This window comes from Apium graveolens, chromosome 9 (genome assembly GCF_009905375.1).
Source record: "Apium graveolens cultivar Ventura chromosome 9, ASM990537v1, whole genome shotgun sequence".
Lineage (NCBI taxonomy): Eukaryota > Viridiplantae > Streptophyta > Magnoliopsida > Apiales > Apiaceae > Apium > Apium graveolens.
In genome coordinates this window covers 51,947,118-52,019,206 of record NC_133655.1, presented here as the reverse complement: position 1 = coordinate 52,019,206, position 72,089 = coordinate 51,947,118, and the positions used below count along the sequence as shown (strand labels likewise).

Below are 72,089 nucleotides of genomic sequence, written 5' to 3'. Positions count from 1 at the left end.
TTGATAATGATATGGAAGAAATAAGTAAGGAAAGAGAGGAATAGAAGAAAGGGAACAGAAAGAAGGCCAATGCAAAGAGAAAAATGGTAGATGAGACTGAAGAAACCCAATCAAAATCCAAACCACTACCTTCTATTCCTGAACCCATTGTGCCTGAACCCTTCATAAACATTCATGGTGAAACAATCATTCCTAAGGAGGAACTAATTGATTGGGACACCATCAATTTTCCCACCTCCTTAACCTCTTCTCCACCATCCAAGAAGCAGAAAAGAAGAATCAAATCAACACCTTCTAAAACCTCAATCAAATTCACTCAGAAGCCTAAGCCTAAGCCACGAGCCTCTAAGGATGATTATGTTCACATTTGTGACATAAAAGAATTTTCAGACATTGAACTCTATCTGGATGAGCTGGAGGAAGTAAGGGGAATAGCTGCCTACAGACAGCTACCAGAAAGACTAGTGTTCAAATACAAAGGAAGTGGGGAAAGAACTTGGCCTCTCTACAGGATTCTGAATGAAGACTACTCTACCTTGGTTAGAGTCTACTCAGCCATACAAAGGGATTCTGGCTTTACCAGGACTGCCAAGACTGAAATTCTCAACAAGATTGCCAACATAAGGAAAACTTGGTGGGAGCCCAATGCCTTGCCTAGAACATTACTCATTCAAGAAAGAGGAATTACAGTTCACAAATCACCTCATTGGTTGATGGAGTTCAGAGACAACAAAGGAGTCAGAAGATTTTTTAGACTTGAAGATCAGCTCAAGATTGCCAGTAATGAAACTCTCAAGGATATGCAATCTAAGTTGGACATCAATGAAGAAGATGAAGCTGAGTTCTACAGACAACTTCAACTTCAAATAGAGGAAAATGACAGGAGGCTAGGAAAGAAAACAAGGGATCAAAGGAAAAGAAATTAATCTGCTCAGGTTAAAGGAGCACCCTTGGAAACAATGTAATTCTTCAATTCCATCTCAGCATACACATTTTTGCAGCACTTTTGAATTTCTGCTTTATTACAGTTAATATATCTGTCAAGTGTTTTATTATCATCAAGCTAAACCCAAATTTATGCCTACAATTCTAGTAGACATAAATAGGGGGAGATTGTTAGGAATATGTGTATTAGTTTGATGATAAGTTATACAAAACACTTAAGTAGAAATCTAGTGTTTGTAGCCTCAACGGATAAGACCATCTTGGCTATCCGTTGAAGGAGTAGCTTTACTTAACAATAAGTTTAGTATTATAGCACATTTCATTGTCTGGATTCAAGTTGTAATTCTTAGATGTTGTAGGAAATTATCAGTCATGTTGACTACTAGTGGATATGCAAATAGGAGGGCTAATTGTAAATATTTCATGTCTTGTAATTTTGTATAAGTGAAGAAGTATCAACTGATATTGAAGACCTTCAACGGATAAGAAACAAAGCTTCAACGGATGTCTCTAAAGCTTCAACGGATAATATCCATCAACGGATAAGTGCTTCAACGGATAAAGACTTCAACTGCTAATGCATCAACGGATAAAAGCTTCAACGGATAAAGCCTCAACGGATAAGGCATCAACGGATGAAAGCTTCAACGGATGCTTAGTTCATTAGCAGTTGACAGTGACAATTCATAAGCTGACAGAGGCACATGGGTTGACAGAGACAAACTGGAATGTGGAAGCCTCTAGGAGGAATCAAGAAAATGCAGCATTTCCATTCTGGTACAAACAAGGAAGTATTCAAAGATTAACAGCTAAGCCTAAATTGCATTGGATAGAGAAATGAAGAAGAAACATGTGAAGAGCCTTTTTAATTATATTTTACAGTTTTGTCTTCACTTGTAAACTTGGTGATATATAAACCAAGTAGCAGCTAGTAATTAGATGTGAATTTTCCAGAGCTGTTTAGAAAAATCCAGAGAGAAAATCATCTAGTTTGTACTAGGAAGCAGCTGTGATTTAATTCTTTGAATCACAGATTTTCTGAAATAACACATCTCTGGTGGAACAACAAATCCACCAGAAAAGTTTTTAAGTTCTTTGTGTTCTTTACATTTGTGTTTGAATATATATCTGTCTGTATTAGCTTCAAGCCATTCACACACATTTGCTCACTAAAACACTTAGCCTTAAAAACCACTCAAAACTTGAAAAAGTTTTGAGATTTACATTCAACCCCCCTTCTGTAAATCTCATTGTTAGTCCACTGGGAATAACACAAGTATTTTGTTCTTGAGACTCATCCTGAACAGCTGTCAAAATTTAATCTAAAAGCTGATGAAGAAATTTTTGTTGGATATTCACTTTCCACAAAAGCCTTCAGGGTCTACAATTTAAGAACAATGGTTGTTATAGAATCTATCAATGTCTCTTTTGATGATAAAAAAATTACTGGACTTGAAGATTTCAATGATCATGATCAGCTGAGATTTGAAAATGAAGATTTAAATTCTGATACTGTAAATTCTGATGACCTAACACCCGATCCTGTAAGTTCTAACGGGTTAAATTTTGATGTTATTGAAACTGTGGTAATTACTCCAAAGGAAAATGCACCAGTTCAGGGGAGCAAGCTAATGATTCTACCACATCTCAAGACTCTCAAGAAGCATCAGAACCTTTCACTGGTTCTTCAAGTTTTGATTCATCAAATTCTGATGAGCCAAATTCTGATAATTCTGGAAACTCTGATTCTTCAATTCCTGAAGTATCCAACTCAAATTCTGAAATTTCAGAGAGCATAACTTCAGGGGGAGCATCAGAAAATGCTGATGGAGATAGCATGGATCATGGGGGAGGATCCAGTTCTAGAGGTCAACTTCCATCTGCAAGGAAGTGGATTAAAGCACATACACCTGACTTAATAATTGGAGATCCTGAAGCAGGTGTCAGAACTAGAACAGCAACATCAAATGAATATCTCTATCATTCCTTTCTATCTCAGACTGAACCAAAGAAAGTGGAAGAAGCTCTTCAAGATGCTGATTGGGTGCAAGCAATGCAGGTGGAGTTAAATGAATTTGAAAGAAATAAAGTATGGACCTTAGTGCCAAGACCAAAGAACAGATCCATTGTTGGCACAACATGGGTGTTCAGAAATAAAACTGAAAGTGATGGCATAATTACAAGAAACAAAGCAACATTTGGTTGCTAAAGGTTACTCCCAATAGGAGGGTATTGACTATGATGAAACATTTCCTCCAGTTACTAGATTTGAAGCAATAAGAATCTTTTTGGCTTATGCTGCTCACAAGAAGTTTAAAGTCTTTCAAATGGATGTGAAAAGTGTTTTTCTCAATGAAGAATTAGAGGAAGAGGTATATGTTGAACAACCTTCAGGATTTGTAGATCCAAAATTTCCTAATCATGTCTACAGACTTGATAAAGTACTTTATGGCCTTAAGCAAGCTCCAAGAGCATGGTATGAGACTTTAGCTCAATTCCTTCTGGAAAGTGGATTTACCAGAGGCACAATTGACAAAACTTTGTTCTACCTCAACCATGGAAAGGACTTACTTTTGGTACAGATATATGTTGATGATATCATCTTTAGCTCTACAAATACAAAACTTTGTGAAAGAATTTCCAAATTAATGCAGTCAAGATATCAAATGAGTATGATGGGAGAACTTAGCTATGTTATGGGACTTCAAGTCAAGTAAACTGAAGAAGGTACTTTCATAAATCAATCCAAGTACACCAGAAATTTACTCAAGAAATTTGGAATGCAAGACAGTTCAACTGCATCAACTCCCATGGCCACTGCCACCAAGTTAGATAAAGATACTGGAGCATCAGTAGATATTACTAACTACAGAGGTATGATTGTCTCTTTACTCTATTTAACTGCAAGTAGACCAGATATCATGTATGCTACCTGTCTTTGTGCAAGATTTCAGGCTGATCCAAGAGAACCTCATCTAATAGCTGTGAAAAGAATTTTCAAGTACCTAAAGGGTACAGCTGATCTAGGATTGTGGTATCCTAGAGAATCATATTTTAAGCTAATAGGTTACTCAGATGCAGATTTTGCAGGATGCAAAATAGACAGGAAAAGCATAAGTGGAAGCTGCCAATTTCTTGGAGGCAGATTGATTTCTTGGTTTAGCAAGAAACAGAAAGCAATTTCCACATCAACTGCAGAAGCAGAATATATTGCTGCAGGAAGTTGTTGCGCACAGATTCTTTGGATGAAGAATCAGTTACTGGACTATGGGTTAGAATTTTCTAAAATACCCATTTATTATGATAATCAAAGTGTTATTGTTATGACAGGTAATCCAGTTCAACACTCAATGACAAAGCACATCAGCATTAGGTACCATTTCATAAGGGAACATGTGATGGAAGGTACAGTGGAATTGCATTTTGTTCCAACAGATCAACAACTAGCAGATATCTTCACAAAACCACCATGTGAAGCTACTTTTACAAGACTGGTAAATGAACTTAGAATGGTTTCAGGTTCTTTCTCAAAATCTATTTAGTTTTTGCTCTCATGCATCAGACTTTATGATCAGTGTTTACATATTGTCTTATCTCCATGTAATCTGTGCTTAAATTGTAATATATTAAATACTATTGTCATCTGATATGATTCTATATACTCTGATGGTGTTTTGAATGTTCTATGACTATTCAATCCAATGAGGATTATTTGTTAGGTGCTGACTTAGTAGTATTTAACAAATTGTGCATCCCATGTTTGAATTAGTTGTTTATGTGGAAATCCATAACACAAGCAAACTCTGATTTTGATCTTAGTCAAATTTACTTTGTGTATCTTATTACTAAGTCACAAACTAGATTATTGCTTCTCATCTATCAAATTTTGATGTCAGTAAATCTTAAGGATGAACTACATGCTTGATAAGCCTCACTTATCTGAAGAAAACAAAAGAAAAGAAAAATTGAAGTCAGGTACTCCTTTGAGATCTAGAGTAAATATGTGAAAGGGAAGACCCAAGTGCATTGCTGGTATTAAGTTATATGCATTAGAAAAGCAAATAATTTTTTCTTGGTGACTTTTCACATTATCTGATTACTGGAGAAATACTCTGATAATAGCATATATCCTGATAGCAGTTGTGACTCATTTACACTGAGAAGCCACTATAAAAAGAGTGTCAAAAGATGCATAAAATGAGCATAAACAGTTTAGGTGGACTCTTACATAAATTTGTTCTATAGTAGACTTCAAATTAGAGACAGATTGTAAGCATTTTTCTTAGTTATGCCTTATTTCTAAGATATTTGAAGTCTATCAGACTTTAATCTTTATCTGATCATTTGCAAATGCACACACTCTCACTCCATATGAATGATGAAAATTACTGTGGTAATTAAGTTGTTTTTGACAAACAGTTAAGTAGTATTTGCATAAATTCTGAGGACAAGTTCTGATGAAAGTTCTGATGATTAAACTCTAAAGAAACGAGTCAGTATTTGTGTGAAGAAACACAGAAACAGACATTCACTTTTTGAGTACAGAAGCCATATTCTGATGACAGTTAAATTCTGATAATAGTCAAGTTATGATGCAAATCCTGATGGAAACTTTGATGCTTACGTGGCATTATTTAATTACTTGGCTTATTTTTAGTATTTACTGTAACGGTTATATTTTTTCAGACAATAATTAAGTGAGATAAAAATAGTGATAATCATTTGGTTAATGGGTTGCATGTTGGTTTTTGCATATGCATGTGTGCAATAATTATTGCTTATTTCCCGTGCCCACTAACTACTACTTTGACTATTTACTGGATGACGGGTGTAAAGTGTCTGTTTTACTTCCAAAAAGAGCCATTGAGTGGAAAGAGTATAAATATTAGAGACAAAAGATTACCCAAATCTTTTACTTTCTCTCTTACTTACTATCTTATTTCTTTTACTCTCTCTCTCTCTTTTACTCTCTATTTTCTGACATATTTTTTTACAGGCATTTTAACAAACACCTTATGAACACACATTTTCTCACTTATTTCTTTACAGAAATGGCACCCAAAGATCTAATCTATGATGGAGCCAAGTTTGTTCCTAATAACTACATGGCTATTCTTTTTAAGGATGAGGCTCCTTCAGAACTTCATTTCGTCCAAGACTTTCTTGCTAGAAGTGAAATAGGCTATGCACTGACCCAACCCCAGGTTCTCTCAGGCAAGCAGATTCTGGAGTTTTAGCGGTATGGTGTTTATGATGATGGTGGAAAAGCTGGGTCCCCGAGTATTATCTTTACAACAGGGGAGGATGAGCATGTGGTGACCTTGTCAACTGTTCGACAAGCACTACATTTTCCAGAAGATTACACCTTCAATTTACCAGTTGAGGAGCGAGCTCTTCAACAAATGATGGAAAATCTAGGCTATGAAAAGTCTTTGGCAAAGTTGGGACAATTGAAGAGACCCCACATCAGGAGGGAATGGAGTTTTTCTTTGACTTTATTACAAAAGCTTTTGCCAACAAGTGCTCAAACTTTGATGTTATACCCATAATGAGTCAGCAAATCAGGTATGCCCTTTTGAATCAAACACATTTTGATTATGCAAGTGTTGTTTTAGGGTTTATTGGTGATAGGATGAAAGAAGATAGCAATATAGTCTATTTTGCAAGATTTTGTCAACTTATTTATAATTTATGTTGTCTTGATACACCACAAAACTTTAGTGAGACAATTGAACCCTTTAAACTTCACAAAAGGGCTTTCACTAACTTATTATCTACTGATAATAAGAAGAATGTACTAAGACCCCTCCAAATTCCTCAATCAGTAAAACAGTTCTTAGTAAATTCTGATCCTCTCACATACAGTACCATATATCCTGATGTAGCACCATCTCAACATCCATCAGTACCTACAACCAATACACAACCAGCTCCATCCTCTCAATCTCAACCACAGCCTACCATCAGAACTTATTTCCAACCTGCACAATCCTCTCACCCACAACCATATGCTACAACATCAAGACCCAAACCTTCAAAATCAAAATATGTTCCTAAATCTCCACCAAGGAGAATAAGGATGATTCTAAGGGATGAATCTGATGAAGAAGAGGAGCAAGTCCCGGTTCATGCATCAGAACCTGTGATAATAGAAGCTGAAAAAGAAATTTTTCAGAAGGAGGTAACAGCTGCAAAAGATATTTCTCAGAAGGAAACTGAAGCTAAGGGTTCTAGTATTGCAAAGAGGAAAAGAACTTCAAGTTCTGATGCTGCTCAAGCAACTCCTCCACCATCCAGGAGATCAAAGAAAATGAGAGCAGGAAGGCATATGGCACAACCTCTATCTGAGGATGCTCAAGAAGCTGAGGAAGGGGATCAGGAATCTCTTATCTAAACAGGACCAATAGTGATTAAAGCCTTGCCATCTCCACCTCAAGCTAAAGACACTGTTCCAGACACAGTGATCACACCTCATGTCTCTCCTATCAAAGAAAATGTTTCAGTTGAAGATTCAGGATTAAGTCCTGAAATTGATATTCACAAGCTGCACATTCCATCTGTCCTGTTTCTGGAAGCACCACAAGGACAGGTGACAACTCCACCTGTTTCTCCACTAAATGCTGAAGTTCCTCATACTCCAATTCTGGATGTGGAAACAGATGAAGTTGTACCAGAATCTCCAACAGCCACACACACACTTGTGTTGTCATAAGATGAAGAGTTTCTTACAAGTTCTGGAAAGTCAGCTCCAGTTAACACACCAGCTCAAACTCTTGGAAAGAAGGCACTGATTAAAAAGTTTGTTGAACAAGATGCTCATGTTCCATGGGAAGAAACTCATAGAGGAGTTGAATGGACCAAGAAGTGGAATGAATCCAACTTCATTCCAAGCTCCAACGTTCTATCAGATCATATTGCAAATGCTGATGAGTTGATGACAAATTCTGACTTTAAAGCTCAACTTAAAGTCACAGCTCTCAGTACTAAAAGTCTTCAAGGTCAACACTCCATTACTCATGCCAAGGTTGATAAACTACAGGAACATGCTGATAAGCTGGACCTGATGATCAAGCTGGACAAGAACAGTTTTATTAAATCTATTCATGAGAAAGTAGAGGCTATTGAGAAGGTTCAAGAAAAGCAACAGGCCCAACTGATTGAGGTCCTACAGAATCAAGCCTCTCAACAAGCTCAACTGAATGAAATCCAATCTTCAGTAGAACTTCTTATATCTCTACTCCTACCAGATGATGCCAAAAAGGGGGAGAAGGTAGTGAAGTCCAAAACTAGTCAAGTACTGAAGAAGAAGGATGATAAAGAAGATGACCAGGGAAACCCTAGCAAGGGCCAGGGTCAAGGTCAAGGGCAAAGCAGCAAAGTTTCTTCAAGGAAACTAATTTCTGACTCAAGCAAATCTTCTACATAGAAGAAGATAAGTTCTGAAGCTGTAAATGCTCAAACTCTGAAAGCAAGTTCTGATGATCAAAGTCTGATATCAAGTTCTGATCTTCTCATTCAAGGTGATAGTCAAAACTCTCAGAAGTTTTTACAAACTCTGAAGCTCAAGGGAAAGGAGACTACAGTATATTATAAAGATCCCAAGATTCAGACACTTGATGAAGAAATTGCTAGAAGATTATTTCTCAAGCATAATCCTGGAATGGATTTAGAGACTTTAAAGGAGGAAGAAGCTAGATTTGCAGCTGAGAAGACAAATCTTAAGTCTAAAGCTTCTGATGCAAAGAAACCTCCAAGGCCTAAGGCAAAAGGCATTGTGATCAAGGAAAGCTCTGAGGCTTCAAAGCCCAAGACAAGATCATAAGTTGAAATTGATCCCAAGGATAAAGGGAAAGGAAAAATTGATGAACTAACAAAGACACATGAGATGAAGATTTATCAGATCTTGATGAAACCAGTGTGCAAAATGGTTCAAGTTTTTGATGATACAGCTGCTGAAGATGAAACTGTTGGAACTCTGAAAAGAAGGAAGATAACTGAAGAATCTAAGACAACCTCTGACATAGCTCAAGTTGTTCAGAGTAAAGAACAGCAAGCTACAGAAGAAACAACAAATTCTGATCAAGTCATCAAGATATCAACCTCTGACAGTGCTCAAGTTGATTTGAACAAAATGACAGTTACTAATAAGAGAAAACTCCTATGGAAGAATGTTAATCTATCAGATCCTAAGAAAAGTCAACTGTTATCTGATTTCATGATTATTGGATTGAAAGCCAGAGAAGCAAGAGACAGAGCTGGATTAGGTTCTGAAGAAGCCAAAATCAAGACAGGAGTTGAAGTACTTACAAGAGATCCATTATTATTGACTGATAACCTCTTGAAGAAGTTACACAGAAACACCTTGATAAGGTTATATTTGTTCAAGTGGTGCTGGATGCTCATGATAAAAGTAATGTCAAAGAAAAGCTGATTCTATTTCTTGAAGATGGAAGACCATACAGAATGTCAGAATCAGATGTGCTGAACAAATCTCCGAAAGAACTTCAATTCTTTCATTATCTTTTGGAGTTAAAGTCTGAGATTACTAGGAGATGATCAAATTTCATCATGAAGACCATAAGGGATAAAGCAAGAATTTCTAGATCAAGGGTTACATAATTCATTCCAAATATAGTTGAAGATTATGGAAGTGAAATTCCAATTAAGAAGGATTTTGCTAAACTTGAAGTTATTTTAAAAGAGAAATGTATGTGTTATAATGAAGACTCATCTCACCCAAGGGTAATCAGACTTGGTGATAGTTTAGAAAGAAATCATATCTCATCACTAAGGACTGCAATCTACCAGATTGGAAGTCAAGATGAAGAATTGAAGTAAGTCAAAGCTACATTATCTCAAGTCCTGAGGAATGCAGAAGAGAAGCTGATATCAAACTTTGTCAAGAATCACTTTGGATTCAGGTTGACTCAGTATAATTGGTAAAAGCTACAAGGAGTTTAAGTTGTAGTTAGTTGTCTAAATAAACTCTTATTGCATTTTTACTTAAATGTTTTTGACATCATCAAATCTATTAACTTGTATATTTTTCATAATTTACAAGTTGGGGGAGATTGTTAGATATATTTGAGATGTCATGTCTAATCTGTTGTGTTTAGTTCCAGAACTTAATATCAGGACTTACTGGAAATCAGAACTTACTGAAGTAAGAACTTATATCAGAACTTAAGGCCGTCAGGATTTATATCAAGACTTAAGTGCGGATACTTCAGATAAGGAAAGCAGCTGATTTATAGGAGAGGATCTGGACTAAAATAATAGAAGATATGCATAAAAAGTTAGAAGACTAGAAGACTTGTAGAAGATAATATATGACTGATATATTTTAGGAGACAGAATTATATTCCATATCAATTAGAAGATATCTTGTAACTGTGTACTATATAAACACAGCTTAGGGTTTACACTATAAGTGTTATCATTCACGAGAAAGATTATACATTGTAACCTAGCAGCTTTTAGTGATATTGTTCATCACTAAGAGAGAACAACCGTTCTATTGTAACATAGTTTATTATATTGAATATACTTGATTACTGTTACATACTTGTGTTTGAAATCGATTTGATTGTATAAAAACTATATTCAACCCCCTTCTATAGTGTTGTGTGACCTAACACATATGTACAAGTAACGATAAATACGAACAGAATCGAACGGAATGATAATTGTTCATGATTATAGATTTCTGGGCGGACCCTATAGCACCCTCCACCTCGAAGTACCCAGGAAATTTTACGAACCCAACTCTATATACTGTTATGTTGTGAAAATTGTTTTATTGTCTTTCGTACAAATGTCATATTGCCATGATAGTAAAATACGAGTTTTGCGTATCAATAACGATTGAACTTATGATGAGTATATCGTGGAATATTTTAACGCTACAATAAAGCGTGATGCATAAATTATAAGACCGGGAGTCGGTCATAGTTTATAAGTAAAAACCCGGGAACCATCCCAGTGATATTTTGGACGATCAAAAGTTTGTACTTATTTTATTCCAAGGGATTCGATGTCCTCTTGTGAATTATTAAATATCTCGAATTTATTTAAAACGATTTACAAAGATGGTATTCCCTCAACTATATTTAACTACTCGAACAATGAATGTTATTTTTGATATTCATCTGAAAATGAGAAGTATTCTCCGAAGATTATTTTATTTTAAATTTAATTATTTAGTATTATTAAAGATTAAGTTAATTTCTTAAACATAAATTAGTTGAGGAATATTATTTCAAATATTCTTTTAAAAAACACATGTATTCGAGGTTTAATTATTTAATAATTATGATTGAATTATTAAATATTTATTAAATGATTTAATATGATTTAAAATTCATAAAACCTATTTTAAAATATTTTATGAGTTTCGGAAAATCATTCTAATACTTTCGGATCATCGAAAATAGTATCTCGACTTATTTTAAATATTTTGACCATGGTGTCAAAATAAAGTCCCCCTTATCTATTTATCTGTTGACAATGGTCAACTCACATTATCTTAGTACTTCCTTCAAAAATTCTCAGAAGTACATATATACATATATGAGATGAGTTGTTTCTATCAACAAGCAAAACGCTTGAGGAACTTCGATATAATTTGAGTTCCATTTTTTTCTTCAAAGGACAAGGAGGGGCAGACTCTAGTACTTCGTGTAATGGAGAGACTACTAGTGTGCCACATGTAAACATGTGAAGTATGTGAAAAGTCTGGATTGTGGGCCACACATAGTATATGAAAAGCCTGGATTGTGAGCCACACATAATATGCCCGAATGCGAAAAGGGTGATAACCGGGAGTAGGGAAGTCATCCTTTTACATGTAGAGCATAATAATTATTTACCGTTATACGACTGATCATCGTATTTCGGGCACTCCGGTGATTATCCTATTCTTCCAATTGAAATTAAGATGCAATACTGTAACCCAAGCCTAGGTGCTCGGTTTACCATTAAGGTATTTGTAGACTAATAAGTCAATAAAAGAATTATTTTTAAAGGAGGTGTGTAGCACCTAGAAAAACTATCTTAAACAAACATATATATATCATATACGAAATCATATATGAATTTCTTATACATTCTTTTCATACTGTACTTTATTATATTGGGCCTTATAGCTCACGCTTATTTTCTTAAAATGACACAAGACAACAGTGAATCAAGATGCCTATCATGAAACTCACGGCCAGGAAACGGTTAGGAAATGGACGGCTGTTTTATAGGATGTTCAGTGCAGAACCTCAGGTAGACTGTATAAGCTGGATTGGTTTTCAGTTGTTTATAGTTCGGCTTATTTATAAGTATGACTTATGCAAGGTAATAATGAAGAAACGTATATTTGGCCGCCGATCTAACATTAAATAAAGATTAAACCTGTTGTAAGACTTAATTAATTTTGGTCTGTAATAATTATCACTTTGTGGATATAATAACTCTAATAATGAATTTTTCGTTTCGAAGATAATAACATGTAAGTGTGTGTATGTTGTAATAACCCCAATTTTTGGGAAAATTTTGAAACCCTTATGAATAGTGTTTTTGCTGAATGAGAAAACTTTTCATGCCACACTATGTAGGGGTTCTGATATGGATATTCTGAGATTTTATTAGTACTTTATATGGGATATAAGTGTATGTAAAGATCGTCAGAATCCAATTCCCGAACACTTGGATTTTTCCCGGAAATCCACTAGATACGGAGAGAATTGAGTATAAGGTAACAGGATAAAAAAAAGGATTTAAATTAAAGGATTATGATAGAGGATCATAAAAAGAAATATAATGTATTGAGAAAGGTTAAGGGAACCTAAGTAATAAGATCCCGGGTATGATCCTTCAAACGATAAACGAGAACGAAAGTTAAGCGAACCGTATAACAGATCAGCGGTCATTAGGCAAACGATTAGGAAGTTAATCAAGGGGATTAGTGGGGATGATGTCATCCAACCAACAGAAAGAGGACAAGGAGGGGAGGATGACATAATGAGGATGACATAAGCATGACATGGGAAGGAAGGAGGTGTGGTTGAATGAGAACCACACAAATTCAAGGGCAACAAGGTAATTGACTAAATCAAACACAAAAACAAAGCAACGAAGCCAAGTAAAATCATTTTCGTCAAAAAATCAAAAAGAACCAAGGCTTGTTCTTGAAGAAGCTCTCGGCTTTTTACTATTCAAAAGAGCAAGAAATTCAAAATCAAAGATCCAAGCTTCCTAAATTGGTGAGTTAATTCCCTAATCATCTTCATGCTTAGTTAGGGCTATATAATGAGTTTAAGCCATCAATTCCTTCTCCATCTTCTTCATTTAATCAAAGAAGAAGACTATGAATAGTGTTTTCAAGTTTTTAACTTGAAGTTTTTCTTGTTTTCCTTGAAGATCCAAGCATTCCTAAGACTTCTCAAAGCTTCTTAAGGCTTCCTAGCTCCTCCCACCACTTCAAGGAAGGTATACCATCTCCAAACCCTAGATTCCTATGTATTATAAGATGATTTTGATTAGTAGGATGATATTGTAGCTTGATGTTGTGATTTAGAGTTTGGGATTTGAAATGGTATTGAATTGGAATGGTAAATGTTGTTGTTTTGATTAAAAGAACTTAAGAATGGTTAAAGTTAAGCTTAGGCATAAGTATGAATGTTAAAATTGAATTGGTTGGGGTTGTTATGATGTGATAAGGATGGATGTTGGTTGTATGTTGGATTTGAGGTTGGATTGGGAGGGTTTTGAATGGTTTAAAATATTGGAAATCGCGTAAACATAGCCGTCGTAACGTCCGATTTTCTTTAGACTGTTTTTGTGCATAACATTAGGACCCGAGAACCCCCTGCTAGATTATGACCATTGCCATGTCTAGATAGCTCATGTTACGAGCTTCGTTTTGATATGTAGTTCGTTCGATTCCGATGCACGGTTTAGGAGAAACGACCGTTTCAAGTAACGGCGTTTCGCGAATGAAACTTTTCCCCTCGCCTTACTTTGAAACATAGGTTAAAGACCAAAAATGGTTAATTATTGTATGAAACATTTATGGTAACTGTTCTAGGCAGTTAGTAAGAAACTCGCGAAGGAATCGCCTTAAAACTCGTAAAGGTTAAATTATTAAAAATGGTGGAGCCGAGGGTACCCGGGTGACTTAAGCAAATCAGTAAGCGCAAAACAAGCGTTAGAGTCTAAGTTAGTTAAAGTATAGATTTACAAGTGACTTTGGTTTAATTCCAACTTACTTGTTGTTTATAGGTTACCAGACTCGTCCCGAGCCTTTTATCACCCCAAGTCGCTCAGGCAAGTTTTCTACCCGTTATACTGTTGTTGTGATGTATATATGTATATGCATTATCTTGTGATAGATGCATGTTGGTTGATTAGCAAATTTTGTGATATATTGAAGCATGCTGATATGGTATATATATGCATGCCTGTTTTGTATTCTTGCCATATATATCTGTTGGTTCAGTTAATAATACCTATGCTAGAGAATAGCGGTAATTTGCATATACCCTTAGTATAGGGACCCAAAGGTGAAAACATTTTCTAAAACCGGGAGTCGAGGATCCCGAGTAGATTTTATATATATATATATATGTGGTTATAGTTTTCAGAACTATTAATCGAATAAGGTTTATTCTATAACTTTATTTTATTAATGAATATTACCTTGAATATTCATTCGAGGACTTATGACTCCTTTACATTATTTATTGGATATTACTTGGATATTCATTTGAGGATGTATGACTCCTTTATTTTATTTAATGAATATTATTTATAATATTCATTCGAGGTATTATGACTCAGCTTATTTTATTTATTGAATATTATTTGAATATTCATTTGAGGATCTATGACTCCGATTATTTGTTGAGATATATTCTTTATTTTATTAAAGAATAAGGTGTCGATAATCAAACTTATTTTTGATTATTCAAATAAAGATATTACTTTCGTATAAGTATATCTTTGATTATTTGCTATTCATTTCAAGTATAAGTTTTAATACTTCTACTTCAATTATTTTATAAATATTATTCTTTATGGGAATATTATTTAAATAATAATATTCAGACATTTTCTAAATATTCTGGGGACTGATTTACTTCATTAAATCAGCTTCACTCCAAACATTCTTAAAAATGTTTTGCGAGTCTTCAAAATGATTTTTAAAAGTTAGAGCGGATCCCAAAACTCATTTTTTTAAGATCCTCCTTTCGAAGGGGATTTAAATACTCGCTCAAAACCTGAGGGATCCGGCTCTGTGGTGTGTTTTATATTCGCAACGAGGTTGCTGTTTTGATAAATGAATTGATTACTTACCCAACACCCGGGAAGTAAAATTCTTGGAACAAGTTAATCCATTAACAGGCATCGCCTGGGAAATATCGGTGAGTTCTCCTTTCCAAATAGATACGACTTCTTGGTGGAGCCGTATCAACAAGTTTCTACTTGGGGAAAGTGGGGACGAGCTTTACGTTTCAGAGTCATGGATTTCATCTGAACTAGGAGTGGCGTAAGTGGCCGAGTAGCACCGGCCCAGCCTTATTATATTGGCCCAAATGGCCTGGAAGTTCCGCTAAGGCGGTCCATTCCTTAGGAGTTCAGTGTTCGGTTGACAAGTAAATCCGACAGGTTCTCCTCTACATGTAGAAAATGGTGGGGTTGTACTACTACGACTGATCATCGTAAGTGGTCTTCCTGGCGCGGCAAACTCTCGTAATGAGTTCATCATCCAATTGGATAATTTCTGCAACACTACCCAGAGCACTTCGATAGAAAGGATACGGTTGGGCGATTGTTGAGTGTTGGCAGGGTCAAGTTTTCAAAATGATGTTTACATCAAATGAAGTATCTCGTAACTTTATTTTATTTTGATAATATTTTAAAGATTTAATCTATTCAAATCTTGTCTTATAGTCTCATCTATGTGATGAACTTTTGAAGCTAATTATAACTTGAACGGTGGTAGTTCAAGTAGTAATTGGGAAAGATATAAGTATATTGGGGTATCTTGTAACTTCATCTTTTAAACTTATATCTAATTAATAATTGTCTTATGAATGACAAAGATTTTCAGAAAAACGTTGAGACAAGGTTAGATATATGAGATCACCTTGCAACGATATTTTTTTATACAGTTATACACTGGGACTTTGTGTATATTATGCATGGAAGAGGACTTCTAATATTTTGAAAAGTATATATGTATATATATATATATATACTGAATATTTTGCGACTTCATCGCATTAAGGTATCAACTTGGTTCATTTCTTTTGACCAAGACTTTCATGAGTACTAAGAGAAGGCTCATATACTATTAGTCATTATACATATTATTTTGGTGGGCTTGCTGCTCACCCTTGCTTTCTTCTTTCATCACACAACAACAGATAGAAAGGATGAACAGGACCAAGCTCCCGATTTGCAAGCGATTAGGAGACGTTCCGCCGTTTTCTAGAAGCATTGATGCCGCCGTAGCTGAGGTAGGAGCTACCAATAGGCTAGGCTTTCAACTTCTAATGTACCAGATTATGTATATTTATGAATTGTAATAATGGCAAAGAAATGTAAATTTATTCAGAAAACCTTTTAAGGTGTATTGGCAGATAATTGTGGAATAAAATGACTTGTGGTTATTTTTGAATGTTCATCTTTGAGACTATAACGTGTGGTGTGTGTGTTTATTGTGGGGTCACAGTACAGAGTAGTTGAGTAATTGTTAAGATTGGGTGTTGTTAAGGGAAATGGAACTCGTGACAACCCGGATCCCCGACCCCGGATTTGGGGGTGTTACAGAAATGGTATCAGAGCCAAGCGTTATAAACCTCAGAGATGATGGGACGTTAAGATAATAAGTTCACTAAGATAATAAGAACTCTTGCCAAGTTCATAGTCGGACTACCTAACGTAGTACTGACAGTTAAAACCCTTACGGGAACCCTTATAAGTATCGTGATAGTAACATAGTTCGTTCTCGTATAGGGCAGCGGGGCACCGAACCTTGAGGTTCAGGAGCATCAGCATGAGGATGTTTTATTACAAGTTGGAGATCAAATTGTGAATCCGATGGAGTACCCTAATGAGGGACTGGATGAGGTTCAGATAGAGAATGTTGCGGTTGAGGATGTTATTCCGGAAAGGATTGTGGCTAAAGAGGATCTCATGGAGGATCCTGATGAGAATGAAGAGAGGACCGCTGAGGAACTGATGACCGTAGTCAGGGCGACTACCAGAGCAAGAATGGCCGCGAGGGTGGCACTAGAGGATGAAGAGTTACCAAGGGCACAAAGGTTCATGAGGGCAGAAGGAGTGGGGCCTTTCACGACACCAATTATACCAGTATCAGACCCTCTTCCAGAGGTTCCTGTAGACATCGATGAGGTCCCACCAATTCATGTCCCATCCCCGGTACAAAGCCCAGCACCTACTGAGGAAATGCCACCTTTATCTCCTGCACCATTGTCACCTGATACCGTGTTTGGTTATCCATTTGGATCTCCTGGGTCTGCGCCACCTGCGCCCCATGGACTGCTAGATGCTACCACTCAGGCTTCTCTTATCGCCAATTATTATATGACTTTGGGTGGCCTATCTGAGGCCCGTAATGTTAGGAGTGATCTGTTGGATCGACTTACTGCACCAAGGATTGAGGGTGGGATACGTCCGGCAGGATTAGCATATAGCATGGAAAGGAATGAGGCTACCACCCGTGTTACAGCTAGAGGCCATCTTGAGGGTCAGGTTGATCCAGCTCTACTTGCGACTATCTTAGACCTCATCACCTCTGTGATGGAGCAGGTTAGGGATGTCGTGCGTGCTCGCATCTCTTAATCCATGGTAGTGTGCAGAGCCAGAGCAATCAAGCAAGGGTTTTATGTAGCACCGCTTTTGGAGGATTAGCCTAAGTTATGAATGATTAGTTTTAATGACGAGATGACTATCTATGGTAGTACTTTTGGGATAGGAGCGATAAGTTCATATGATGTAATCCTCTTTAATATGTTCAGTTGTTGTACCCTCGAACAAATGGTTATGTATATATTCGTTAATTTCAGTTCAGATCAGTTTGTTTGTGATAAATCACATTGTTAATTGCTCTATTAACACTTAAGAGAGTGTCATGAAGTTTATCGAACTTAAGAATTCATAATTTGTAATCGTGCAAGGACTAAACGAGGGGAAGACTTAAGCAAAGTAAGTAAGACAAATATCCGAAGATTCTCAAAATTTTCCAAGTAATATGCCCCCACAAGGAATAAGATGAAGGGCAAACCTTGAACGTGATAATCAGGGAGGTCGCAATTAAGATATAAAGAACCCGGAATATAATAAAGTGGAAAATGAAGATTTTAAATTAAAAGATGACTCCAATTATGGGGAGTAGGAAGAAATATTTAGACTAAGAAAGCAAAAGTCGAGCGAGATAAGGAGATCCGAGACGGTACTCCTATACGGAAATTCATGAACCTGTCTAAACAGAACTTATATTTTATTCCCAACCACCACCTTGAGGAAACAATGTGGTGTGAAATTCTTTCATGACCTTTAAATCGCTAAGCTCTCAGAGTTCCAAGGAACAGGCTGACCCAGCCGAGGCAAGAGCCTGGCTAAAGGAAATATAGGAATCATTTGAGATTCAAAATGATTGATGAACCATAAAAGACCGTTTTTGTCACTTACCCTCCTAAGAGAGAGACCACCCGCTGGTGAAAGACCAAGAAAGGCACGGAGCCAGAGGTTAGAATAAACTGATTTAAGTTCAGTCAATTGGTTTCGGGAAAGTAATTCCCAAAGATAAGGAGATAGTGTAAAAGCTTTAGAGCCAGAACAAAGGCAGACGAGTATAATGAATTATGAATCTAAGATGTAAAAGTTGTCAAGATTCGTTCTGAGGACACGAATCCAGAATGACGGGATGGTTGAAATCAATGCTTATGTAGTGTTGGTTCAGGTAATGGTTGTAATGGAAATGAAAATAAAAAGAAACTGAAGTGGAAAGGAATATAAAGGCGATAGGGTTGGAGGAATGATAAGGAAGATGGGTATGAGGAAACCCTAAAGACTCGTAGCAATAGAAATAGAAAAGTATGTAATCGTCAGGATGAGGGTGATTTACCATGAGTTAAAATTGATGGTTGAAGGCATAAGAGATACATATATTTTATCCCTTTTAAGTTGGGAGGATTCAAGGAAACCTTTAGATAGTTCGAAGGATAAATAATAAGACGCGGAGAGACTAAGGAGACAAGAAAGTAGGAAAGTAGGAAAATTGGATGAAGGAAGTGACCTTCAATAATGTGAAATGTAAGACCGGTGGCTCGATACTCAGAAAGGGAGACGCCAGGTATGAGAGATATCCCAACATTGAGGTGACTGTTGAGATAAACAACAAAAGTAAATAAGGAATTATTAAGAAGAAGTTCACGTTGAACATGACCAATATCTTCCAGAACATCCATGTTATCATTACCAAATCAGGAAAGAAAAGCGGATGACCATTGTTATCTTTTGGAAGCCATATGGATTGACCCCAATTTGAATAAGGATGCTATTATGAAGTTAGGCATAGACTATCGAGGTGGGAATGATGAATAAAATAATCTATCAAGGATATATGACTTGGTTTATCCATGGATGGATGCATGTACCTTTTCAAAGGTGGAATTAAGGATAGAACATCGGTAACTTAAAATGAATCCTAGGGGAATGCATAAAGGTTGGCATTTCACCCTTAATAGGGATAGTGTGAGTTTTGACAATATGAATTGGAAAGGATTAAGGTAATAACAACCTTTAAGAATCAGTGGAGAAATTTTTCAGAAATATATAGACAATGATTTCGGTAAAAAAAAATGGTATCTTGATATGCCCTGTATCTAGGGAATACAGGAGGAACGATTCAAGGATAACCTTAGAGATTTTACAAGGAGAAAGGTAATATTCAAAATTCTCAAAAATAGAAATGTTGATAAAGGAAATATGACGTAATTATAATGATGCCAAGTGGGGCACGTATTAAACCACGAGAAAGTATGGATCGAACCAGTAAAGGTCGAAATTGTTCAGGGCAATTAGGACCTAAGATAAAAGATGTTCTAAGTATGATTGAGAGTCAGTCGTGACAGTGATTAACCTCTAAAGATTGAGGCAATAACTTATGGAAAAATGGTGATTTTTTTTTATTTATTCATCAGATATTAAAGAAAAGCATTTTCACATAAGCTGTGATTGAAATAAGGTAGAAAATTTATTTGGAGGTGGTTAAAATGACATTGACTGTAAGGAAATTTTACTATCAGGAAAGGCCAAAGAGGTGGTCGACACTTTAAAGGTAAGAGGATAATTATAGGCGCTTGTGCCAAAAGAATACAGTGATGATGGTTAAAACTATGAAGGTTGTATTATGGTTTGGAAGATTGACATTCCTTCTGATGACTGTGCAATACCCAACCGTAATAGTAGTTGGTAAAGGTTTAATTCGTGTAATCGCCATGAACGGGCTATCTATCTTAGAAGGTCCTATCTTGAGATAAGCCAGGACCATGTTTCAAAAAGGACTAGACGAACCTTTGAGTAAGTCTTCTATTTAAGGCATATGATTTAGAATGGTATTAACCTGCTATCGTTGCTTTGATTGAAACTCTTCTGCAATTTTATCTGCTTCATGTCATGTATGTATGTCAGGATCAGGAGTGTTCTTCATGAATCAGAAATGGTGATTATGTTACCTCCCTAGAAGGATTTGATACGACATGTATGGACTCCTTATGGTTAGCTATTAAGACTTCATGGAAAATGAATGACGACAGTAGGTCAGTAGTGGACCATAGTAATGCAGCAATGATTCTGCGAGTAATGAGCTGGTTACAACCGTGAGAGTTGTATTGGAATGGATGTTGAGATTGAATACCACTAATCGGGTAGTGGTAGTGTATAAGTTATCATTGATAGACTAATTAAGTAGAGTATCTACCTATTGAATATTTATTCTTTCTTATCAATAGAGAGCCGTATTATTATACGAGGAAGGTTGCGATGCAAGCATAGAATTCTAGTAACGATGATGTCTAGAATGAGATCCCAGGTTCGATTTTCGACATCGAGGGAGTTTCAAAGGTAATTGTGTATAAGCTAGAGGAAGTGCATGGGTCCATAGAATGATGGACGGAATAGCAAATATTTAAGCATGTGAAATGTGATGCGATAATACTCGATGTTGATATAAATACATATATGTTTTATTCTCCTATGACAAACCTCTATAGTTCAGAGGTAGATTCCAAGCCAGATATTTTATGGCAATATTTTTACATATATATACAATTCTCTTTAGTTCGCTCTTTTCTCTTCTTTTCATTTCATGTAAGCTGAGAAGAACAACCCTTCCAGAAGGGGAGGTATCGCCGAATGACTATCTATCTTTGTGATAGAAGCCTAGTAGGATACCACATGTTGTTTAATTGCTTGTCAAGTACTAAAGGCTGGCCACCTTCTGTACTAACTATGTGATATAACAAGTGTTCATGATCATAGTGATCTCTCAACAAATTCCTTTACTTCTATTTGATTGATCAAATTTTGGAAAATAGAAACAACTGAAAAAGGAGTAATAAAGTGGTGGTAGTATGCGGAATGGGAACACATTCGTGATACTAAGGTTGACGTGGTTATTAAAAGGTTATAGAATGCTAACGAGCAAAAGTATAACCAGTATAATATTAGGAACGGAAGGTAGTAGCGATTACGAACTGGAAAAGAAGGGTATTAAGAAGCAAAAGCTATAATGCTAGAAGCTATAATGAGAGTCTGTGCAATAGACTTAAAAGGAATTGGAATGATCACATAACGCGGATTGAGTTTTCTTACGACAATAGATCATATGTTAGTATTGAGATATCGCCTTATGAGATCCTTGAGGGAAGACAATGTCGATCTCCCTTATATTAGGATGAAGTTGTAGAGCGCAAGATGCTCGGACCCGCAGTAGTCCAAAGGACCAAGGATATGATAGATCTAATCAGAGGACGGCTGGTAGTAGCCCAAGATGGACATGATAAGTATGTTGATTTGACACGAAAGGATAAAGAGTATGAAATAGGGGACCTAGTAATGTTATAGGTATCCCTTGGAAAGGATTGATGAGGTTCGGAAAGAAAGGAAAGCTAAGTCTACAATTTGTTGGACCCTTGGATATATTAAGACGTTTGGGAAGTTAGCATATGAGCTAGCCCTAACCCCGAACATGTAGCAGGTCGTAACGTGTTCACGTATCAATGTTAAGGAAGTGTAATTCGGATGCCAGACAAATAGGGGCATATGAGCGCATAGACATGCAACCAGACGTAACCTATATGGAGCAACCAAGAAGGGTTATAGAGTGAAAAAGGAACAAGTGCTTAGGAGAAGGATTATCAAACTAGGCGGAGTCTGGTGGTAGGACCACAATGTGGAAAAATTGACTTGAGAGTTAGAAAGTGCAATACTAAGAAGGTATCCCTATTCATTTCTATCTGATTCCGGGACAGAATCCTTTTAAGGAGGGGAGACTGTAATAACCCCAATTTTTGGGAAAATTTTGAAACCCTTATGAATAGTGTTTTTGCTGAATGAGAAAACTTTTCATGCCACACTATGTAGGGGTTCTGATATGGATATTCTGAGATTTTATTAGTACTTTATATGGGATATAAGTGTATGTAAAGATCGTCAGAATCCAATTCCCGAACACTTGGATTTTTCCCGGAAATCCACTAGATACGGAGAGAATTGAGTATAAGGTAACAGGATAAAAAAAAAGGATTTAAATTAAAGGATTATGATAGAGGATCATAAAAAGAAATATAATGTATTGAGAAAGGTTAAGGGAACCTAAGTAATAAGATCCCGGGTATGATCCTTCAAACGATAAACGAGAACGAAAGTTAAGCGAACCGTATAACAGATCAGCGGTCATTAGGCAAATGATTAGGAAGTTAATCAAGGGGATTAGTGGGGATGATGTCATCCAACCAATAGAAAGAGGACAAGGAGGGGAGGATGACATCATGAGGATGACACAAGCATGACATGGGAAGGAAGGAGGTGTGGTTGAATGAGAACCACACAAATTCAAGGGCAACAAGGTAATTGACTAAATCAAACACAAAAACAAAGCAACCAAGCCAAGTAAAATCATTTTCATCAAAAAATCAAAAAGAACCAAGGTTTGTTCTTGAAGAAGCTCTCGGCTTTTTACTATTCAAAAGAGCAAGAAATTCAAAATCAAAGATCCAAGCTTCCTAAATTGGTGAGTTAATTCCCTAATCATCTTCATGCTTAGTTAGGGCTATATAATGAGTTTAAGCCATCAATTCCTTCTCCATCTTCTTCATTTAATCAAATAAGAAGACTATGAATAGTGTTTTCAAGTTTTTAACTTGAAGTTTTTCTTGTTTTCCTTGAAGATCCAAGCATTCCTAAGACTTCTCAAAGCTTCTTAAGGCTTCCTAGCTCCTCCCACCACTTCAAGGAAGGTATACCATCTCCAAACCCTAGATTCCTATGTATTATAAGATGATTTTGATTAGTAGGATGATATTGTAGCTTGATGTTGTGATTTAGAGTTTGGGATTTGAAATGGTATTGAATTGGAATGGTAAATGTTGTTGTTTTGATTAAAAGAACTTAAGAATGGTTAAAGTTAAGCTTAGGCATAAGTATGAATGTTAAAATTGAATTGGTTGGGGTTGTTATGATGTGATAAGGATGGATGTTGGTTGTATGTTGGATTTGAGGTTGAATTGGGAGGGTTTTGAATGGTTTAAAATATTGGAAATCGCGTAAACATAGCCGTCGTAACGTCCGATTTTCTTTAGACTGTTTTTGTGCATAACATTAGGACCCGAGAACCCCCTGCTAGATTATGACCATTGCCATGTCTAGATAGCTCATGTTACGAGCTTCGTTTTGATATGTAGTTCGTTCGATTCCGATGCACGGTTTAGGAGAAACGACCGTTTCAAGTAACGGCGTTTCGCGAACGAAACTTTTCCCCTCGCCTTACTTTGAAAAATAGGTTAAAGACCAAAAAGGGTTAATTATTGTATGAAACATTTATGGTAAGTGTGCTAGGAAGTTAGTAAGAAACTCGCGAAGGATTCGCCTTAAAACTCGTAAAGGTTAAATTATTAAAAATGGTGGAGCCGAGGGTACCCGGGTGACTTAAGCAAATCAGTAAGCGCAAAACAAGCGTTAGAGTCTAAGTTAGTTAAAGTATAGATTTACAAGTGACTTTGGTTTAATTCCAACTTACTTGTTGTTTATAGGTTACCAGACTCGTCCCGAGCCTTTTATCACCCCAAGTCGCTCAGGCAAGTTTTCTACCCGTTATACTGTTGTTGTGATGTATATATGTATATGCATTATCTTGTGATAGATGCATGTTGGTTGATTAGCAAATTTTGCGATATATTGAAGCATGCTGATATGGTATATATATGCATGCCTGTTTTGTATTCTTGCCATATATATCTGTTGGTTCAGTTAATAATACCTATGCTAGAGAATAGCGGTAATTTGCATATACCCTTAGTATAGGGACCCAAAGGTGAAAACATTTTCTAAAACCGGGAGTCGAGGATCCCGAGTAGATTTTATATATATATATATGGTTATAGTTTTCAGAACTATTAATCGAATAAGGTTTATTCTATAACTTTATTTTATTAATGAATATTACCTTGAATATTCATTCGAGGACTTATGACTCCTTTACATTATTTATTGGATATTACTTGGATATTCATTTGAGGATGTATGACTCCTTTATTTTATTTAATGAATATTATTTATAATATTCATTCGAGGTATTATGACTCAGCTTATTTTATTTATTGAATATTATTTGAATATTCATTTGAGGATCTATGACTCCGATTATTTGCTGAGATATATTCTTTATTTTATTAAAGAATAAGGTGTCGATAATCAAACTTATTTTTGATTATTCAAATAAAGATATTACTTTCGTATAAGTATATCTTTGATTATTTGCTATTCATTTCAAGTATAAGTTTTAATACTTCTACTTCAATTATTTTATAAAGATTATTCTTTATGGGAATATTATTTAAATAATAATATTCAGACATTTTCTAAATATTCTGGGGACTGATTTACTTCATTAAATCAGCTTCACTCCAAACATTCTTAAAAATGTTTTGCGAGTCTTCAAAATGATTTTTAAAAGTTAGAGCGGATCCCAAAACTCATTTTTTTAAGATCCTCCTTTCGAAGGGGATTTAAATACTCGCTCAAAACCTAAGGGATCCGGCTCTATGGTGTGTTTTATATTCGCAACGAGGTTGTTGTTTTGATAAATGAATTGATTACTTACCCAACACTCGGGAAGTAAAATTCTTGGAACAAGTTAATCCATTAACAGGCATCGCCTGGGAAATATCGGTGAGTTCTCCTTTCCAAATAGATACGACTTCTAGGTGGAGCCGTATCAACAAGTTTCTACTTGGGGAAAGTGGGGACGAGCTTTACGTTTCAGAGTCATGGATTTCATCTGAACTAGGAGTGGCGTAAGTGGCCGAGTAGCGCCGGCCCAGCCTTATTATATTGGCCCAAATGGCCTGGAAGTTCCGCTAAGGCGGTCCATTCCTTAGGAGTTCAGTGTTCGGTTGACAAGTAAATCCGACAGGTTCTCCTCTACATGTAGAAAATGGTGGGGTTGTACTACTACGACTGATCATCGTAAGTGGTCTTCCTGGCGCGGCAAACTCCCGTAATGAGTTCATCATCCAATTGGATAATTTCTGCAACACTACCCAGAGCACTTCGATAGAAAGGCTACGGTTGGGCGATTGTTGAGTGTTGGCAGGGTCAAGTTTTCAAAATGATGTTTACATCAAATGAAGTATCTCGTAACTTCATTTTATTTTGATAATATTTTAAAGATTTAATCTATTCAAATCTTGTCTTATAGTCTCATCTATGTGATGAACTTTTGAAGCTAATTATAACTTGAACGGTGGTAGTTCAAGTAGTAATTGGGAAAGATATAAGTATATTGGGGTATCTTGTAACTTCATCTTTTAAACTTATATCTAATTAATAATTGTCTTATGAATGACAAAGATTTTCAGAAAAACGTTGAGACAGGGTTAGATATATGAGATCACCTTGCAACGATATTTTTTTATACAGTTATACACTGGGACTTTGTGTATATTATGCATGGAAGAGGACTTCCAATATTTTGAAAAGTATATATGTATATATATATATACTGAATATTTTGCGACTTCATCGCATTAAGGTATCAACTTGGTTCAATTCTTTTGACCAAGACTTTCATGAGTACTAAGAGAAGGCTCATATACTATTAATCATTATACATATTATTTTGGTGGGCTTGCTGCTCACCCTTGCTTTCTTCTTTCATCACACAACAACAGATAGAAAGGATGAACAGGACCAAGCTCCCGATTCGCAAGCGATTAGGAGACGTTCCGCAGTTTTCTAGAAGCATTGATGCCGCCGTAGCTGAGGTAGGAGCTACCAATAGGCTAGGCTTTCAACTTCTAATGTACCAGATTATGTATATTTATGAATTGTAATAATGGCAAAGAAATGTAAATTTATTCAGAAAACCTTTTAAGGTGTATTGGCAGATAATTGTGGAATAAAATGACTTGTGGTTATTTTTGGATGTTCATCTTTGAGACTATAACGTGTGGTGTGTGTGTTTATTGTGGGGTCACAGTACAGAGTAGTTGAGTAATTGTTAAGATTGGGTGTTGTTAAGGAAAATGGAACTCGTGACAACCCGGATGCCCGACCCCGGATTTGGGGGTGTTACATATGTGGATAAGTGTGGGGTCATAAAGGTGTGAGTATTTATATAATGTTGTACGAGATAAGTGTTAAACGGGATTTAAGATGGTGTGGCCCCCTAGATCCCTGACCCCGGATATTGGGGCGCCACAGTATTCACCCCCACTATAGTATACTTAAAGGCCTAACAATTAGTATCAAAGCTTGTTATTGATACACAAACATTTAAGCTCCAGAAATATAATCTATAACGACTCGTATATTTTATATTATTGTAATGATGTAATTATTGAATAATTAATTAATTATATATGTGTGTTGGTTTTGGCAGCGGTGTGTTGTTTTTATTATTTATCTGCGATTTATTGGTGAATAGGTTGGAATTGTGTAATTTATTATTGAGTTATATTGTATTAATTTGCGTTTAAAAGTGATTTTATTGCATTTTGATTTTCATAAATATTTGGATTATCTCTAAAATTGATTTTATAATTTTATAATTTCAATAATTACTTTTAGCATTTTATAAAATTGAGAAAACGGTATTTCACTAATTATTTCTCTTTAAATAATTTTCTAATTGGATATATTTATAAAATCTGTATTTAATTCCAGAATTCTTCAAAAATTATGAAACCCTTATTTTACTAAGTTCATAATATTCTGAGAATTTTAAAATTATTTTGGAAATTTTTGGGATTAATTTCACCCGCGCGTTGATTCGTTTGATTGTTAAAAGCGGGTATAAATTGCGTTTCAAAATTTGTTTTAAAATTTCGAAATTTATGTTTTTATTAACTTCGGGATATTTATAAAATTTTAAGATTATTTTGGTACTATTTTGATTAATGTTTATTCGTGAATTATATATTTTAAACTGTTTAAAGCGGTGTGAATTGGATTGCAGTCAGTCAAAACAAAAATAAAACGACACGTATCCATTAAGTTGGACACGTACCGTGAGATTGTGTATCAGGAGGGTGAGTCGTTGTTGTGTTTGGGGAAAACATCAATCTTTGTCGTCTCAATCTCTCTCTCTCGATCAATCTCGACTCTCTCTCTGTTCTCTCTCTCTCGCTTCTTGTTTTTCTTGTTTTTTTATTTCCTCCTCCTTCCTCGGCTCTTCTCGGTGTCGTCTGGTTGCCGCTATTGTTCCGCCGCTACCTTTTTCCGGTGAGCTTGGTGGTTTGTTGGTTATATGTATATATATTCTCATATATGTGCGTACTTATGAATGTTGTGGTGTGTTGCTCTCCTTGTGTCCCTGAGTTCCTGTGCAGCCTTGTTTTTTTGGCCGTTTTTCTGACCGCACTGTATTTTCCAAATGTGTTTGTGTTGTGCACGTGCTTGTGCGCGTGTGCTGTTGATTTAAAAAAATTACCAATTAAAATTTGAAAAAATAATGGATTTTAAATTTTGATTTTACAGTGGAATAATTTTTAATAAGTGTGATTCTACTATGGAACCAATTTAAACTTTTTCATTAAAATTCAATTATTTTTTAAATAAAATATTGTGTAACTTCGACTTTTAACTTGGTAATTAAAAATTGTAACTATATATGATGAAAAATAAAATAAATTTTATATTTTATATTTTTAAAATAATAATTCTCCACAATTCTCTATATAAGATGGTTCTCCACGGAGTTATATATATATATAGACTAACGAGCAAATAGAAACCAATTTTAAAATAATAACTAGAAACCAAGCCACTATTTAACTTCTTTCATGTATTTATTTTTCCCTTTGTTTTTAATTTAATTTTTCCCGTTAATCGATTAACAATTTTAAAATGTACTTCAACGTATTTTTACCCATGTCCCACTCATCAATTTGCATAATATTTTTGCTATATTATAACGATCAATCAGTATTTAAACTTATCCGAATCACTAAGCTGAAATCAGTACTATCACGGAACCAGTAAATTTTAGTAATTCTGGTTGACAAAAATATTAATTTATCGTCGAAATATATCACATATGGTATTCGGGTTAGGTTCGATGGAGTCCCCTATTTTATTATTGGAGTCCTTGGAGTCCATATATGTTCTTGGAGTCCCTATTTCATTGGAGTTCTTGGATTCCATATATATTCTGCAAGTAAAATATAGTTTAAATTATTGCAAAACGTATTATTTTTCGAATAATATTCTACAAATATCACAATTTTATTGAAAACCTTGCATATTGCATAGATTTTACAAGTAGAACGTTGCAAAATATATTATTTTACAAAACATGCTTAGTTTGCAGAACATAAATGTTCATGTTGTTGAACATATATATTGTACTCGTAAATATATGAGATTTGCATGATTTTATTGGAGTAATGATATTTGCAAAACATGTTTTGCAAGATAACACGTTTTACAAGATATTTTATTTGCAGAACATAGATGGACTTCGAGGACTCCAATTAAAAGGTGGACTCCATAAAATTTTACACTATGGTATTCATACTTATAATTGGAGGATGTATAAAATATGGTCAAGTTAGATTTTAAAAATATTTCACCAATTGGAATGAAAAATTCAATTAAAAATGATGAAGCTGTGTGGGAGAATGTTTTAAAATTGGATGTAATCAACTTTTTAGTTTCTACGGTATTCTAGTTTGGTTTTTATTTGAGTAGTACTCCTTATACCATATGAAGAAACGGTGACCAAAATAACAAAGAAGCCAAAATGTATTAAACCCTTTTTAGAACATCTCTAATGGGAGAAAACCTTTAGCTAAATAAATCCAGGTGCATTTAGGTGTTGTGTATGCGGAGCTTTTGAAAAATATGTAAAAAATTTAACACTCCAACCTTCTATACCCTTCACAAAAAATATAGACAACCATTTTCCATGGGCTATATTTGGCCAATCAAAAAATCCCTTGGATATATTTTACATATTCAAAAATTATAGATAATATTATTGGACTGCATATGAAAACTTTTAGCTAAAATTTTAAAAAATAATAATAGCCCACCATTATAACTAACCATTTCATTTTTCATCATCTGAGATGCTCTTAGTCCCTGTATACCAAGAATGTGTAACAAGACCTGAGATTTGCCAAAGTTTACAAATAAAAATTCTGTAGGTATTTCCTCAAGTGCATAAATGAGAACACAACATAAAAAGGGATCCCCACACTACTTTATCTTGTATATTATATTTGCACAAACTTATAGATCGGAGTTTCTATACAACACAAAATCATACCGGACGACTCTATATGAAGGAATAGTTGACATTAAGAATGAAACAAGCTTTTTTTCCCCTCTGGATTTCATCTCCATCAACCCCCCTCCCTCCCCGCACTTCTTCAATTGTGTACTTTCACCCTCTAGAGTTTCACTTTTTGGGTCATAGGGCGTTAAGGTACACCAACAAATTGACATATTGTTACATACAGGGTATATCTGCACAATTTAGCATCCAGCTGCTCAATTTAGCATCCAGCTGCTTTTAGGAACTTGTCATAAGGGCTTGAAGGTGGTAACCTGAAAGATTGTTGCTGCACATGTTCATGCGGAAAGACAACAAGCTGATTCATTTGCTCCAAATTAGCCACTGTAGTATCCAATTCGGGAACCTTTAGGACCTGAAACAAAGTGCTAAGCGATTCAATACATGATTTTGAACAATTGAATGTAAATGAAGATATTATATTCAAAGCATATAACAAACTGAAGCAAATGTAATATGACATAACCACTTCTTTTGGTTTTATTTAAACAAAGACCTTTTCTGAAACCACTGTTACACTTATACCCCAACAACTTGTGATTTCAAAAGAAGCCCCAATACATGGGTGCCACTATGGCTCAATGGTTTCGAAAAGCTTTCCCTTCAGCTTTGGCTAGAACCTCTAAAAACCTTAAACTTCGGTCGAAAATAAAACATTAAGGTGTTTTTTGATTAGGGGGTGGTCAGGGAAAGGTTGGAAAGGCCTGAACCTCGGTTAGGGTTTTGTCGTTAACGTGGAATAACGTACTTATGGTCGTTGATGTACATTTATTTTGATAGTTGTTTATGTAGTATTAATTGCATATTATGCTCTGAAATAAATCTTATCAACCAATTATTATTCAGTTAGCATAGTAGGTGTGAGTTACAAAGAGGTAAATGACAATTTAATTTATATTAATTAGCATGAAGTAGTTTCTTAATAATTGGTGTTTCAAAAGTAGGGGGGTTAGTTTCGGAACAAGTAGTTTTCTTTGTTTATCTATACAAGTCAATCACGTAAAAGTCATTCATGTATAACATGGCAGTGGGAGGATGAGAATTGAAACATGTAATTATTATCACCAACACATAAATATATATAATATTTTCTATTACACTTGACTAGGACCTAACATCATATCAAGAGAAGATAGGCGGCACTTGCTAGAATCTTTACGTGAATGTTAGAAATTGAAGAAACCATTTCTAGGCTATCAAGAGTAAAACTTTTCAGAAGGCAAAAGCTTTAGCAACAAACAACAGTTAACACAACACGAATTTCATGACAACTGAAAAACATACTCGTCACAAATGGCAAGGTTAGTGCAGATTCAACTGAGTATTTTGATTTCAGGTTGGCCAATATTTAAAACTACTTGGGAAAACCATCTGTAGTCCAATCCGACCAAAAAGACACACAGAAAAACAAATGCCACAAATAATACTACACACACACTCCCTCCATCCCAACAGATTTGTTGACACCTTCCTTATTGGGATGTCCCATCCAATTGTTACTATTTTCCAAAATAGTAAATTATTCTTCACTAATTTCAGTAGCTCCCATTAACTTACCCATTGTTTTTTCTTTTGTCTTTACTTTTCTTAATCTCTGTACCCTACCAAATGTTAACAATTGGGTACAATAGAGGGAGAATATTTAATCATCCACGGAAGATAAAACAAAGGTAGAATTGTTTATATTGATTAAAGAGTAAATAATCCTTAAAGTACTCAGAAATAAATTAACCAGCTATGAGATTAGCTAATTTTTAAAACCAGCAGGAGACCTTTAAAAAGCCCAATCCAACTGCGGAAATATGCAAACTAGGAAAAAGAAAAATAAAAAAAACAAAAGCCATTTTAAGTGAAAAGTATAAACTTGAAAGCAAAAAAAAATAATTAATGTTTAGTAAAAAAATAAAATAAAAAATATACTTAATAATGCATGTGAAGACTTCAAAATGCATCAAAGGTGCCACATGTAGGTTCACTACAAGACCACCAAGGAGCTCAGCAATTCGTGCTCATGGATGGTGTTTCAAATGCAATGACAAATTTGTTACAGGTTATAAGTGTCGATGACCAGAATCACAACTAATGTTGCTCGAAACTTTTAATGAGATGTCTGCCAACAGAATGTGGAGTTTAAACAAAAATATTTTTCGAGAAGGATACGTAAAAAAGGAGGGTAATGATAAACCAATAATTCCTCATTCAGTTTAATACGTGTAGCTACTATGTAGTGGATGACTGTCATTAAAATTAGTGTATAGTGTTTATTTCCTTAATAATTTGTTATAACAGTGGGAATCACAAGTGCTAGTAGTAAGTGTTGAAGATTGCTTTCTATGGTCAGAAGTATAGCGGCAGGAAAAATAAAAGCAATTAATTAAGTAAAAGTGTTTAAGGTATTTAGTATTATCAGAATAATCCTCAGCTGTAGAGAGTTGTGGAAATGTAGCTTAGATCGGGTATGTTAGGAGTTATAGTTAATCTTATTTAAATCCAGGTAGCTCTAAAATGAAGGAAGCACCTATCTTTATCTGTTTTGGTTGAAGCCATCCTTTTGATATGAAGGGGCTTAAGGAAAATAAATCATGGATTCACTTAACAGTTAACAAGTCAGGAGAGTTAGAAGTCTCTTCATCAAAACTTCTGCAACAAAAGAAAGCCAAGAACGTGACCAGGGAGTTATTTCTAGCGAATAAACCTGTGACCAGATCCAATTTTAGGATCCATTATATATATAGTCTATAGCCCGTGCGATGCATGGTTGTTTATATATATATATATAGTCTATAACCCGTCCGATGCATGGTTGTTTTTATCATTATATTTCATAAATGATAATTCTAATATGTTGTTGGTAGGATCTGTACCTTGTACCCCTTCTAATAATAAATCTTAGGATTATATCTAACGATTCCCGTCAATTTGATTTGAAATAACTAACGGCTGTGGATAAGTGACTAAACTATGACTGAACAGACTACCAACGAAATTTTTAATGTTCCGTCTTTAAAAAATATAATAGTATATACATAGATATATATATTATGTGTGTATATATATAGATATATAATTTTCTATTGCTCTTGACCGGGATCTTGTGGTCATGTATAGGGCTGGTTGACACCTCCATGAGTGAAAAAGGAAACTGAGGTATGCTCGCAAATAATTTGTGTTTAAGAAGGGATTTAATATCAAAGTGGTCACTCAAGTGAAGGCCATATATCACTTTAGTTAACAAGATATCATTTGAATCACTGAATTCATAATAAATATCTCAAAATTAGTGCTCGGAATGTAAAAGTAGTGTATTATTGATATCCACACATTTTTATTGAATGCTACCTCAAACCAAATAAAAAATTATGAATTCTGGTACTTAAGATAATTTATCTAGATTTTATAAAGTCTATATAATTTTTTTTATTTAAATCAAATAATAAATAGCTAAATTTTACCTTCACTCCAGTTAACGGGATATTATTTGAATCACTGAAGTCATAATAAATATCAAATAAATATCTCAAAATTTGTGCTCAGAAAGTAAAAGTAGTATATTATTGATATCCACACATTTTTATTGAATGCTACCTCAACCGAATAAAAAATTATAAATTCTAGTATTTAAGATAATATATCTAGATTTTATAAAGTCTATATACTAATTTTTTTTATTTAAATCAAATAATAAATAGCTATATTTGACCTTCACTTTAGTTAACGGGATATCATTTGAATCATTGAAGTCATAATAAATATCAAATAAATATCTTAAAATTTGTGCTCGAAAAGTAAAAGTACTATATTATTGATATCCACACATTTTTATTGAATGCTACCTCAACCAAATAAAAAATTACGAATTCTAGTATTTAAGATAATATATCTAGATTATATAAAGTCTATATACTAATTTTTTTTATTTAAATCAAATAAAATAGCTATATTTGACTTTCACTTAAGTGACCACTTTGATATTTAATCCGTTTAAGAAGTCATATTGGTCCTATTCCCAAGATGTGGTATTTAGGGTTAAAAAGTTTAACCATCCCTTCCCTACCCTCCTTAACCTAAACTTTCGAACCCCCATTGGGCCCAATCCAAACATACCCCAAGGGGCACACAAAATTATTTACCGGGAGGTTTTTTACACCACACAAATAACTGAATTCCAATCTTTGAAGTTTCCAATGGCAGAGGTCTCACCCTATTTACCAAAGAAGGATTCCTCTTTTCAGTATCAGTTGGAGGAAGTATCGCCTTGGCTTCATGTGACGATTTGAAACTTTGAAGAGCTGACATCTTCTGCTGTTTACCTGTTACTAGGGCCTCACACTGATTCTTCACTTGATCATATGGAATGGGCGTCGAGGACATAGGAAAGCTTGCTACATGACGTGCTGTTTCCAGAACCTAGAGTTGATAGTTACACAGATTAAGTCAATCATAAAATACCAAAACAATGACGCAAATAGTTCTCTTCCAGGATTGCAACTATAGGAATTAAATAAAAAGGGAGGATTCTTCAGATTGCTGAATTCCCAATTACAAAATCCAAGACAAATTTACAACGAAAACCAGCAAAAAGAGAGGCCAACTTACCGATTCTAAGAGCTGGTTCACACTTAAAATATCAAGCGAGTTAAAAGGAAGAGATGTTTTTCGTCCTGATGAACTGCCATTAAGATCAGGAAATGCTTCTTCATCCGTTAATGCAGAGGGCATTTCCTGCAAGAAATTAATAGGGTTGCTAGATTAAATAATGTAGGGTGGAATATTAGGAGGTATGGCATTAGAAAGTTGCTTGTGTGACCTCATCAAATGCCTGAAACTCCATTCGAGCAAGTGGAGAACATGGACGTGGTGTCTCCATAAACAAGGGACCGCCCAATGGATAAGCATCATCTGGTGAAAATCCTTCTCGGAGTTGCTTTTTAATGTTTGATAACTCTTCCTGTGACGATATGTGTTTAATATATGATACAGATTTATCTGGTAATCAATTTAGCATTACAAGCAAAATTAATAAACTAAAAAGTAATACATAGACAAGATTTATATTCCTGCTACCCTTCTAATAGAACCACAAATATTAATGTCTTTGATAATGGATGTTTTTCAAGAGGACTTACTCTACCTAGTTGAAACAAGATCCTAACAATCAGACATTCCAGTTTTTAAAATGCAGTAGATTCTTTGATACAACTACCCCTAAATAATCAGACATTCCACTTTTCAAATATTAATGTACTGTTCTACTCTCATTTTAGTAATTCAATTTGTTTTCAGTTGGGCGAAGTCCAGCTTTAACCTTTTTTATAAACAAAATTGACAAAAAAAACCATCTTCATTTTTTTGAACAAATATAGTATAGCTGATACGATATACATTCGTCAAACTAGCTTCATACCATGTTGCAGTACACGGGTTTCTTGTAACATTTTATTATTTTAGCTTATGTGTTTTCTTACTCAATTATTTAATTTAAATTATATTCTTACAACTATATTTTCAATTAAATAAGATATCAGGGGTATAAATTCTCTTATATTGGTAATTATGTTATATCACATATATGACATACACATTTTGCAAAGGAGTATCCAAAAAAATCAATTTATATGGGATAAACATTTTCCAAATCAGTATTTTATTTTAGGATGCACATATAAAGATGGAGTATTTCATACAAATTGGGAAACACATTTTGTAATATGTGCATCCAAAAGCTAAAGTTGGCCATCATGTTAAAAATGGTCCTTTTTGTCGAGTTTCACTAAAATAGAGTAATTTTGGCTTTGTTTTGTTAGTTTTACTAAACAGTACCATAAAGATCAGGCATTTAAAACAAGACTCATTCGGCTAAAGTGGAACTATTATTCTATTAGATAAGAACACTCGCACAAAAGCAAGTAATTATTACCTCAGACAATTCTTTACAAGCAGTAAAGTGGGCAACTACCACTTCTTTCAAAACCTGATCTCCTGGTTCCATAGCAGAAAGGGACTTCAAAGCAGCAGTTTCATCTTCCTGTGAACCATAAGTATTCCTTGCCTCACCGGGTTGACCACATACAGCTCTAAGTTTGATATCTTCAACCAACTCAAGAAATGGATCAACCTGACAAATTTGGTGTTTCGTATGATAAATAATTAAGGCAAAACAAGACAATATAGCAATCAAATAACACAATGTCGCAAACACAGTATGCACTAGATAAAAAAATTGTAATTGATCAACGATCGTACCATCTTGCATATATAGTACAAGGGCCACGGACTTACTGTTTCACTGGTCAAAGTTGATTTCACCAGGGTTATTAGTTTTGGAAGCTTTCCCGCTCGAGCTGAGACTATAAGCATGTTCACTGCCAGATTATAAAGTGACCTTCTTCGTGATGGTTGCATACCTCCTTCAGAATTCAGTGAAAAAAATTGGTTAACTGATAGCTACACTTAAATAACAACAAAAGTTAATTTGGGATTTATTGTCTTTCTCAAGAAGAAAACTTTACAAGACTACTAAAAAGTTCAAAATTTTTAACAGTTTACCCCCCTCCCCTGTAATCACAGAAGACCTGATTGAAGAGATTTTGGAATACGAATGATGCTAGCCTGATTTCCTAAATTTATATTTTTAAACTGCACCACTCTCCAAAATCTGTTCTCCTGTTCTATACAAACTTCTAGTGATGAGCTACACAGTCACAAATTTATAATAGCTTACTTTCACATGATGTAGAATTAATAAAGCCATATCATTCGTTTAATTAACCACATTGTAGGTTGTAACAACCACATGCGGAAACAGTGATACAGCCCTAGTTAGTCATCTCAATATGATACTAGAAAGACGGGTGCTCGACAAAGCTTACCTTCTTGATCCAGAGCAACGCTCCGAAGTGAAAATGCCAACTGAAAACACCGTGCAAGAGCCTTATGACTGGAGTGCTGTGTTGAACAAGAGCAATCATTAAGTGATTAGTACCATTTCATGCTCGAAAGATGCACAAGATCAAAGTAAAAGATGCAGTAATAAGAACCAAAAACATTAAACCAAACCTTAAAGATCAGTGTATGTTAATGAATTACCCCGACAAAATTTTCTTAACATTTAAATCTGTACTATATAATGAATGAACTATTTATAGTAATTTAACGATAAAAGCATAACTTGCACTAATGAATAAAAAGCAATGCCACAATAATTTTAAAACAAAACGAGGGAAAACTCTTTAGCTACTAATTACTCTCCATTAAAGTTATATCAGTGCATATTCTATCAAAGAGTACACGGGAAAAAGCATACAAGGGATATGCAATTATGCATTTAAGAAATTGGCAGATTAAGAACCTTGCTCAGTTAAGGAATGTTAATCTAGGTGAGGAATGATGCTCATTATACAAGATACACATGCGGGAATAAAACAATAACCAAAAATTGAACCCGAATATATACTCACATATGTGCGTGTACACACACTGACACACACATGGCACACCACACCACACCACATGATCATAGACATACTCACAAACACAAAGAGACGCGGGGAGCACAGAGCACGCACCTTCGACAGCGTAAATAACAACGCAAGATGATATGTATGAGCCATTGCCTCAAAATTTTCAGGGGAGTTATCAAAGGTTGTTGCCTGAACCCAGATTGAGGAGAGTAGAAGACTCACTTGGTGACTACTCAAACGAAGGGATGTCAATTCCTAGAAAGGAACTTAAGATTAAGACATGACACTGTCGACATTACAAACTAAAAATATACTTGCAGATAACTAAAACAGTATTTAATATTTTTATCCTCATACATTGTTACCGTCAGTCAAAGCATGCTTAAAGCTATATGTTTGGCCAGGCAATGTGCTTTCCTTTTTTTGATTTAGATGCCTACCGACAGCTTCGCTATCTTCCATTGTGGCTACTACAAGTCTGGAATTTGTTTTACTTGCATCCTGAAAAGAAACACTTTCTATGCTCCCCACTGGTAGAGGCCCAAGGAGGTCTTGTGAAGGGCGTCCACCATGGACTGACCAGGGATAAGCAAGAGATGGTACTAAGACTATAGAGAAAACATGGTGTGCCCCTATGCGTGTTTCATGATCTGGATGAGCCATTGCTAAAAGCAAATGGTGAAAGAGAGCATCGGGAAAGGCCTGAAGCAGGGAAAAAAAAGCAACATTAGCGATTACCATAACTAATCACTTGATATAGCAGAGAAAGGTGTATTTAGCAAAGGTGTTTTAAATACCTTCTTGTAATACGTTACATTAGGAATAGAAGAAATAATCTGTGCAGTTCGATAAACAACATACACTGTTGTCCTAGCTAATACCCCAGTCACTGGAATGTTCTCTAGTACCACCGCCATCATATCAAGAACCGGTCCCACATCCCCAACCTGCCAATTAAATATAAATTATTGTACAATATGTACAATGAACTACTAGTGACAACATAATGCCACAAGGCTCACAACGGTAAGGCAGAAGCACACTGGTACTACTCTAAGCATAAAACTTTGACTATTTAAAAACTCTAGAAATTGAAAGAATGAGCAAGTATTTGAATTTTTGATTATGGATATAAATTCAGTAGCCAAAGAGTGGAGATGTCAACGAGTGCAGTAAACGTATATTTAAATTTCCGGCAGGACTGTGTAAAAAATCTACGTAACTATTATTATAAAATTTAAACACGGCACCTGTTCTGGAATGAACTCTCTGACAACTTGCTTATCCTTGGGTTCATAAGCTGGTTATACAACATTATTTTAAAGTTCCACTATTCTCTGTACACACATGAATTGGGAACTAATTATCAAGCGAGAAAGGAGAAGCAAGATCAAGCTCTTCACCGGCTTAAATCACCACCAACCAATCTATAATATTATATATTAGACGAAACATTAAAAGTTTGGTTGGTATGGTCCTCCCTTCAATTACATAATTGCCCTTCCTTAAAAAATTTCAATATTTTACTCAATTGCCCTTAGTTAATTATTATATAACCATTTACCTTTATAAGTAAAATACTTTGCCTTTTTTATTTATACCAACTAAAACAACTCTTTCTCTACAAATATTTTAGACAATTCTTTTTAATCTATACCCTTTTTTAAGAAAAACATGTTGCCTTTTTTTATTTTCTCCAAATAAAACAAATCTCTCTAAAAATATTATGGACAATTCTTTTTAATATATACTGATTATCTATCTATCAATCTATATCTATAATATATTATAATAGACGAAATATTAAAAATTTGGTAATCGGTCGGTACTCGCTGAAACTACATAATTGCCCAACTTAATTAATTTATTATTTTAACATAATTATCTTCTATAATATTACAAAAAAATGGATGGAAAAAAGAGAGTTTAATTGTGAATTAGATAAAATTCCTGTTCACGACTCTGAAACTAATGTTGATAAACCAAATTAACAACGAAGTTTGAACTAAACATATTTTACCCGGGAATAGTTCTCCAACATTGATAGGAAATTGTTACAGATGGGAATTGAACCTAGATTTTTGAGCGAATTTATTAAATTATCTTTTTCTAAAACCTAATTATTACAAAATATGTATTATAATATAATAAAAGATATATTTAGTTTTACTTATTCAGACATACTTACAGTTTTAACAAATATAATTAATAAAATATTAACATTAAAATAACAATTATTTAAAACAATTGTGCATCGCACGGGTTTAGATTAAACATTAAAGTGTCGGTTGTTATTTGCAGAAATTACTTAATTGCTCTCACTTAATTAATTTATTATTTTGACATAATTATCTTTATATAATATTACCGTTAAAAATTATGAAACCCCTAAAACAAAGTTATAGATAACCGGATACAGTAGTCGAGTATGAGACAGTATATGGGTAGATATAGACGGTATTCGGGTAAAATAAAATAATAGATACTACTGACAGTGTCAAAATAATTATACAATTGAACCGAGATAAAGAAAAATTAAACTAAAAAAATTTGTTGGTCGATATGACAATATCGAGCTAAAAAACAACATATTACTCACTTTTTTAACAACTATAATTAATACAATATTAAAATAAAAATAATAAAATAACAAACATTTAAAACAACCTTGCATCGACCACACCTAGAATTATACTTCATGGACTAATTAGAAAGCCTACAAGAACAACTATATCGACCACACCCAGAATCTAAGTGAATGTGTTCCTTTCACTTAGAGTATAGGTAGCTACTTAATTTTTATCATGTATTTTTGATGTATAATTACTTTTCACCCTTTATAAATCGCACACATTCACTATTCTATTATGCACTAAGCCGGGGGTCTTCACGAAAACAATGTCCCTACTCGGTAGGGGCATTGTTTGCGTACCCTCCCGACCATGCTTTGAAAGAGATATACCGGGTATGGTTGGTTTTGTTGGGTTCCTTTGACACTTTCAGTTCTATATCATATAGTATCAAAGTATCATACAGTAAACCATTACAGCAAAAGAAAGAAGCGTTCTCGCCATCAAATATCAAGATTTTATTATTTATCGCCATCAAATATCAAGATTTTATTATTTAAGTACCGTATTTGGGGTACACACGCAGCCAGCCAAGGGTAGGCTGCATCCAGCTCCAACCCAAACCCACCCCACAAAAAAGAAAAGTTAGTAATTTTTTTAGAAAAAACTTCAATTTCGCAATGTGCATAGCATTATCCTTCCGGTAGATATTTCACCTATTATTTTAGTAAAAACTAACATGTTATATTGTATATTGCAATTATAAAATCACAAAAGCTTTTATTCCTAAAAAATTAAAAACCACTGACAATAATTGATGAAGGACAATGGCTAGGGATAGGGTAAACAAGGGGATATGGGCCTATCTCTGCAGAGAATCAGCAAGAAACACAAAAATTCATAGATTTAATTCATAATATTCAACTCTATTAATAAAAAGAGATTACATGTGTTTATATAGTACTCCTATGACTTGGTGAACAAGTAACTTGGAGACTAAGTAAAATCAACGATAAAAGGAAACATATCCTTATAGTAACATGTTATATTGTATATTGCAATTATAAAATCACAAAAGCTTTTATTCCTAAAAATTAAAAACCACCGACAATAATTGATGAAGGACAAAGACTAGGGATAGGGTAAACAAGGGGATATGGGCCTATCTCTGCAGAGAATCAGCAAGAAACACAAAAATCCGCAAATTTAATTCATAATATTCAACTCTATTAATAAAAAGAGATTACATGTGTTTATATAGTACTCCTAAGACTTGGTGAACAAGTAACTTGGAGACTAAGTAAAATCAACGATAAAAGGAAACATATCCTTATAGTAATAACTCATACGTCTTAATTATCTAATATATATATATATATATTATCTAGAATATTCCTAACTAGATAATATAGGTACTAAATAAAAACATACTTACATCTAAATAATACTATAAAGTAATTAACAACTAATTTAACCATATTATGCTCCGCGTCAATTATCTAAACAAAGAACATAAAAAACGTCCTTCAGCTCAATTTCTGGACAGAGCAGTAGACCTCTGGATGAATTCAAACATCAAAATAGATAACTATCATTCCTACTATAAGTTCTGCACAAATAGAGATCAACTTGGTAATGAAGTGCAGCAAGTATAAAATAAAATTTCTTTCAACAGTAAACTATCGACTATAGAACTACTGTCTTCAACTCCATACACTTTTGGTGAATTTCAGAAAATGAATTTCACACTAATATTTGTACTATATTTACCACGACAAACCTTGTGTGAAAGCTTCAAGATGCAATTTTCCAATGCAAACTGAAGATCCGAATTACATTTATTTGAGCCATCTTCAGGATTTGATGCTTCGACTGAATGTTGAATGCATTTGCGTAAATGCTTCATTAGATCAGCTAGTGCACCAATAATCGCAACTGAGGACTGTGGCTTCACATTCTCTGCAATCTGTGTGGCAATGTTAACAATATCTATCTGCATATTGTGCTGCTTTCCAACATTCTTATGCTCCAGGTGCTTGACCAGGATCGACAAAAACAAATGAGAATTTCCTCCTAACAGTTCCATCCATAAATAAACTTTAATCAATTTAAAAGCCAAAAATATTATCATTTCATTTCAGTACTCAAATAAAAGAGAAAGAAACCCTTTTACTAACCTGATTCCTCCAACTGTGATTGCAAATATGTCAACATAGAACAAGCAATTTTTTTATCTGGGGACCAAAGGTATTCATTGTCAAAACTGTTGAAAAGAGGTTCAAGTACACGACGCACTGTTGTTGCTTCCTTTGCCAATTGAGCTATATTATGCAAGCAAATCCTAGACCAGTAAGAGGGGGTTCCAGGCATATCCCTTTAAGATGAGGAAAATTTAACATAAAAAAATCGGGACAGTAATACGTTTTAGTAAGTAAGAAATATGGGACGTTACGTCGTGGTGGCCACATCGTGTGTGGTATTGACGAGGTTCGCTGAGGATGAATTCTTCATGCCAATATTCGGGAATGATGAACCATTAATGTCCACTTTGAGCACCTCTTGCACCCACTGTTCCTGTGGTTGAGTACTATGCCCATCTTGTTTGGTAGTTTCTGGGTTCATGGAGAGATCCATGTAATTCTCCAAAGTCACTGATATAATCTATTTCAAAAATACATGCATGGATTCAAGTTGACACCAAATTCAGACATTCGTAAAATTTTCATTCCTATGTCATAATCCAGTTAAAGCTAAAACAAACTCTTACAGAATATAGTCTTGTACAGAAGAAACGAAAAGCACATATATGTATACATATGTGTGTGTCTGTGTGTGTGTATGTGCGCGCGCTAATGTGCATGTACGGGCGCATACGTGGGCATGCTCGCATGCGTGAGTATTAATACTTGAACAGAAAAGAAGAAAAAGATTACAGCAAAAAAACCTTACTTTGTCAAAGTCCATTGATATGTGAGAATGTTTCCCCATAAATTTAACCTGCAAAATCATGATAGGGAAATGAACTAGGATTTTAGTACAGATTAAGAAATTTCAAAACAAATTGCAGAATCCATATTGCACCTAAAAAGGAAAGTACTCGATGACAAAAGTTTTCATCAAATATATAAAGTTGTCGTAAAAGTTTCCATAGGTTTAAAATACAACTTTACCGGATAGGATTTAAAGTGGTTTCATTTGAACTAAATCCATAGCTTTAAAATACAGCTCTACCTGACAGGATTTAAAGTGGTATCATTTGAACTAAATATTAATGTTTATTAAAAAAATTACTATACAATTGTACAGTTAACTGAAAATATAGAACAGTATAATGAGTTGGTGTTAACTCCGAATAATGTTAGAGAAAAGGTAGGCCACTAAATTTTATAAGGATAAACAAAGAGGTCTAATTAAACTATTCCACAATGACTAGATGTTTTTTTTTAATTTCACCACTTTCAAGGATGAAAGTTTAAAGATAGGGGAGAGGTTTGTAGACATGAATCTAGTATATGTAAGAAATACTGTTTTCACTACAACATCTAAAACATGATATAGTTTAGTAAAAGCACAAGTTTAAATTAACGATTAAACTCATAATTGACATTAATTATCAAAAGTGAAATTAATCAATCTGCGCATTATAAAACTAATAAAGTACATAAATGTGCATTCACAAACAAATCTGTGTTGAAGTTGGTAAAAAAGGCCTTCATAACATTCCTGCTTTTGTAATTAATCATCAATTTAACGTGTACACAGGATGAATAAGTCGTTACCATAAAAGCTAAAGTCTGCAGTCCTGCTGACCGTAATCGTAATGTTCTGTCATCACCACCAACTTCTTGGGCCAACTGACAAAGTTTTGGGATAAGGCCTTCCAAGTTGAACATATATGTGCTATCCACCTGCATTTCTTTAACAAATAAGTTCGTTGTGTAAATAGAACGTGAATCGTATAATTGCTTCCTCTTCTTTTAAATGTAAAGGTTAAGTGCTGAAATTAAAATACTCGCGCACACATGCCTCCCCGCCAAGGCTTTCTTATTACCAAGAGGGTGAGGTACCCACTATCCTAAGCGTTGCGGATATGAATTGTGTAGTTGTCTACAGCTTATTTGTGGAATATAATTTGTTACTTTGGTCGTATTACTGTTTGGGACAAATAAATAATAAAATAGGAACAAGTCATCAATATCTCCCCTAACGCTTACAAGACATCTATGTCTTGCAAATACAAGGTAAATAGTTTGATAACCATGTTCATATATTTCTTCTTAATGTCTATACACTCCAAGTTGATGAAAGCTAGATGGTTTGATGTAATAATAAACCTTTCGTAGGGATCAATACCACAAGTTCTTTTAACACCTAGTTTGTGTACAGCCCCTGTTTTTTCATACATTTTAATCAAGATCACAAGTCTTATCACAGCATTACCTGATTGTCTACAAACTCAACAAGAATGTTGCAACCTAAAATTTGCATTTCATCTTCCCGTGTCTGTTCTAAGAGAGTTCGAACAGTTCCCAACAAACTACTAGCAAAAAGTGGCCTGCCAATAACAAAAGCCTTTATTTAATAATATTGTGTAATTGAATCTACAAAAGAAGTGATATGATTGAATGCGAAGTTGAATCATAAAGGCAATAATCCTACAGAAAAATCAAACCAGGTATTCATATGTCTAAACTTAACAAGATAAAAGTACTGGATGCATAAGTATATGCGGCTATAAGCAAAGCCAGTATTATTAATGTTATCCTAAGTTTCTATAATAATTCATAATCGAGCATGCAGATTATACCTAAGCTTGTGAATTAGGATAAAAAAAAACTGGTAAATAACATTCAGCTGACCTTATGGCTCTTCTTGGATACAAGAAAGTTATTAACCAAGTCTCAAGCTTATAATTCCTACTAATTACTGCAACTGGTTACTGGTGGCATTTTAGTGTCCTAACATAGGCATATTTTAGAGAAAAGAAAAGATAAGTACCAAGTCACACCATACAAACTTATTATACTCCTACAAAAAGTTAGTACCCGTGCTCTTTCTAGTGTTGCATTATTTTTCTAACTCTTCTAAGAGAATTGCATAAAGACATCCGGTGGGATCTAACACCAAACATCAACGTCGTGCAGTACCAAGTCCCGCCATATGAATGTTTGTGAACCTAGAAGTTGAAAGGCTAGATATGAAACTTAGTAAAGTGGTTCCTTTGAAGATGTTTACAAATAAGAGGCATAAAAAATTTGTAATTACAATCTCAGGACTTAGGTTAAACATATGTTATCAACATTTAAATAGTTGGGTGTCATTTTGGAGTTGCACTAAAACAAAAAGGTTTCTCCCAAACCCAGGGACGAGGCCTGGAGTGAGGTGCGCATCTCATACAGAATTGAGATGGCTAATTTAGTCATATTGGAATTAGTTTCAAAATGGCGTGCTTCGTCTGGGCCTCAGCTTTAAACATGCATGCCGCTTTCAAGTGGCCTCGACTCAAAACCAATGCGAATTTAGAGCACCTCGCTTAAGGGTGCTTTTTAGAACACCACTAACAATAAATCTAATGACTTACAAAATGAACCTATAATCAACCCACAATTATCAGTACATACTAATTCACTTGTAATTCCTATTCATATTATAATTCCTGGTAAACTGACAAAATATTAAAAAAAATCAAAATGTAGTTGCTATGTCAAATATATCTAGGAGAAACCCAAAACAATATACATATCACGATCATTACATCTTAATAATTTATAATAGGCAACTCCAAAACAATGTAATAACAGATATCATCCACACCAACAGAAAACTTTTACACTTGTAGAAGCAGCACCCCTAATAACACAACTCTTAAAGAAAAAGTAAGAACGAAATAACCTTGTTGCAAATGGTATTTACAAACAGATTAATGTTCTCTATTTATATTTTGATAGCACGATGGGTATGGAGCATATATTCTCACAGGGGGGAGGGTATATCTTCAATCAGAAACGGAAATGATCATATTCACTTGACGTATTTGAACTTACATCTGTTCCTTACATGTAGAGAGCAACTTCCTGTAAATATGCAACACAACTTTTACAGAACCAAAGTGCTCATTCCGCAAATCCTTGTAAAATCTTTGCTCCAAATATTCAGTAATCTGTAGAAGAGAAAAATGCAAACTGACAACAGAACCTATATATACGATAAACTCATCTAAAATGCCTTAAATTTGCAAAACTTAGCTGACTTTGAATATTTTAAAAAAAACAAGGTACAACATTTACCATTTCAATGCGGAAACATTATTGAACAATAGATGTGATATTCTCGTAAGACTATGGAGCAAGAGTTTTCGGCAGCTTGACTGAGTTATGAGAGAGAGAGAGAGAGAGAGATTTCTAGTGGACAGGTTTCTTAGAGGGTGTTATGGTGAGAATCACAAGGTTAGCACAAACAAAACCCCAAAAGCTGTAATACAATACAGTGGATGGCTACCAATTCTAGATGCTTAAGAAAGGTCTTATTTGACATGATAGGACTACAGAATTACTATGCAGTCATAATTTACCAAAAGTAGAACGTAAAAAGAGAAGATCAGCCTTGCCTTAGGTATACGTAATGGATTCTTTGAAGCATATTCACAAAGCTTTCCAATCTTTCGGTCATTTGGCTCAGCATCCTGAAAAAAAGAATTTGATAATGTATTAGAGGCCTTGAAAGGGATACTTCTAAAACAGAAGAAGCACAGCTGAAATATTTGGAAAATGATATGGTAAGGACAACTGAAATAGGTAATTGTTGTAAGACAAGGAATTAAGTGTAACTAGGCAGTAATGCAGGCAAGAGTAGTAAAAAGTATAGGATTAAAAAGGCAAACATAGTATTAAAATAGTAATACAAAATGTATGACCTGAGATGGAGGAAAGATGTCAGCCAAAAGCTTTTTGTAGCGTTTAACGGGGTGTCTGGACCTTGCCCGAAGAGAAGGACAGAAAAAGCACATGTTGCTGCACACGGGTACAACCCGCCTGGACATAACCCCCATAGTGAGGGGGGGATGGATGGATGGATGGGAAATTTTAATTCAAGCCCCCTCCTCTGTACAACAAACAAAACAAAAAATACTTTAAAGAGTAGGTAATGGCAGTGATCACCAACAAAGGGCTACAGAAATCAAGTGTAGATTAAACTCTATATAAATAAACCATAAAATCTCAATCTCCAAATTCATCAACATACATACATAATTCAGCAAAAGAGATCTGGATCTAAAAAAACAAGCAAATGTATAAAATACCTTATTGACATTAATAAAATGACCGGGGGGGGGGGGGATGGAGAAGAGGCAGAGGCTTGAAAGTTGAAAGTAATGGGGGAGGGGGGATGACGGAGTAGGAGTAAATTGTCGTCCGGAGGTTGTTGTGTTTGTGTTGTGTTCTGATTTAGATTTACCTTTTCTCATACACCAGTTGTCAGTCACCACACCAGCATCATTAATTCCATCAATACCCACCTTTTTATTATTTTTTTTATATATATAATTTTTAAATTTATATGAATTGAAATTTGTAACGTCACCCGGGGTTTTATTTTTAATATTTTTTAAATCTATTTATGTAAAATAATTTTTTTAAGTTCCAATAATTGTTGTGAAATTAATTAATAAACTCTTCGAATGATAATGAAGTAATAAAATTTAGACATTAGATAATATTTATAATTGCAAAAGTTACCTCTCTTATTTTAGACCAACTACTTTTACAAGATAAATTATTGAACTCATTAAATGATTAAATAAAATTAATTGAAACAAATTTTAGACAATTAAATATTAAAAAATTGAAAAACTTATGCTCAGGTATAAATTTGGGTTTCATGTTCTCAGAAAAGAAGTGGGCTTAATATTTCAGACAAAAAGATTAAAATGCTACAACTTAGGTGAATTATAGAAAACTTTTTTTACACAATAATTTTTGTACTATTTTTCTTTTATGTAGTTATGTCGCCTAAGAGGATATGGAGAACAGGTGGTCCAGTGACACGTGATAGAGCAACATAAAGCTAGCCGTGACATAAAGTAGGACTGAGAAAATACACACCAACCTTTCCAAAGACTGAGCTTGACTTTTATTAATCGTCATTGTAAAACATACTTGCAATGACATCCGTCTCCTCTTATTAGGTAATGAATTACACACAGAGGGGGTGAATGTGTTTTACTGCTTTTAGGCTTTTCTTGAATCTTTTATGGTTGAACAAAATAAATTAAATCTTGTAGTGAAAATGTATTCATGCAGAAATTAAACTTGCAAGAATAAAGAACACGTATCTTCAAAACTCACTTAATTTTATATTAAAATTAAGAATGTTTTGCTACAAAATTTTTAGGCTCTTTATTGATAAAGAGCTTAGCTTCTTCTTGAGATAGTTACAAGATTTTCTATCTAAATTGTTACAACTGACTAAAGGACCAGTGTTAACTTTATAATTCAGTTAACTACTGGTTTACACAGTGTACAATAAGACATGTTATTAACTTTAGTAAACTGTCACTTATCATTTCCATTTTTGGAAAAGTGTATCTTCCATTTCTGGCTTAGCATATCTTGGCATCATGTGTTTACTTTGATCTTCTTTTGTCAGTTAATCTTCACCATTGATCTTGCACATCCTTCAAACTGCTTTTTGTAGACTTGTCAATCCAGCTGGTTGGATTGTTTGTTGATTGTTAATCTTGGATATTGAACTGATCTGCAATTTTGTACTTTGAGATTTTACCTCGAGATCTCCAGTTTAGTCTATAGAGAACTTGACATCTCGATAAGTATATTGGTTTATCAAGATCTCTAGTACTCTACAGTTAATTTGGCTTGTAGAGGTCTCCCAGTTCTTTATAAGAAAATTTATCTTGTCGAGATCTCTAGTCTTCATATCTTCACTTTGACTTATCGATATCTCTGAGTTCTCTAGTGGCTTCTTAACTTGTCGATATCTCAGAGTTCTCTAGTCAAATTTTGACTTGTCGATATCTTAGAGTTCTCTAGTGAATTTTGACTTATCGATATCTCTGAGTTCTCTAGTGGAATTTGACTTATCTATAACTCAGAGTTCTCTAATGAATGTTGACTTGTCGATGACTCTGAGTTCTCTAATGAAGAAATGACTTGTCGATATCTCCAATCATCATGTCTTCAATTTGGCTTGTCGATATCTCTGAGTTCTCTATAAGCTTTCCTAAGTTCCCTATAAGTCATTCTGTAGTTCTCGAATGACTTCTCTATAACACTAAATCTGTGACTTGTAGAAATCTTGACTTAGACTATTTTTCCTAAAACAGATTTATTCAACTCCAAGCTTCTTCATAATTCTTCTGAGGCATGATCTTCTTGATCTTCTTCCAGATAGAATTCTTAGGCTTGACACTGTTTATAGAAAAAGACTCCAGTCCGCTCCTTTGACATTTTTACAGACTTTAAGTGTTACAAGTACAAAATACAGATTAAGATAACAATACAATTTACTTAGGGTTGACAAATTGTCTTAGTCTTGTTAAAGTACAGGCATGTCTTGCACAACAATATGAAAGGCCACTTAGAGTTGCTTTCATTTGATGTTATGGTAACCTTCGGAATAATATGCGTAGATTAGATATTTTATATGCTGAATATGCTAACTTTTATATGTGATATGATTAAACTGCTCTAATATAGAAGGATCTAGTCATTGTTCCATACATCAATTTGATTGATCATTAATTCTAAAGCCATTGATAAATATCTTGGTCATATATACTTTTTTAATTGGAGTTAAGTCATTGAAGTGTTGTGGTTATTTCTGAAATTGGCGTTTCTTGTTATATACACTATTACAGTTTGAGAATCATAAATATATCAAAGATGCCCATGTACCCTTAAACAGGTAGTTTGATAGCGGATAATGTGCAATAATATTCACATAAAGAAATGCATCTTAAATCGAACGAAAATGCAATATATTAATAGCTTAATAGTATCTAAAAATATGGGGGGGAAATTATTGTTGCTTAGAAACCGTACAAAAAACTTTGACAAATATCTAGACTTGATCTTTTATTTAGTTACTAAACGCAAAAAAATCTGAAGCAGGCGCTTTAGATACTTTGATGCAATCTTTCTGCAGTAATCCAAAGATGAAAATGTCAATATAGCTCATTTCTCCTACCAGTTTAGACAAAAAATGTTTATTAGTTTTATTTCAATTGTTGAGTTATATAAATTTAAAGAAGCAGCGTGAACATTTAATTACGCATATTCTTGACCTAAACTGTATTATAGTATGAAAAATTATATATTAGTTAATTTTAAAATTCTAAATATTTGTAAAAGTCATAAATACATGATTTCATTCATTCATCATTGTTTGGACAATCATATCCAATAATATCAAACCTGTAAAAATAAATAATACAGTAAGATTTTGTTGTTAATAAAAACTTATTATAGAAATAATTAATACAGTTTGTTACATTCATACCAATGCCATGAAATTCCAAACCTCAGCCTAACCCTCGTTAATATAAATTCTAGATGCTCGAGTACTAGTGATTGAAACAAAATCTGAAATTAAAAATAATACATTTATCATAAGTTAGGCACGGTCTAAAGTTTTAATTACATTTTTATTTAAATATCATGAATGAAATCTAAGGGTTTACCTCTATCCATCATAACTTTTGCACTTGACAAAATACCTATGACAGACATGTCTAAAACATCTTCGTATCAAGGTGTTATACTTTCAGTTAATTTACCCACTATATTCACTTTAACAGAGTACCTTGTAACAATTAAAATGGAACGTTAAATTTAAAATTTAAGTTATTGTATAATTTGTTAATTTATTCTATTTATAACTTATTGATTAAAATCTGCCATGAAAAAGTTATAATCTTATCAGAGGTTTGAGTCCAAATATCGGGTTCATGTTAATCATTGGTTGTAGATGTTCAACTACTCCAATAACATCTGAAAAATGATATGTTGAAACATAAAAAAAGAATTGATATGATTTCTGTATAAGATAAGTGTCGAGAAACATAATCATACCAATGACGGATTAAAAGCATATTTAACTGGATTTGTGGATAAAGTAGCACCTGCATAAATTTGAAACTGTGTATGGTAAATTGACCACTTCGTGATTTCCATGAATTAAATGGATCATGATTAAATTTGAGAAAATAATTTTTAAGGCAGATGGAACAGGTCTGGAATTTCTAGTCGCATGCGTAGTAAGAAAATTAGATATTTCATACTGTTGTCCCTCAACAATATTAATTCCCAAAACATTCCATAAGTTTGTCCTAAAAAGCATGCATACGATTATGCTAACAAACAGGGAAAGGAAATTGTTAGAAATGTCTATTTTTACTATGAAGGTTTATGAAAATAATATTAAAATATGCATACGACATGATTTACCCGATCTTCCAAAAGAATTATAGTACAACCAATGAAAACTCCTTATTTAGTCTTGGAAGGCCACAAAATGGTACCACGAACTCGTAATCTGAAATTAGTATTCTACAGATCGAGTGAAGAAATCGAATGAAAGGTATTCAGCTCTGTAAAAAAATCAGTTTGTGAACAATATTAACAGTTAAGCTAATAGACGTGACACTAAACATAACTATGCAAGAATTAATATTAACTAAAAGCTTATTACTAACCCATAATTTTTTGAGAATCTCCTAGACAACGTATCTTTAGAAGCTCTGAGTTAGAATATATGAACATGTCTTACAGCATGGCTATTTAAATATAAAAATGATACAAATTAAAATTTTATTTCATATATAAAAATTTAATACTGAGACATGAAAAGACTTTTTCTAATTAGTTATCTTTATATAAATGGGTGGAATGTAGTTGTTGATTAATTGGCGAATTCTTTAATTAGACATAAAGTTGTTATAGTCATAGTATAAAAAAAGATTATTACATTATTAATCACGAAGATACTAATTGCAGTAATTTGGTAAACTTTGTCAAGAAATTTCGTGTAAAATAAATATGAAATTTTTTTGATTTTATTTTATATCAATTTACACAGCAATCGCAAAAATACTAATCATTAAATTTTAAACAATTAGTTTAGGAATGAAGAGTGGAACACACATCTAATCTTCATATTGAATTTTGTATATTTATTAATTAGTTATCTTTATAAATGTAATATATGTGAATTATAATAATAATAATAATAATAATAATAATAATAATAATAATAATAGTAATAATAGTAATAATAATAATAATATTGAGATTAGAATTAGAATAAGTGATTTTGATTATTTACTAATTAGAAAAAAAAAAGTTTTTAGTTGTTTATTAAAATTCTAATTATATAAGGTATATGATATTTAGTGCATTATATATATATTGACATACTTGGTTATTGTGTACATACACGAAGGCTAAAAAAAATCCTAAACAAAAGTACGGCTGCATAGGAGAAGAGAGAGATGAGGCGAAAACAGAGGTGCTCCACTATTCGGTCATGAAGTCTAAATTATCAACAAAGAGGTAATTACATGCTTTTATTTGAGTTATTAAGTCAGGTAGTCACGCTAATAAATAGGGTAACCTGAAGTGTTGATATACATGAATATTATATCGAAGTTTTATCATCAGTGTGGTTATGTACATTCTTGTGGATTGAAAAGTCTAAACCATTTGTATGTTGGCATATTATTAAATTCATTCATATAAAACTATTCCTATAATTGATTATGAATCCAAATACTAGTTATGATGTATATTTGATTGGGTTTAAGCCGTAAACATTACAAATTTATAATACTGAAGTTTTGTTTGATATATTAAACATGTTTGTATACCCGGACAATAATGCATTAGGTAAGTTTTATTTGAATTTATATAATTGTGTTATGGCTTTGTCAATTTAGTTGTATAATTATTAGCCTTATTTTTTTATAAATTTTATATAATAATTTTTGAATATATATATATTTAATTCATATTTATTGAATAGGGTGATAGTTTCTGCTTTTTGAATTTATTTTAATTAATAAAATATTCATGCGAGGTTGCTGGACCTTAAAAAAAATTATATTTAAATACTATGTGTTTGGTGCCACATGTGTTATTTTGTTATTTTAAATTATTGGAAGTTAAACATACATGTAAATTATTTAATGTAAATTGCATTCACTTGTTAGGCTTTGAGACCACACTGTCACCTTTTCTGCATTTTGTAATTTGTACGTGATCAGAATAAGGAGCATTTAGTGTCTAAGCAATACAAACAAATACAACCGAAAACAATAAATTAGATATATTTAATTTAGGTAATTATGTGTAGCAAATAAATATAAGCCAAATATAAGTTGATCATTAATAATAAATTATGATTTTGTATTTAGATTTGGAGAAGCGAATTTAGGGAATCGTTTCGGATTTGGTTAGCATTATAGTTAGCGAGTTTCGAGTTACGGATTTTGTCCCCTTTTTATTCAGCGTTCCTCTTCTTGGAAATTTAATATCTCTGCTTTGTTGAATTTCATATTTTATTCGCTCCATTAAAATTTTTTGGGTATTTTAACTTCTGAAATTTTTTTAAAAAATTGATTTGGAAAATTATAAATATTTGTTTATGCGATTTTCAAAATTATTTATGACACCCTATGTTTTGAAAATCTGAATTATTTGTCTCAAGTGATTTTAAAATTTGCGAGAATATTTTTATTTTGAACCCTTAGTGTGATTTAGGGTATACCGAGTTAACCAGCTGTAGGGGTACTACAACCATGTCATTGCGGCACCAGTGACATGACACTTCCGTGACAGTGTGATTGGTCACGGCGTATCCTTCTGTTAGCTCTTGGGAGGAGCTTTGTGCACATTTGATATTTGTTTCAGGATACGTGGGTGCACCCAGAATTTGATTTGTGATTTGATTTATGGTGACGTTGTATATGCCGTACACGTTAACCATTCTGTTGCACGCATAGGTACCTTATGATGTGTGTATTTGTATCTGTTCTGATCTCGGTATGAAATATCCTAACCCCTCGTTGCTTCAGCCTTACTTATTTTTAAAATTGTTGTTCTATTATAATTTGCAGATTATTTATTTCTGATCTCTTGTTTTATAAATTGTATTCCAAATCCGTACTGGGCGTTTGACTCATGTCGTATTCTTTTTCTGGCAGGTGCTTAGGGGGATCTGGGACTGTGTGATGGAGAGCTTCCGTTTATTTCGTTCTTAGGATATCCGACTCTATTATTATTTCGACTTAATTATTTATTAGAGATTTTGGAATTTATATTATTGGTTTGAAATGTTCAGAGATTTAATTTATTATTTTGAAGATTTTAGACGGGTTAATTTTTGTTTAGAAATATATTAGTTCTCTGTTTGCAGGTTTTAGTATTTTAAGTAATATTTCCCTTCTATTTTAAGAAGGGGGTGTTATAGAGATGACATCAGAGCTTAGGTTCTTTCTTGTAGAAAACCTACTTAGGTTGACCTGTGAGTTTGGGCAGACAATAGGATGGGTGTTCTATTTAATTTCGTTTCATTCTGCTTCATCATTTGAAATCTGTTTGTAACTGGTTCATCATTTTTGTTCTCGTAATCTTCATTTGTTCGCTATCTTATATTGTAGATGCCTCCTAGACGTAATCCTTTTCATATTGACCCCGCTCAGCTTACTGAGATGACAAGGCAAGCAGTGGCTCAGGATAGGGCAAGCAGTGGCTCAGGCTGTACATCAGGCTTTGGCAAACCAAGGAAATCAGAATGGAGAGGGAAATCAGAATGGAGAAGGAAATTAGAATGAAGAGGAAAATCAAAATGGACACGGAAATTAGAATGGCAATGGCCATCAGCTGGAGTCGTTTGTATGGTTGGAGAGGTTTGTGAAGCAGAAACCAGACTCTTTTAGTGCAACATCAACTCTCATTGATGCTGAAAATTGGATTGTTCATCTCGAGAAGATTTTTGATGCACTGGGTTGTGATGAGATTCAGAAGGTCAGGTTAGCTGCGTATAAGTTGGAGGGCGATGCTCAGAGGTGGTGGAGAGGAGTGAAAGCTACTAAAGGGGAGCAGTATGCGGAGGCTTTGGAATGGCAGAGATTTAAGGAAGTATTCTATGAGCAGTACTTCTCTAATGCTGATAGGGAGGCTTATTTGAGGGAGTTTCATTCTATTGTGCAGCACCATGATGAGAGCATTATTGATTATATGGCGAGGTTTATAAGGTTGGCTGGATTTGCTGGGACAGTTGCAGGGACTGCTGCATAACAGGCTGATAAATTTAAATGGGGGTTGAAGTCTTATCTGAGGGGTTTCATAATTTCTTTTAAATTTGATAATGTGGCAGAGGTGGCTGATGCAGCAAAGGATGTTGAGAATGAGCGCATAGATTTCAGGACTTCCAGGTCTAACAGTGGTAGTAAGAGGACTAGGGATGATCAGGGTTTTGCACAGGGTAGACAGTGGTATGGAGGTCAGAGTGGTCAGCAGGGACAGTGGCGCGGGCAGAATCAGAATAGGGGTGGTCAGTCATTCCACGGTCGGAATCAGTATGTTGGTCAGAATCAAAATCAGCAGTTTCAGCGACAGAAGCAGCCTAGGCAGTGGCAGAATCGTCAGCAGGGGCATATCCGTTACTCAGTGTATGGGAGAAACCCCAATATGATTCCCATGGCTCCTTGTGCTACATGTGGTGGACATCATCCAGGTAAAGCTTGTTACAGACAAACTGGGGCTTGTTTCTTGTGTGGTAGCATGTCCCATAGGGCAAAGGATTGTACAGTGTCCCGCAACACTGGTGGAGGAGGAGCTGGCGGTGGTAGTGGCAGTGGCAGTCAGCAGAATCCTACAGCCAGAGTGTTTGCATTGACTGCAAATCAGGCAGCAGCTAATTCAGGTACCGTTTCAGGAATACTTCTTGTTGGTAGACGTGAAGCTTATGTGTTATTTGATACTAGTTCGACCCATTCTGTTGTGTTTTTATCATTTGTTCGTCATCTTGGCGTTGCACCTTCATTATTATATCCTCATATGTCTATTGCTACCCCGATGGGGAATTCTGTTATTATATCTGATATATATCCAGAGTGTCCGATAGTTGTTGGAGATAGAAATTATAAGGTTAACTTGCTTTCGATGGAGATGCATGACTTTGACATTATTTTGGGCATGGATTGGTTGAGTGAACATCGTGCCACAATTGATTGTCAAGGAAAAAGGGTGATCTTTGGGGACGCAGATAAACCGGAATTTGTATACCAAGGGTCTCAGCCGAAAGGGGAGGTTAAATTAATTTCCGCTCTAAAGGCGAGCAAACTTTTATCTAAGGGCTGTGATGGCTACCTTGCTTTCATGAAGGATACATCGAAGGATGAACTTCGCATCGAGGATTATCCAGTTGTGAGGGAGTATGAAGATGTGTTCCCCGATGAGCTACCAGGTTTGCCACCACATAGAGAGGTGGAGTTTACTATTGAACTATTTCCAAGTGCTGAGCCTATTTCTAAGGCGCCTTACCGAATGACACCACTTGATTTGCTAGAATTGAAGGAGTAGTTGCAAGAGTTGTTGGATAGGGGATTTATCAGGCCAAGCGTGTCTCCGTGGGGCGCTCTTGTATTGTTTGTGAAGAAAAAGGATGGTTCCATGAGATTGTTCATTGACTATAGGGAGTTGAATAAGGTGACTGTCAAAAACAGGTATCCTTTGCCACACATTGATGACTTGTTTGATCAGTTGCAAGGGGCGAAGTACTTTTCGAAGATAGATTTAAGATCTGGTTACCATCAGTAACGAGTTAGGGAGGAAGATATTCCGAAGACTGCATTTCGCACTTGTTATGGTCATTATGAGTTTCTCGTGATGTCCTTTGGGTTGACGAATGCACCAGCGATATTTATGGATTTGATGAATCGGGTCTTTCATGATTATCTGGATAAATTTGTGGTGGTCTTCATCGATGATATCTTGATATACTCTAGAAACAGAGAGGAGCATAAGGAGCATTTACGTACCGTACTTGAAATTTTGAGGGAGAAGAAGTTGTTTGCAAAATTTTGAAAGTGTGAATTCTGGTTGGAGGAAGTGGCATTTTGGGGCATATTGTATCCGGTAGGGGCATTGAGTTGGATCATGCGAAAGTCGAGGCTATTACTAATTGGCCTAGACCTAGCAATGTGACGGAGGTGAGGAGTTTCTTGGGTTTGGCAGGTTACTACAGACGTTTTGTGGAAGGTTTCTCTTCCATAGGTTTGCCATTAACTCAGCTAATGAGGAAGGGAATTAAGTTCGAGTGGAATGATGATCGTGAGAAGAGCTTTCAAGAGTTGAAGAAGAGGTTGGTGTCTGCTCCAATACTTGTGTTGCCATCAGGGAGTGGAGGTTTTCAGGTTTATAGTGATGCTTCTAAGAGAGGATTAGGGTGTGTTCTTATGCAGCATGGGAAAGTGATTTCTTACGCCTCTAGGCAACTTAAACCTTATGAGGTGAACTATCCTACCCATGACTTGGAGTTAGTGGCTGTGGTATTTGCTTTGAAGATCTGGAGACACTATCTTTATAGAGAGACTTGTGCCATCTTTACTGATCACAAGAGCCTCAAATACATCTTTACTCAAAAAGAGCTTAATATGAGACAGCGGAGGTGGCTTGAACTTCTTAAGGATTATGATACAAATATTCAGTAACATCTAGGGAAGGCGAATGTAGTGGCAGCCGCTCTTAGTAGGAAGAACTTGGGTAGTGTTGCATCTCTCATTACTCAGTCGCACCTTATTTCAGATTTGGAGCGATTGGGTGTTGAATTGTATGTTAGAGGATTAAGTGGTAGCATTGCAAATTTGAAAGTGGAATCGAATCTTGTTTCAAGGGTTAAGGAAGCTCAGAAGAGTGATACAGGTTTGGAAGCTATTAGATCTGAGGTGGCAGGTGGAAAGCAAACACATTTCCGTGTTGATGATGTTGGTGTGATATGGTTGGGTGAAAATTGTGTGTTCCTGTACATCCGATAATTCGCGAGGAAATTTTAAAGGAGGCTCATAGTTCTTCATTCTCTATTCATCCAGGTTCAACCAAGATGTATAGGGATTTGAAGAAGCACTTTTGGTGGAGTGGAATGAAGGGAGATATAGCAGAATTTGTGGGAAAATGTCTTACATATCATCAAGTGAAGATAGACCATCAGAGGCCTAGTGGATTGTTGCAGCAGCTAGATATTCCAGTTTGGAAGTGGGAAAACATTACTATGGATTTTGTGACTCATTTGCCGAGGACTTTCAAGAAGAACGATGTCATATGGGTGGTGGTTGATAGACTCACTAAGTCCGCTCACTTCTTGCCTATTAGAGAGACTACTCATGTTCACGAGTTGGCAGAGATTTTTCAGCGAGACATTGTTAGACTTCATGGTGTGCCTATGTCGATAGTTCCTGACAGGGATACGAGATTTACATCGCGTTTTTGGAAGGGTTTCCAACAAGCTTGGGGTACGAGGCTTAATTTCAGTACAGCTTATCATCCGCAGACCGATGGACAGTCAGAGAGGACGATTCAGACATTGGAGGATATGTTAAGGGCTTGCGCATTAGAGTGGACAGGTGATTGGGATAAATATTTGTATCTTGTTAAGTTTGCGTACAATAATAGTTGGCACGCGAGTATTGGTATGCCACCATTTGAGGCTTTGGATGGTAGGAGGTGTAGGGCACCATCTTGTTAGGATGAGGTTGGTGAGAGAGTCATCGAAGGGCCAGAGTTGGTTAGAATCACTAATGAGAAGGTAGAGAAAGTTAAAGAAAGTTTGAAGGAAGCTCGATCTCGTCAAAAGAGCTATGCGGACCAACACAGAAAGTTTGGTGGATTTGAACCGGGTGATCATGTGTTCTTGAAGGTATCGCCTTGTAGGGGTGTGAAGCGTTTTGGTATGAAGGGAAAGCTCAGTCCGAGATATGTTGGACCTTTTGATGTTATGGAGAAAGTTGGGGAAGTATCTTATAGAGTTGCGTTGCCGCCACAACTATCTCATGTGCATAATGTGTTTCATGTTTCTGTTTTGAGGGGCTATAAATATCATCCATTGCACGTAGTTCAGTATTTATTGCATAAGATTAGAGAAGATCTTTCTTTTGAGGAAGAAGCTGAGACTATCTTAGCTCGAGAGGAGCGAGTTTTGAGGAAAAACACCATTCTGTTTGTGAAAGTTTTGTGGAAAAATCATCCAGAGAGAGAGGCTATACCTTTCAACGAGATAGTGCTTTTTCAACTCTCTCAACTTGGGAATTAGAAGAATCTATTCGTGAGAAATATCCGTATTTATTCGATTTAGGTACGAATTTTTAGTTTCGTTTGATTCCCGGGACGGAATCCTTTTTAAGGGGGTATATATGTAATATATGTGAATAATAATAATAATAATAATAATAATAATAATAATAATAATAGTAATAATAGTAATAATAATAATAATATTGAGATTAGAATTAGAATAAGTGATTTTATTATTTACTAATTAGAAAAAAAAAAGTTGTTTAGTTGTTTATTAAAATTCTAATTATATAAGGTATAGGATATTTAGTGCACTATATATATTGGCATACATGGTTATTGTTTACATACACGAAGGCTAAAACAAAAATCCTAAACAAAATTACGGCTACATAGGAAGAGAGAGAGGTGAGGCGAAAACAGAGGTGCTCCACTATTCGGTCTTGAAGTCTAAACTATCAACAAATAGGTAATTACATGCTTTTGTTTGAGTTATTAAGTCAGGTATCCACGCTAATAAATAGGGTAACCTGAAGTGTTGATATACATGAATATTATATCGAAGTTTTATCATCAGTGTGGTTATGTACATTCTTGTGGATTGAAAAGTCTAATCCATTTATATGTTGGCATATTATTAAATTCATTCATATAAAACTATTCCTATAATTGATTATGAATCCAAATACTAGTTATGATGTATATTTGATTGGATTTAATTCGTAAACATTACAAATTTATAATACTGAAGTTTTGTTTGATATATTAAACATGTTTGTATACCGGGACAATAATGCATTAGGTAAGTTTTATTTGAATTTATATAATTGTGTTATGGCTTTGTCAATTTAGTTGTACAATTATTAGCCTTATTTTTTTATAAATTTTATATAATAATTTTTGAATATATATATATATTTGATTCATATTTATTGAATAGGGTGATAGTTTTTGCTTTTTGAATTTATTTTAATTAGTAAAATATTCATGCGAGGTTGCTGGACCTTAAAAAAATTATATTTAAATAATGTGTGTTTGGTGCCACATGTTTTATTTTGTTATTTTAAATTATTGGAAGTTAAACATATATGTAAATTATTTAATGTAAATTGCATTCACTTGTTAGGCTTTGAGACCACACTGTCACCTTTTCTGCATTTGTAATTTGTACGTGATCAGAGTAAGGAGCATTTAGTGTCTAAGCAGTACAAACAAATATAACCGAAAACAATAAATAAGTTATATTTAATTTAGGTAATTATGTGTAGCAAATGAATATAAGCCAAATATAAGTTGATCATTAATAATAAATTATGATTTTGTATTTAGATTTGGAGAAGCGAATTTAGGAAATCGTTTCGGATTTGGTTAGCATTATAGTTAGCGAGTTTCGAGGTACGGATTATGTCCCCTTTTTATTCAGCGTTCCTCTTCTTAGAAATTTAATATCTCTGCTTTGTTGAATTTCATATTTTATTCGCTCCGTTAAAATTGTTTGGGTATTTTGACTTCTGAATTGTTTTTTAAAAATTGATTTGGAAAATTATAAATATCTGTTTATGCAATTTTCAAAATTATTTATGACACCCTCTGTTTTGAAAATCTGAATTATTTGTCTCAAGTGATTTTAAAATTTGCGAGAATATTTTTATTTTGAACCCTTAGTGTGATTTAGGGTATACCGAGTTAACCAGCTGTAGGGGTACTACAGCCATGTCATTGCGGCACCAGTGACATGACACTTCCGTGACAGTGTGATTGGTCACAGCGTATCCTTCTGTTAGCTCTTGGGAGGAGCTTTGTGCACATTTGATATTTGTTTCAGGATACGTGGGTGCACCCAGAGTTTGATTTGTGATTTAATTTATGGTGACGTTATATATGTCGTACACGTTAACCATTCTGTTGCACGCACTTGGTACCTTATGATATGTGTATTTGTATCTACCTCGTTGCTTCAGCCTTACTTATTTTTAAAATTATTGTTTTATTATAATTTGTAGATTATTTATTTATGATCTCTTGTTTTATAAATTGTATTCCAAATCCGTACTGGGCGTTTGGCTCATGCCGTATTCTTTTTATGGCAGGTGCTTAGGGGGGTCTGGGACTGTGTGATGGAGAGCTTCCCTTTATTTCGTTCTTAGGATATCCGACTCTATTATTATTTAGACTTAATTATTTATTAGAGATTTTGGAATTTATATTATTGGTTTGAAATGTTCAGAGATTTAATTTATTATTTTGAAGATTTTAGACGGGTTAATTTTTGTTTAGAAATATATTAGTGCTCTGTTGCAGGTTTTAGGATTTTAAGTAATATTTCCCTTCTATTTTAAGAAGGGGGTGTTACATTAAAAGTAGGTGAGAATTAGTTGTCAATTTTCTCTTGTGTGCATAAATACATGTATAAAGTTATTATAGTCATATCAATATAAAAAGATTATTACATCATTAATCATCAAGATAGTGCAGGGAGTATATTATAGAGAGTATACCTTAAATCATAAAATCAATATCAAATATATCGATAAATGTTCGAGTCACGTGAAAATCACACTCTCCTTAAAACATATAAGCCTCTTCCGTGTGGTGCTTGAAGGTTGATTGGCTTCTGTCTTCCAGGATACAACGAACAAAGGTGGTTTTCAAGTACTTAACAAACCTGTCTTCTACGAACCGATCAAATACAACTTTCTATCTCACAAAAAACAGAATTAAGGACTCGTAGAGAAAATCAAGAAAGTATTATACTTGTATATATTTTTTGGTATATGTAACAATGAGGCAAGAGGCTCTTTTTATAGGGGAGAAATTATGTAACCTTCATATGATATTAACTTGGTAACTTATGTAATAGTGATCAAATTAATATTCTCTCATTATTATGGGAGTTACAGATATTAAATCCATGAGTTACAAATCAAAGAAAATAAGGCAAATAATTTTATTCAAAAAGAATAGTCCAATAGATAGTAATTACACAAATTTCCTAAAATTAGTTAAGGAGTGAAGTGTAGAACATATATGAAAAAATTGTTTTTATTTTATATCAATTTACACATTAATCACCAAGATACTAATTGCGTCAATTTAAAAAAAATAATTTAACAATAAAACGTAGAAAACACATATAATCTATTACTTTAATTTTGTATATTACTTAACGAGTTACTATTATAAAAATATGTGAGATTTAGTTGTCACTTTTATCTTGATTAAATAATTTTTTATAAAATAGGTGAGTTGTAAAATTAAGCATAAAATTGTTATAGTCATAGTATTTTTGAAAAGATCATTACATTATTAATCACTATATACTAATTGAACTAAGTTTCTAAAATTTATTAAGGAATACAGTGTAGAATAGACATGTAATCCTTCTCTACAATTATTTTAGCAGGACAGTCTGCACTTGCCGTTTCACCATATTCCACAACATCAAAGGTAAAGAACACTGAGTGGTCATCCAATTAATTTAATTGTATTGTGACATAGGATATAATATATTATGATGAAATATGTGTTTGAATCAGTACTTACGTCATCATCGAGAAAGATGAGATTCGGGCCTTTAAATTCACCCATTGTGCTTTTAAATTCAGGCCACACCCTAGTCAAGCGTACTTTGATTCTCCAACTTGTCTTACTGGTTTTTAAAGAAACAATACGCTGAAGTGAGAACCCTGCATTGTGCAGATGTAAGCGAAAGTGTTTGTTATTGGGATAAGTTTTTTAATATGAGCTGAAAATATGTGTAGACTTCTTTATATAGGATAAATATAGTTACCAGCATTAATTACATGTATAAATTACGTTGATTAGATGATGCTTTAATTATTTTTTTGAAGATGCTCTTTATTTCTTATTGGCTAAATTTATTTCTTGTCAAATATCATAAGATTACATAAATTGGTTGTCAGTGGTCAGAACTCAAAAATCATTCAAATATCAAATTAATTGGAATTGATTATAGTCTAGTATTATTTACTTATAAATAAAAAATAATTGTCAACATTAATTACATGCAAGATTTATGTTAATAATATAGTCTCATAAATGAGAGCTAACACATTAATTAAACGAAAAGATACATTCAAATCTGAAGATTGAATAAATCATGCACGTGATTTATGTTTGGTTAAATTTGAATTTTTTGTTTGTGACTGGTTGAAAATCAAAAACATAATTGTTAGGATTAATTACATGCAAGATTTAAGTTAACGAGAATTATGCCATAATCATAGCTAACACATTAATTATACGAAATATATAGTTAAATATGAAGATTAAGTAAATTGTGCGTGTGATTTATGTTAATCGTATAGTTATCAAAAGTGACCGCCAACACATTAATTAAAAGAAAAGATACATTCCAATATGAAGATTAAATCTGAAAAAAGAAAATTAAAGGTTGAATAAAAAGCAGTGATTTATGATTGGTTAAATTTTAATTTTTTGTTGTGATTGGTTGGAAATTAAAAAAATAATTGCTAGGATTAATTATATGAAAGATTTAAGTTAATGCGCATTATGTCATAATCATAGCTAACACATTAATTATATGAAAAGATAGAGTTAAATATGAAGATTAAGTAAATCATGTGTGTGATTCATGATTGGTTGAATTTGAATTATTTCTTTGTGTTTGGTTGGAAATCAATCGAATATCACATTACTACAGTACATGAATTCAGATTTGTTCGAATATTACACAAAGAATTGAAATAAAAAAAGAATTGATTGATATGTTAGAAAACTTTAACAAAACATAAAATGATATTTCAAATATCATATTTTTATATTTTTATAAATTATACATACATGTGTATTCCAGAGATATGATTTTAATCTACATAATAAAATATAGAGATTTGATTTATAAATTATAGAGATTTTAAAAAAATGTTGAAATATGAAATTGTTGATTTATGAATTATAGATTTGTTGGTAATAAGAAAAGTCGAAATTATGGATTTGTAAATTAAATATCTATTAGTAATGGTAAAAAGTTCAAAAAATAAATGATTTTATTAAATTTATAAGTAATGTTTAAAAGTCGAAAAGGGAAATGTATATAGGTTTTAAGAAATGATAGCTAACACATTAATTAAAAGAAAAGATATAGTCAATTATGAAGATTGAATAAATCATGCGCGTGTTTTATGATTGGTTAAAGTTAAATTTTTTGTTTGTGATTGGTTAGAAATTGAAAAAAATATTATCAGGATCAATTACATCAAATATTTAATTTAATGCGCATTATGCCATAATCATAGCTGATACAATTAAATATGAAGATTAAGTAAATCGTGTGTATGATTTGTGATTGGTTAAATTTGATTTCTTTATTTGTGTTTGGTTGGAAATCAATTGAATTTCACATTACTACATTACATGAATTCATATTTGTTCGAATAGTACACAAAAAATTGATATTATCAAAAAAAGATTGATTGATATGTTACAAAACTTTAAGAAAATAAAAGACGATATTACAAATGTCACATTTAATATTATTATAAAATTATAAATATATGTTTATTCCATAGACATGATTTTAATATACATAATAAAATATAGGGATTTGAAAATTGTAATATAAGCTGTCGATATTGGAAAATTCTATTTAATCTTATATTTACCTACCGTCAACAATGTCAAACATGAAGATATTCTTTATTCCATTGTGGGTGTGGCGCGAAGATGTTGTACCTGGACCCTAAAAAACGCCAATAACATCTGGTGTGGAGAAAGATGAGATGTTCAATTATAATAATATAAAATGGAACTTAGATAATTTATTTACTAAAAAAATACTTGTAAGAATCATCGATTCACCGGCTCGTGTGTGTAAACATTCCATGAGACACTAATTCAAACTTGTGACCCGGAATCATCTCATTTTCTTTTATTATCTGCTCCATCTTTGTATATTTTTGGAAAAATATCCATTTTTTATTACTAACTGAGGAATGGTTGAGCCTAGATGCTGTAAAAGTAAAATTGGAAACCGAGTAAAGTTGTCCTTTCGTAGGTCCCAAATCTTGACCGTTATAAAATTCTGGACCAGCATAAGCATGAATGTGAGTTTTCTGCAGCATAAGCATGAATGTGAGTTTTCTGCATGTGACAAACATAATTAATTAAACTGTTCTATGACATATGGACATAGTATATTGTGACGAGTTATGTGCACGATATGTGGGAATCAGTACTTACGTCATCATCAAGGAAGATGAAATTCAGGCGTTTGAAGTCACCCGTTGTACAGTTGAATCCAGGCCACATTCTAGTCAAGCGTATTTTGATTCTCCAACTTGTCTTATCGGTAGCGAGAACCTTGCACTGTGCAGATGTAAGCGAAAGTGTTTGTTATTGGGAGAATTTTTTGAACGTGAGTTGAAAATATGTGTAGAGCTCTTTATATAAGAAAAATATATTGGTCAATATTAATTACATGCATAAATTACATTGAGTAGATTATGTAATAATTATATTTTTAAAGATAGTATTTATTTTTGATTGGCTAAATTTGTTTTATGTCAAATATCATTTGATTACAAATATCGACTATAAGTGGTCAGAAATCAAAAATCTCTCAAATATCAAATTAATTTGAGTTGATTATGGTGAAGCAATATTTGTTTACAAATAAAATTGTCAACACTAATTACACGCAAAGATACAATCAAATCTGACAACTATATCGACTTTAATTACACGCAAGATTGACATTAATCGTATACTTGTATTTAATCTATTATATATCTAATACATCAACAGGGGGTTTGCTGAGCAAATTTAATCATAAATACAATAATTAATATCCATACAATATTTGTTTTAACCATTAATGTTCATTCATTATTTAATCATAAATACAGTAATTAATAAACAAATTTAATCATAAATATAATAGTTAATATCCATACAATATTTGTTTTAACCATTAATGCTCATTCATTATTTAATCATAAATACAGTAATTAATATCCATACATTATTTGTTTTAATCATTAATGCTCATTCATTATTATATAATTAATATAGATTCATCCATGTAATTTTTATTACCTCTATTAAAACATCATTAATATGCAAGTCATTAAAAATAATTTCTTCATAAAATTTACATAATCTATTAAAAAAATTAGTATAAAAAATTTAAATGATAACCATTGCATAAGAATTCATATAATACATAAATTATCACATCATTAACTTATTAATATCGATTTGTTGTTGCATACTTAATATATATATATATATTTATTTATAACTAATTATTATAGAGATACATGCATGCATCATATAATACATAAGCTATCCCATTATTGACTTACTAATATAGATTAATAATTGCATACTTAATATATATATATATATTCATTTATAACTAATTATTATAGAAATACATGCACGCATGTATACATACATACGTACATCCAAACATATGTACGTATGTACGTATATGTTATGGATAAAAAACTAAGGTTATTACTTGCTGTATTTAATACTAAGATTCGGGAGCTCAAGGCCTTTAATGGCTGCTCTCGTATTTCGTGACTCAATCTGCCTTTACGAGATGCCTACGTATCTCTGTGAATTAGAGAATCAAGCCAAAAAACGTAGTTCTGATTGGTGGGGGTGAGACCCCTTCTATAGATGTTGGGAGTCCTTGAATTTCCTTGAGATATGGGCATTCATTATCTCTTCTGTGAAGGGTGGAGTTGGATCATCAGGATCTCCAAGGGGAAGGAGATTGCTTGGATCAATTCTTGGGACAACAGCCCTTCTTCTTACCGGACCATCCAGGTCTATGACAGGAGGAGGATTTCTCCTCCTAGGAGATATCTGGGGTCTGGTGGCCTGGTGAGCCTCCAAATCACGCCTCAGCCTTTGGATTTCAGCCTCATGAGCCCTGATCCTTTCCTGCACTTCTTGGGGATTCGCCCCTGGGGTGCTTTGGGGGCGTTGCCTTCCATCGGCCATTGGCTCTTTTCCAGGACGCCTCCTTCTCGGGGCCACTTCATCATCCGAAGATTCGGAGTCTCTCTCAGTATAAGGACCAGAAAATTCCCGATCCTCAGGAATAGGACCCAAACCTCGTATATAGGGGGGTGACTGCCCTCGTGCTTCGCCTCGCCCAGCATATCCGCTTCCTCCAACCTCAGGGCGAAGGGGCATCCCATAAGGGGGGTTAGTAGTGACAACAGTTGAAGTCGAGAATTCATAGGTATATGTACTTGTTGAACTTGAGGATTCGTACCTTGAATAGTCGGAGGAGTTGTCCCTTGTGGCTGAGGTTGAGTTGCCCCTGTCTGGGCTTCCCCTGAGTAGATGCATAAGTTGAATGGGGAGGAACCTCCACGGTTGATGAAATCACCTGGGTTGTCTCTGATGGTGTTCCTTCCTCTAGAGCTCCAATTGTTCTCCGTGTTCTCGCCATGGTTGTTGTTGCATTTTCCCACAGACGGCGCCAAATGTTATGGATAAAAAACTAAGGTTATTACTTGCTGTATTTAATACTAAGATTTGGGAGCTCAAGGCCTTTAATGGCTGCTCTCGTGTTTCGTGACTCAATCTGCCTTTACGAGATGCCTACGTATCTCTGTGAATTAGAGAATCAAGCCAAAAAACGTAGTTCTGATTGGTGGGGGTGAGACCCCTTATATAGATGTTGGGAGTCCTTGAATTGGACTTGGTATAGGAGACTTGGTGGGCAAGTCTCATAATTAGAATGGACTTTGGAGTCCTAGATAGTAGGAAACTGATTCCTTATCCTTGTAGGTCCCCTTGAGGCTAATCTCCAAGGATTTATATCCTTATCGGGACTCTTTTCAACATCTGATTTGTCCCTTATTAATTAATTACGAAATTAATTAATAATCAGGGCTGTTGGGCCTTTTTTATTCCATCAGGCCTGATCTGGTCCATCAGGCTTAACCTTTCTGGTCTGAGTATCATATATCTTTTTATTGGGCCTAGCAGCCCACAGCTTGTACAATTAATGCAGTATTTAATTATACAAGCATAATTTATTTATCCCTATCATTTTGCCAACCACCATAGGTATGGAGCCAAGGCAAGCAACACAGATGCTGGATTTCGTGGTGGTAAAGGCTAGTTCAACTTATAATGCTATCATGGGGAGAACAGGGATACATGCCTTCAAGGCTGTCCCCTCTTCCTACCATTCAGTCATGAAGTTTCCCACCCGAAATGGGATTGGAGAAGAGAGAGGAGATCAAAAAATGGCTAGAAGCTGTTATGTGGCCTCTTTGAGGGCAGATGGAGTCGGGGGGCAGGTTCTTCCTATTGAAGATATGGATGTTCGAAAAAATGATGAGAATAGAGGAAGGCCAGCAGAAGAATTGGTTTCGGTTCCTTTAGACCCCGAGAATCCTGAGAGGACGACTTTCATTGGAGCCACATTAGAGGAGCCCCTTAGAGGGAAGTTAGTGAAATTTTTGCAAGAAAATAGTGATGTGTTTGCATGGTCAGCAGCTGATATGCCAGGCATAGACCCGGAGTTAATTACTCACAAGCTAAACGTAGATCCAAGCCGGAAGACAGTGAAACAAAAGAAAAGAAATTTTGCCCCGGAAAGACAAGAGGCTATAAAGCAGGAAGTGGAAAAGCTCTTAGAGGCTGGTTTCATTGAGGAGATTCAATTTCCGGAGTGGTTAGCAAACCCTGTAATGGTGAAGAAGGCTAATGGAAAGTGGAGGATGTGTATAGACTTCACCGATCTGAATGATGCATGCCCCAACGACTGTTTTCCGCTGCCTAGAATTGGTACTTTGATTGATGCCACCGCTGGACATGAGATGCTGAGTTTCATGGATGGGTTTAACGGATACAACCAGATCAAAATGCATAAGGATGACATTCCAAAGGTATCATTTATCACTGACTTTGGTGTTTATTGTTATCTTGTTATGGCGTTTGGTCTCAAGAATGCAGGAGCCACCTATCAAAGGTTGGTGAATAGAATTTTTAAGGATCTTATTGGTAAGACTATGGAAGTCTATGTTGATGACATGTTAGTCAAGAGTCTAGTAAAGACTGATCATATAGTCCATTTAAGGGAAGCTTTTGAGGTCCTGAGGTACCACAAGATGATGTTGAATCCGACGAAGTGTGCTTTCGGAGTTGGATCTGGAAAATTCTTGGGACTGATGGTCTCAAAGAGGGGAATTGAGGCTAACCCGGATAAGATAAAGGCGATTCTGGACATGGAACCACCAAAAACTGTTAAGGATGTTCAGAAGCTTACAGGAAGGGTTGCTGCGCTAGGACGATTCATCTCCAAGTCGGGGGAAAAGTGTTTGTCATTCTTCAAATCGCTAAAGAGCATCAAAGACTTTGTATGGAATGAGGAAAACCAGAAGGCATTTGAAGAGTTAAAGAAGTATATGGCCCAGGCCCCGTTGTTGGCCAAGCCAGTTCTGAGTGAAATTTTATTCTTGTACTTGGCTGTTTCAGAGAGCGCCTTGAGCGCGGTGTTGGTTAAGGAAGAACTGAAAGTCCAGAAACCCGTATACTATGTCAGCAAAATTTTGCATGGTGCTGAGTTGAATTATTCAACTATAGAGAAATTCGCTTTAGCCTTGGTAATGGCTTCAAGAAAGCTGCGTCCTTATTTTCAAGCTCACCAGATTGAAGTGCTAACAAATTAGCCACTGAGAAATATCATTCACAGTCCCAAGGCAAGTGGGAGATTGATTAAGTGGACAATAGAGTTGGGAGAGTTTGATCTCAAGTATAAGCCACGTACGGCTATAAAAGCCCAGGCACTAGCTGACTTCGTGGTGGAATGTACCATACCCAACCAAGAAGTCGGGGGGCAGGAAGATACCATACCTCAAGACAAGGGAGTCGACAATGGGGACAGGGAGAAGAATGACAAGGAGAAAGAATATTGGGTTCTCTATTTTGATGGAGCATCAAAAACAAATTCCAGTGGAGCAGGGTTGGTTTTGCAAAGCCCTGATGGGTTCTTAATTGAGTATGCGATGAAGCTAGATTTTCCAACCACAAATAATGAGGCAGAGTATGAAGCCCTGATAGCTGGCCTTGGTCTAGCTGGGACACTTAGAGTCAAAAACTTAAAGGTCCGTGGAGACTCGAAGCTGATCATATCCCAGGTAAAGGGAGAATTTAAGGCAAGGGATGATACGATGGCTAAGTATGTCCGCCTAGTAAGGGCTGTGATGACCCAATTTAATGAGTGCCATGTTGAACACTTTCCAAGGGAAGAAAATGTTAAGGCAGATGCGCTATCAAAGTTCGCTTCGTCTGAGATTGAAGAAAGTTCAGGAAGTGTGTAATTCCGTGTTTTGAAGACACGAAGCATAGATGTTAAACTGCTGGCTCCCATAGGCTTGGGGACGTCATGGATTGATCCCATCAAGGCTCACATTCAGACCGGTTGGTTGCCAAGTGATGCAACTGAAGCACAGAAGTTAACTGTTCGGGCACTAAGGTACTCTTTGATAGATGGGATTCTTTACAAAAGATCTTTCGTGGTTCCCTACTTGAGGTGTCTCAGGCCCGATGAGGCACGCTTGGCTCTTGAAGAAGTGCATGAAGGTATTTGTGGACAACACTTGGGGGGCAGGGCCTTGGCTCATAAGATAACTCGTTTAGGCTTCTATTGGCCAGAAATGATGGCTGATGCCAAAGAATATGTGAAGAAGTGTGATCGCTGTCAGAAGCATGCACCAGTTGTTAGACAACCCCCCGAGATGCTGACCTCTATCAACTCGCCTATTCCCTTTGCCATGTAGGACTGAGAAGATACACACCAATCTTTCCAAAGACTGAGCTTGACTTTTATTAATCGTCATTGTAAAACATACTTGCAATGACATCCGTCTCCTCTTATTAGGTAATGAATTACACACAGAGGGGGTGAATGTGTTTTACTGCTTTTAGGCTTTTCTTGAATCTTTTATGGTTGAACAAAATAAACTAAATCTTGTAGTGAAAATGTATTCATGCAGAAATTAAACTTGCAAGAATAAAGAACACGTATCTTCAAAACTCACTTAATTTTATATTAAAATTAAGAATGTTTTGCTACAAAATTTTTAGGCTCTTTATTGATAAAGAGCTTAGCTTCTTCTTGAGATAGTTACAAGATTTTCTATCTAAATTGTTACAACTGACTAAAGGACCAGTGTTAACTTTATAATTCAGTTAACTACTGGTTTACACAGTGTACAATAAGACATGTTATTAACTTTAGTAAACTGTCACTTGTCATTTCCATTTTTGGAAAAGTGTATCTTCCATTTCTGGCTTAGCATATCTTGGCATCATGTGTTTACTTTGATCTTCTTTTGTCAGTTAATCTTCACCATTGATCTTGCACATCCTTCAAACTGCTTTTTGTAGACTTGTCAATCCAGCTGGTTGGATTGTTTGTTGATTGTTAATCTTGGATATTGAACTGATCTGCAATTTTGTACTTTGAGATTTTACCTCGAGATCTCCAGTTTAGTCTATAGAGAACTTGACATCTCGATAAGTATATTGGTTTATCAAGATCTCTAGTACTCTACAGTTAATTTGGCTTGTAGAGGTCTCCCAGTTCTTTATAAGAAAATTTGTCTTGTCGAGATCTCTAGTCTTCATATCTTCACTTTGACTTATCGATATCTCTGAGTTCTCTAGTGGCTTCTTAACTTGTCGATATCTCAGAGTT

General features: G+C 34.4%; 1 protein-coding gene across 2 annotated transcripts; it reads right to left on the bottom strand.

Annotated features, from left to right (window-relative positions):
* Nucleotides 1-29,776: 29,776 nt before the first annotated feature.
* LOC141683310 (protein SEMI-ROLLED LEAF 2) lies at nt 29,777-47,539 on the bottom strand. Of its 2 annotated transcripts, XM_074488007.1 has the most exons (20): nt 47,371-47,539; nt 46,984-47,171; nt 46,678-46,752; nt 46,115-46,230; nt 44,511-44,625; nt 43,850-43,978; nt 43,020-43,067; nt 42,523-42,731; nt 42,248-42,444; nt 41,851-42,143; nt 38,298-38,447; nt 37,858-38,202; nt 37,606-37,755; nt 36,910-36,985; nt 36,320-36,447; nt 35,958-36,155; nt 34,848-34,988; nt 34,637-34,762; nt 34,241-34,447; nt 29,777-30,395 (listed from the first exon to the last, which is right to left on the bottom strand). In XM_074488007.1, exons 2-20 carry the CDS (start codon nt 47,116-47,118, stop codon nt 30,243-30,245), a joined length of 2,991 nt encoding a protein of 996 aa, XP_074344108.1. In that variant the 5' UTR covers nt 47,119-47,171; nt 47,371-47,539; the 3' UTR covers nt 29,777-30,242. The 2 variants fall into 2 exon arrangements, with proteins under 2 accessions (XP_074344108.1, XP_074344109.1); XM_074488008.1 differs by lacking the exons at nt 46,678-46,752; nt 46,984-47,171; nt 47,371-47,539 and having other exon boundaries at nt 46,128-46,220.
* Between the last annotated feature and the right edge of the window lie 24,550 nt (nt 47,540-72,089).

Bases quoted from the DNA above. Each gene is read 5' to 3' on its own strand.
- LOC141683310 (XM_074488007.1), bottom strand. From the start codon at position 47,118: ATGGGGGTTATGTCCAGGCGGGTTGTACCCGTGTGCAGCAACATGTGC. The intron at 46,753-46,983 runs GTCATACATTTT...TCTTTTTTTCAG, and splicing joins ACATCTTTCCTCCATCTCAG to GATGCTGAGCCAAATGACCG. The intron at 42,732-43,019 runs GTAAGGTTTTTT...TTTTTGAAATAG, and splicing joins TATCAATGGACTTTGACAAA to ATTATATCAGTGACTTTGGA.